The 72,089-nt window shown below is 41.1% G+C and overlaps 6 protein-coding genes and 1 pseudogene across 6 annotated transcripts in view; 1 reads left to right on the forward strand and 6 right to left on the reverse strand.

Moving 5' to 3' along the window:
- Window positions 1-10,401, reverse strand: part of LOC120286525 (dirigent protein 2-like) — an 11,179-nt gene extending 778 nt beyond the window's left edge. The window contains exon 1 of the mRNA XM_039298801.1: window positions 10,091-10,401. Within this exon, the coding sequence (XP_039154735.1) occupies window positions 10,091-10,401 (311 nt within the window). The remainder of the gene's footprint in view (window positions 1-10,090) is intronic.
- An 18,217-nt stretch (window positions 10,402-28,618) lies between these two features.
- Window positions 28,619-29,224, reverse strand: LOC120294101 (dirigent protein 1-like). The gene has a single exon (XM_039314045.1). The coding sequence runs from the start codon at window positions 29,196-29,198 to the stop codon at window positions 28,635-28,637; it is 564 nt and encodes a 187-aa protein (XP_039169979.1). The 5' UTR covers window positions 29,199-29,224; the 3' UTR covers window positions 28,619-28,634.
- Window positions 29,225-32,113: 2,889 nt separating this feature from the next.
- On the reverse strand, window positions 32,114-32,840 carry LOC120293094 (dirigent protein 2-like). The gene has a single exon (XM_039311871.1). The coding sequence runs from the start codon at window positions 32,795-32,797 to the stop codon at window positions 32,237-32,239; it is 561 nt and encodes a 186-aa protein (XP_039167805.1). The 5' UTR covers window positions 32,798-32,840; the 3' UTR covers window positions 32,114-32,236.
- Window positions 32,841-40,304: 7,464 nt separating this feature from the next.
- LOC120288368 (B-cell receptor-associated protein 31-like) lies at window positions 40,305-42,606 on the reverse strand. Its single transcript, XM_039302325.1, has 3 exons — window positions 42,279-42,606; window position 42,145; window positions 40,305-41,009 (listed from the first exon to the last, which is right to left on the reverse strand). Exons 1-3 carry the CDS (start codon window positions 42,558-42,560, stop codon window positions 40,627-40,629), a joined length of 666 nt encoding a protein of 221 aa, XP_039158259.1. The 5' UTR covers window positions 42,561-42,606; the 3' UTR covers window positions 40,305-40,626.
- Window positions 42,607-45,948: 3,342 nt separating this feature from the next.
- LOC104454832 (glycine-rich cell wall structural protein 1-like) lies at window positions 45,949-47,147 on the reverse strand. The gene is made up of 3 exons (XM_039298804.1): window positions 46,781-47,147; window positions 46,599-46,727; window positions 45,949-46,511 (listed from the first exon to the last, which is right to left on the reverse strand). The coding sequence occupies exons 1-3, from the start codon at window positions 47,145-47,147 to the stop codon at window positions 45,949-45,951; spliced, it is 1,059 nt and encodes a 352-aa protein (XP_039154738.1).
- Window positions 47,148-50,802: 3,655 nt separating this feature from the next.
- Window positions 50,803-54,750, reverse strand: LOC104435289 (L-ascorbate oxidase homolog). The gene is given in 10 exon segments (XM_039309977.1): window positions 50,803-51,273; window positions 51,503-51,581; window positions 51,751-51,973; window positions 51,976-52,115; window positions 52,374-52,719; window positions 52,817-52,903; window positions 52,906-52,918; window positions 53,059-53,329; window positions 54,382-54,491; window positions 54,625-54,750. Coding segments are annotated over 10 exon segments (1,587 nt in total). The 5' UTR covers window positions 54,739-54,750; the 3' UTR covers window positions 50,803-51,069.
- Window positions 54,751-60,626: 5,876 nt separating this feature from the next.
- Window positions 60,627-61,684, forward strand: LOC120291512 (annotated as a pseudogene).
- Window positions 61,685-72,089: the final 10,405 nt, after the last annotated feature.

Below are 72,089 nucleotides of genomic sequence, written 5' to 3' on the forward strand. Positions count from 1 at the left end.
TGACATAAAATTTCTTTTAATTTTTTAATATCTTTTAGATTTTTCTTTTTTTTTCCTGTCTTCTTCTTCCTCTTATATCCGGTGGCAACCTGCCACTTAAGGCAATAGACGGGTGGGCAGTGGCCAGCAACCAACGGTGGCAACAAGTTAGACGAGGAAGAAGAAGAAAGAAAAAAGAAAAGAAAAGGAAAAGATGACTTGTTCCGGAAATTGTTTTTTAGAACAAAAAACAACTTTTTTTCTATTTCTTATTTCTATTCCAAATTTATTATGGCTACTTTTTTTTTTTTTATTATGAGGAATAAAAAAATTTGTTAATAATCTTATAGGGCTCATGGTTGATCGCAAGATCATAGTCATCAGTAGTGCTAAACTCACCATTTTGAGAGAATTTCCAAGCAATGAGGTCCTAGAACCGCGAGCAATAGGAACGGTGCAAATGCATTTGATAAGTTCATCATCCAATACATGAATATTTATAAGGTCCCAAACGTCTAAGCCAAAAGTTGTTAACCGTCATTTCCTCTTCGTCTTTATTAAGAGGCCCAATATAATAATTTCTTCAGAGGACCAATTCCCAGCCAGTCATCCAACCAAAAGCTTATCGTTTTGCCAACCCCCCAATACATGTCGAATGCCTTCGAGGAGAATGGAGTGAACCCGCTTTTAAGGACATCCATGTCCGTGACGTTTTCGCCCGCTATTACAGAAGCTTTTCCGTTTTTAAAAATATTTGGCAGCGATGGTTCTGACCCAAAAGTTTGTCTTCCTCCTTTAAGAGACGCCAATCGAGCCTCGCAAGGGTGGCCTTGCTCCTCCCTGGCTCGACAGAGCTGAAGACCACCTCTTCTTTTCCGTTTGATGATGGCGGACCAAACCAGCAAATGAATTTTCCTTTTATTCCCTGGTTCAGATAATGTTCCTTTCAAATTGGTCAAGACGATCAGAACCTCACTAGGGAGATTAACATTGCATATAATGATCGAGGATCACTTCCCTTACAGATTGAACAAGCGCATACAACCAGTGAGAGATAGATTCTGTTGGGATTAACGGATCCCCGAAAAATCGGATTCGACACTAAATCGAACCCCTAAATCAATGCGGAAGCGAAGCCCGGGAAAAACAACACGTATCACCGATCCTAAAGCACACCACGGATTCGAGCGTACCTTTTAAGCCACAGATTAGACACCGACGCCGATAGAGGAAGAGAAACTTGGTCCTGTTGATCCGGTGAAGCAAATTCGCCTTCGCGCCTCACTGTTTGCCTTTTTGGGAGAGAAAGCGAGAGAGAGAGAAGCAGGGAGGCGTACGTACGTTTTCTGTTTTTCCAAACGGTACGTTCTCTCTCTCTCTCTCCTTTTTATATGTCCCTCCATCCACGGGCCCTATTCCCGTGGGCCGGGCTTTTTGGGCCCAACTTGGGCGAACGGGCCTTAAGCCCATCTCATATAAAACCATCATCTCCCACTCGCACATGGTGGGCCGAACAGGATTCTCTTTACCTCTCTTCAACATTCATACCGGTGAATAATCCGTGCGACCAAAGATACTTTGAGAGCTCGTTGCTATACATCTCGTTAGGAATATATAGCTCCATAATGGGCGTCACACTTCGAGTAGACTTAGTATGCGGTCTTAGATCGATCGATCACATTTATATCTCTTTGATCTCCTTTAAACAATGATATATATATATATATATATATATATATATATATATGTATTTACAATTATAATTATCACAAAGACAGTCATAATTGGTCGACCGAATGAATACAAAAACTACAATGTGATTCCCAATATCGATCTTCCTTTTCCTTCAAACTCTCAATTTCAGTTCAACTTGCTTTTCTAGAAATGTCCCATTAGATCGAATCAACTCATGACCATTGGCAACATCCTAAGATAGCAAATACTAAATAGAAACCTTGAGAATAAGTAAAAGTCATGAGGGCACTAAAATTGAGGAACTCTTTTCCTCAAGAGTCTCACACGTCATAAAAGTTGAGATCAAATTTTTTGCCACTCTTATTGATCGGCTCATGCATACGTAGTATGAAATATGTATTATGGTATTAACTCATTTCCCATGGAGCGTATGTCTACACCTTTCAATACCGTACAAATGATAGTTTAGACATACCCAATATCTAACTTGAGTTCACGTATTTACTCATTTACAAAATTCATCAGAACTCACATCTGGCATCTTAGACAGATAAAGTAAAATATGTGGGGTATTTTACTTTTGGACATAGTAAGTATTATGTCCTCATCTTAACACTCGCTTAAGGCGACATACGTATTTTAAGCTTGAGCTCTCGATTATCACCTAGATAATAAGCTTAAAAACAGTCTCATCTCTATTTATCACACAAGAAATAGAGGCGATTACCCGTGTGAGTGGGCTAATCTTTTATCTGTCCGACATACTTTCTCAACATAAAGTAATGCACTGAGCATTAAGATGCATAAAAATCAAACAAAGATTCATAGGCATTAATAATGAAACAACACTAGTTCATAAATGTGAACAACTCGGGAAATTACAATCCAAAGACATCGACTCTACGCAATCCTAGAGATTTTACATGACCACAAAACACATCTCTAGGTATTGGCTTTGTCATAGGATCTGCTATCATTCTATGCGTAGATATGTATTGTAAGTTCACATCCTTTCGTGCAATCATATCCTTGACAAAGTTATACTTGGTATCTATATGTTTGGTCTTGCCATGATATTTTGGATCTTTGGTGTACGCTATAGCTACTTGGCTATCACAGTTAACCAACAATGGATTTGCAGCTTTCTCAATAACACCTAAATGATCCAAGAATCTCTTAAGCCAAACTCCTTCTTGTACTGCTGCTAATAACGCCACGAATTCAGCTTCCATCGTGGATAAGGCTATGCACGTTTGCTTCTTACTACTCCATGATATGGCGCCATTGCTCGAAGAAAGCAAATCCTGAGGTAGATTTCATTTCATCTAAATCTCCTCCCCAATCAAAAAGATCTGAATAGCCTTCAAGTCGCAGATCCTTTCCTTGGTAATTCAACTTGTAATCAGCGGTTCCCTTCGATACCTCGAGTATTCTCTTAACGACTTTCCAATGTGCTAGACCCGGATTGGATTGGTATCTACTCACCATTCCAACTGCAAAACATATGTCGGGTCTTGTACACATCATAGCATACATCAAGCTCCCAACAGCACTAGCATAAGGAACATATTTCATTTGTTCCTTCTCTTGTGGAGTCCTTGGACACAGTCTATGGCTCAATCCTTCACCTTTCGCAATAGGAGTGTCTATGGGTTTACAATCTTGCATACGAAATCGTTCAAGAACTTTGTTTATATAAGTTTCTTGCGAAAGAGACAACGATCTCTTCGAAAGATCTCTTGAAATCTTAACTCCAAGAATGTATGCAGCCTCACCCATATCCTTCATCTCAAAGTTGGAAGACAACCAACTCTTGACAGTCTTAACAAGCTCCATATTACTTCCAATTAGTATATCATCAACATATAATGATATGATCACAAATTGATCATTGGATCTTTTGATATATACACAATGATCCTCATCAATCATCATAAAATCATATGTCATTATGGCATTATGAAAACGTATATACCATTGTCTTGATGACTACTTAAGACCATATATCGACCTCAAAAGTCGACATACTTTTTCTTCTTGGCCTTTCACTATGAAACCAGCAGGTTGTTCCATATATATTTCTTCCTCTAATTCTCCATTGAGGAAAGCAGTCTTTACATCCATTTGATGTAACTCAAGATCCGAGACTAGCCACTATTGCCAAAATAATGCGAATCGAGGTAAATCTCACCAGGGAGAAATGTATCTTCATAATCAATTCCTTCCTGTTGATTATACCCATTCGCCACAAGGCGAGTCTTATGCCTTTCTATCGAGCCATCTGCCTTTCGCTTTATTTTGAGAACCCACTTGTTCCCGATAGCTCTGCGTCCTTTTGGAAGATCAACCAGTTCCTAGACTTGGTTTGATTTCATTGACTCCATTTCCTCTTCCATTGCATTAATCCATTTTTCCTTACTAGGGCAATTCATAGCCTCATTAATATTTCTTGGCTCATCCTCATCTTGTGGAGCAACCATAAAAGTTTCCCCTTCAATGTCAAAACGTCGACGGGGAATACTTTGGCGACTTGTTCGCCGTATGGGTGATTGTACACTTTGCACATTATTCCCCATCATGCTCCCACTTGGATTAGGTAATGATGATGTCGTCTCATCATGTGGTTGCAATTGAGAATGAGTTGAATTCAATTCATCACTTCTCATATTACTCCCACTTGGACGAACTCCACTAACATCATTATCCTGATCTAAGGTCTCAAATAGGGAACAATCTTCCCCTATTTCGCCCTTCTTAGGAAATTCATCCTCTAAGAATGTGACATCTCGTGATTCAAACTTAGTTATACTCCCACTTTCCTGCTCACCTATGAACACATATCCTTTCGAGTGTTCTGAGTACCTTATGAAAATACTTTTCTTTCCTCTAGGACCCAATTTCCCAAATTTGTGAGAGGACTCATGTGTATAGGCAGCACAACCCCATGGCTTAAGAAAACTTAAGTCCGGTTTTCTACCTGTCCATAACTCATATGGAGTGGAAGTAACTGATTTGGAAGGCACATGGTTAAGTATATAGGCAGCAGTTAACAACGCATTACTCCAAAAGGTAATAGGTAAGTTAACATGCGCCATCATGGACCTAACCATTTCCAGTAGGGTTCTGTTTCTTCTCTCCGCAACACCATTTTGTTGAGGAGTATATGGAATAGACAATGCTTTTATTTTCTTGTCTAATTGATTCTCTACCAGGTTCATAAACCTTTTAAAACAACTTATTGCTTCAGATTTATGAGAAATCAAATAGACATATCCGAATCGAGTATAATCATCAATAAAAGTGATGAAATAAACAGCCTCATGCCTTCCTTTCACATTCATTGGACCACAGACATCAAAATGGATTAAATGCAGTGGAAATTCAGCTCTTTTTCCTTTTCTAAATGGTTTCCTTGTCATTTTCCCTTCTAGGCAATGCTTACATATGGACAAATCGACTTTTTCAATATCGCCCAACAAGCCCTCTTTGGCTAGTCTATTCATACGTCTTGTTGGCCAATGTGACCAAGTCTAGCATGTCACACATTCACATCATTATCATATTTATTAGGAGACGTGAGAAGGGAATAACAAACATTAGCATTAACATAATCAATATCTAATACAATAAAACCATCCAGAAAATAACCACAACCATAGTAATTTGTATCCAAAAACAAATTCACACCTCTACTATAGAAGTTCATATTAAAACCTAATTTAACCAACACTAATACATACACTAAATTCGACGAATCTCCGGAGCATACAACACATCATGAAGGAACAAAGTGCGTCCACCACGCATATTCGGTTGGCATGTGCCAATTCCTTTCACTTCAGCTCTGAGTTGTTTCCCACATAGATCCACTTAGTTCCGTTGGTACTGTCGGAATTCCACGAAGGATCCTCTATCCTTCGCTACATGGTTCGTCGCTCCCGAATCCACAGTCCACAAAGGATTAGACTCAGTTAAGAACACATAACTCGACACAAAAGCAAAGTTTTGAAAAGTACAAGGGGTGCATACATTCTTTGGCTCACGACAGTCGCGAGCATAGTGACCATTCTTGTCACAGTTGTAGCATTTCACCCTTGCAAGCTTTTTCATGCGAGGACGCTTCCCTCTTTCATGTTGATTAAACTTGGGTTTCTTCCCTGAAGGACCTGCTTCTTCCTTGCATTTCCCCTTATCAAACTAGTTAGGGCGCTTGCGCTTGGAGCTCGAAGCTCCATTTGAGCTAGAACTAGCATGATAGAGTTCAGCATCCGGCTTAGCCGCCAACAGGCGGTCCTCTTCCAGCTCAAGATGACGCATTGCATCCTCAAAGGTTTTGATATTTTCATTATGAGTCGGGTGCACCTTCATATGCTCCCAACTCGAGGCAAGGAACGAATCACGCTTGCACTTGCTGCTCATCCGTGAGGACATGGCCAGCATCTTTCAGCTCGATTATCATGTTTGACATCTTTCTAAGATGTTGCTTCATGGTCGACCATGAGGCTTCTTATAAGAGTCAAACTCGATAGTGAGCCGCCTCGATCTAGTCACCGAAGTATGGCCAAATCTAGCTACCAATGCCTCCCACATTTCCTTGGCATTGTCAAAACGCCTCGAAACTCTCGCATGACGTCATTTTCCATGCTTTGCTCAGCAACGTGATGCGAGCTAGAGAGTTCTTTCTTTTCCACGCAGAAAAGCTTCTTTGTCTCTTTTGTGTTGTGCAGTGGTTCCCTCTTCAAGTTCTACCATGGTTAGGTTAAGAGCCTCAAGTGCTTCTTGCTCTTCCAGCACATACTGGATTTTCATTTGCCAAATTTCATAGTTGTCACCATTGAGCTTTTCACCTTTGTTCAGCTCGGCAACTATGCTCTTTGTGGTTGAAGCCATTGATCTGAACAAATCGAGACAAATATGCACGAATTATTAATACCTATCATTTATGCATCCCTATTTACATAGACCCATCATATTAATGAATAATTTCAAGTAAGGCTTCAGAATCAAAAGGTCACTATGTTTCCAATCATCCTCCAAAATCCTAACTTAAAACTATCATCAATATAATTGTCTTATGCAAAATTAATTCTATGAAGCTACAAAAACTTCTAAAACTACCCACAAACTAATTACCCACAACCAAAGAATAACAATAAAGCAACATATAATAGACATCCAATAAAACAATAATGCTTTCAATTAACACAATTAGGTAGTAAACAATACATAAGATGTCCACAAAGCACACTTAACTAAGATCAGCCAATACAACTAACACCAAGTCAGCACCTGAACTGGGAAGGATCCTCTTTTGTTCAATTTCTTGATCTTTTCACTTGTAACAATACAGTATTATTCATTTATAAAATCCATTACAATTTTCTTATAGGAAGCTGCTCCGTTGACATCCCATATGCGATTCAACACATCTTGCCATTTAGGTGGAAGAGTGTTTATGAAAAATCGCACCATCTCTCGATCTTGTGACATAGGACGACCATTCCATATGACTGTTGAATCTTCCCGTTGACTTCAAGGACATGATCAATTAAGTCACCACTCTCCCATCGATGACCAGTCAGCTCAGCTATCAACTTAGACAACCTATCCTTTTGTTCATCGGTAATTGCGCGAATAGGTGTGCGCAATCTCAGAGGAGGCATTGTTCCTGCAACAAATGCAGAACAAATAAATGATCACATTATAATCCACAAGACTTAATTGAAAAAGAAACACATTCTTTTCCTCTCTTTTTTTTGGGGTCAACGGTCAACGGTGGTCAACGGTCAATGGTCGTCAACGGCCAACGGTCAACAATCGTTGGACCGGACAGAACGGTCGACCCGGTCGGGCTGGTTCGGTCGAAACAACGGCATGTGCCGTGCGTGTGCCGGCGTCCTCGGGTCGGGTCGCCGGTCAGGTCGTCGGCTGATGACCGCTCGGCGAAACGTCGTCATGCTGACGTCATCGATGACGTCACCCTAGCGGTTACTGATCGTTGGGTGACGTCATGCTGACGTCAGCACGCGTCGGTCCGCGGATCGGCGCGTGCCGGTTCGCCGACCGGCGCTTGTGCCGCACGCGCTGGGCGAGCCAGCACTTCCGGGCGCGTGCAGCATCTCCCGGCGGCGCTCGATGTATCGCCAGACTCGTTTCGACGTCGCTTTCTTCCTATGCCCTTAGAATTTGATTTCGACTTACGAAAACTCGGAAAAATGGCCGAACAGTGCTCGGGTGTTGGGATTTCTCGCCCTGATCCGTACGACCGAATTGCTTTTGTGAAAAATCAATCAAAAACATCAAACAGGTCGGGAAAAACGTGAACTAGGGCTCTGATACCAATGTTGGGATTAACGGATCCCCCAAAAACCGGATTCGACACTAAATCGAACCCCTAAATCAATGCGGAAGCGAAGCCCGAGAAAAACAACACTTATCACCGATCCTAAAGCACACCACGGATTCGAACGTACCTTTTAAGCCACAGATTAGACACCGACGCCGATAGAGGAAGAGAAACTTGGTCCTGTTGATCCGGTGAAGCAAATTCGCCTTCGCACCTCACTGTTTGCCTTTTTGGGAGAGAAAGCGAGAGAGAGAGAAGCAGGGGAGGCGTACGTATGTTTCTGTTTTTCCAAACGGTACGTTCTCTCTCTCTCTCCTCCTTTTTATATGTCCCTCCATCCACGGGCCCTATTCCCGTGGGCCAGGCTTTTTGGGCCCAACTTGGGCGGACGGGCCTTAAGCCCATCTCATATAAAACCATCAGATTCTATCCACCAGGACCACCGCAATGTCAAATTCACCATTACCTCTATTATCGTCGCAAATGGCAAACCCCGGCCCAAGAATTTGCTGGCTTTAAAGCCAAGGTAATAGCAAGTTTTCTTGCATTTCGTATGAGGCCGTATGGGGTTTTAATATTTAAGCGGGTCTCCAAAGAATTTGGGCCATCTGCATATTCTTTTCGAAGGTGCGTGTATTACATTGGGCATTTCATTTACTAAATGAGTTTTATAAAGTTTCTTCATTTCTGCAACTTTTCTCTCCATAGATTGAGAGAAAGATATTCCTCGATCAAACTTGAATCTGGCTCTCTAAGAGTACTACTTGTGGTTAAAATCCACCTTTTCGTTGGGACTCAGCATTTTTCTTATACCAAGAGCTAGAGCCTCATACTGTAACTAAGCCTCTCTGATATGAATAGTGTTGTTCAAAAAGTTTCCCATTCATAAGATTAACGAGGTACTTCATGAGCCTGGACTTATTTACTGATTAGGAGGACTTCTTTGCCATGAAACAAGAATGTTTAGACGACCTTTTTTTTTTTTTTCTCGTAGGATCAAAAGACATTTTCCACTTTGTGCCTTTCATTTTTTGCTTAAAAATCATCAAGGATAGGTAAGATTTCAGATGGGAAAAGTGTTAAAAAAAAGTCTTAAATCTTTTGTATTTGTGTCAATTTAGTCCTAAACATTTTTTTGTGCCAATTTAGTTCTAAACATTTTTACTTAGTACTGATTCAGTCTTTTCCGGCCAATTTTGGTCGGATTTTGCTGACTCAACGCCAGCCAGCTAACGTGATCGATCGATGCGACGTTGACAACTTTTAATAATATTTTAATATTTTTGAATTATTTTTATTTTTATTTTATTTTTCCTTCCCCTCCTCTAGCCGGTCACCGGACCTCGGCAACTAGCCGAGGCGACGGCCGCGAAGTCGACCTCACTAGACTTTGCCAGCCACCACGCTAGTGGCCGCGAGGCTCGCCCTCACCGGCCACCTCGCCGGTGGTCGCAAGGGCGGCCTCGCGTGGGGCGGCAAGGCTCGCCCTCGCCAAATTTGGCAAAGTTTAGCCTCGCCAGCCATGGGCAAGGCTTGACCCTCGCCGCCCAGCGTGAAGTCGCCCTCGCGGTCACTAGTGAGGTGGCCGGCAAGGTCGACCTCGCCGACCATTGCCTCGGCGGTCGCCGAGGTCCAAAGAACCGACGGAAGAGGGAAGGAAAAATAAAAATATAAAAATATAAAAATATTATTAAAAAGTGTTCACATCGGCACCAATCATGCCACGTCGGCCAGCGAGCATCCAATCAGCAAAATTCGGCCAAAATTGGTCGGAAAAGACTAAATCGGAACTAAGTAAAACAGTTTAGGATTAAATTGGTATAAATAAAAAAGTTTTATGACTTTTTAAATACTTTTCCCGATTTCGGACAATGGAGGACGGACCACGCAAACCTCTGGTCCCATTATTCTAAATCCTCCGGTGGCATCAAACCCGTTGGAAACTCCTCTAGTCAAGACAGATGGTGACGTTGCACTTTGGATAATCGAGTGAACCCGCGGCATGTCCATGGAGATAGTCTCGAATGTTGTGTAGCCTCGCGCGAACCGGAACTTCGATCCCCCCACCACCGAGTATTCCCGACCGCCTCAAACGCTTTCCTATGCCCCCGGATCTCCGTGGTGCTCCCGTTGTAGGCTTCGTTGGTGAACACAATCGAGAACATGGTGTGGGTGCTTGACCTATCCAGCGCCGAGGTCACGTACATGCCTTGTCCCCGTCCAACCATGGGTGAGTCTGGGTCAGGCATCTCAGTTATGAAGTCATCAGTGAGGAACACCGTCTCGAACTGGCTGAACGTCCAGAGCTTCCCAGCAATGCCCGCGACTGGGATGAGAGTGGCATTGGGCCCGGCAGCAAAATCCTGGAAGTACAACACCATCTCAATGGTTTGTGGAGGTTGGGTTGCCTATGATGAATTGCAATGCATGAGAATGGAGAGAAACAATAAGAGAAAGAGTCTTGAGAATGTTGAGGTGGCTAGTATTCTAGGAGCTGAGATCGGCGCTATCGCGACCTAAATTTCGGGTGCACTACCTAAAATTAGGCTAATGGATTACTAAGCCTAACTTAGCTCAGGCTCTCCTAAGTCCATACAAATTCGCGACTTAGGTTCAAATTTTTCTTTTTCTTTTTAATGAATTTATCTATGAGTCGCCATTAATTAGTTTATAGTAGGTCGATTAGACACCTAAGTAAAATAACGGGAGAATTATTTTACTTCTACGAACCAAATATTGTGAGTTCGGGGACTTGTGTAACGACTTGGGTCCCACTGTATAATATTGTCCGCTTTGGACACTGAGTCCTCACAGCTTTAAAATGCGTTATACAGATTAAAAGGACGCCAAGCCTCATAAACTAGCTCAAGACTCCCCCCTAAGCGATGTGGGACTAGAGAGGACCCATCCCCTTCCTTGGGCTATCACACTCTCCACCCCTTAAAAGCACAGCGTCCTCGCTGTGGCCCCCACACGTGGTCGGGAGTCAGCTCTAATACCATTTGTAACGACCCGGGCCCCACTCTATAATATTGTCCGCTTTGGACACTGAGTCCTCATGGCTTTAAAACGCGTTATACAGATTAAAGGGACGCCAAGCCTCATAAACTAGCTCAAGACTCCCCCTAAGCGATGTGGGACTAGAGAGGACCCATCCCCTTCCTTGGGCTATCACACTCTCCACCCCTTAAAAGCACAGCGTCCTCGCTGTGGCCCCCACACGTGGTCGGGAGTCAGCTCTAATACCATTTGTAACGACCCGGGCCCCACTGTATAATATTGTCCGCTTTGGACACTGAGTCCTCATGGCTTTAAAACGCGTTATACAGATTAAAGGGACGCCAAACCTTATAAACTAGCCCATGACTCCCCCCCTAAGCGATGTGGGACTAGAGAGGACCCCTCCCCTTCCTTGGGTCGTCACACTCTCCACCCCTTAAGAACACAATGTCCTCACTATGGCCCCCACACGCGGTCGGAAGTTGACTCTAATACCATTTGTAATAACTCGGGCCCCACTGTATAATATTATCCGCTTTGGACATTGAGTTCTCACGGCTTTAAAACGTGTTATACAGATTAAAAGGACGCCAAGCCTTATAAACTAGCCCAGGACTCCCCCCCTAAGCGATGTGGGACTAGAGAGGACCCCTCCCCTTCCTTGGGCTGTCATAATTTGATTACGTTAGATTTCTCTAACGCCCTTTCGGTACCTTTCTCTTTTATTTTGAAAAATGTTTAGCAAGCAGCTTGAATTACTTTTAAGTTATTTCCCTAACATGTGAGGCAATCATGCGGGTGTGCAAACCACCATGTGAGGCAATCATGCGGTTATGCAAACCACCAATTTAACACTCAAGAAAGCAAATTAAAAAAATGCGGACTTTACCTCATAGCAATTAAAGCATCTGCAATATTAGATCAGAATTCACATCAACAATCTTATATATGATTTCTAATTAACACGCAATTTCTTTTTTTTTTTCACTTAATTAATGAGAATCTAATCTATATGCAATGCAATGCTACTAATCTAACATGCAATGATATGGCATGGTAGTATAGCCTAAACTATATGACATAAGTAAAGCAATTTCTAAAGAAATGCAATAATTAAATGTGCAATCTAAATTAACCTAATGACTTAATTCTAATGACAGATAATTTCTAATTAAATGGACCTAACAACAATCAACAAATAACATGCATTTCATGAACCTAATTCTATATTACGTGCACATGATTTTTTGTATTTTTTATGAAAATTCATAATTAAAATTGCTAAAAATAAAAATCTAACTAAAGTGAGATGTTAAGTATTCTAAATACCTCCTAAACATGCATTTAAAAAAAAAAAAAAAAACTAACTAACATATCATGCAATCAATTCTAATCTGCAGGATATGCAAATGCAATATTTTTGTATTTTTGGGATAGATAAAGCAATTAAAAGATAAGCACCAAATCATTTGCGGTCATCAAAGATGTTATCCATCGTTCGAATTTGGAAACGATATCTAATCAAACTTGATTACTTCGCTAATAAAATCGATAAATTGATCTTAAGCCTTAAAGATCAAGATATCAATTTTATTCCCACGTGATTAATTATTCCATCTAAAGCCTTATAGATGGAGTAAAAAATCATGTGCGGTTGCGAATTAGGTAATAAATACTAATTGGAAATACGCCTATCATTTAGATAGGCACGTAAGATATTGAAAAGCATATATTAGGCAATAAAATATCCAAATCAAATTTAGATAAAATAATTACCTAATTCCGCAAATAATATTATCAAATTTGAACCGAACAGAATCCGCTCAACGGATGACCGGCAATGTGGTGGTGCTCGTGTGGCTTCTCAGCACGGTTTGGGGCTTGGAAGGATGACCGTGGGCTCACGGTCAACGAACCTGCAAAAATAGGAACTTCGGGATCAATAGGAGTATCGGCTCATCGCCAGGGCTCGGACAGCAGAGCGGTGAGCAAGGCTTGTGACGGCGGTCAATGGCAGTGAAGCGAGGACCGCAAAGTCGAGGCTCTCAGTGAGGGGACTCCTGTCCTTGGCCGTTGGTCGAGGCTCTCAACTAATGGTACTGCAGTTGCGATTTGCGATGGCGAAGCAGCAAGCAAGGATCGTCGGTGGTGAGCAGCTCTCGGTTGTAACGGATGGCTGAAACCTGCAAAACAGAACCTCGGTTGCAGTGGGTTTGTAGCAGCTGGGAAGATAAGGTCAGCAGCGGCAACTCATGGTGAGAACGGCAGTTGTCGGAGAACTCAGGGTGTGCTGTTATTCGCACTCACAGCACGTGGTCTAGCCGTCGATGGGCAGGAGCAGATCACAGCAGCAACAGCTTCATCGCAGTGACTCAGGAAAGCAGTAGGCTGTCGTGGTAGTTGGGCCCAAGCTTTATTCGTACGAAGATGCCATAGCTGTGCAGGGCTTCTCGTGGCAGGGAAGCAGTGTGGTCACCGAACAGGGAGGTCAGAACGGCAGCAACGTAGGGCTTTCTTGGTGCAAGCAATTGTTGTCTCCGTTGGTCAACATGAGTGCCTTAATGAATCTTGGAGGTGCTCTCTCCTTCTCACGATTTTCAATGAGCCAACCCCGCACCTCACAAATTTTTCTCCTCTATTCTCTCACTATTCACATATGTTCTCTCTATATTGTGATCCTTCCTCTACATGTGGCCGTTTGTATCGATTATGTGGCCTCTCCATCTTTTGACTATTGACCTCTGAATATGAAGACTTTCTCACGTGTAATGGCCCTCTGCTCTTACGATTTATCCTTCCTTCGCGTACTCTCTCTACTTCTTCACGTGTCACTCACGAATCACACCTGCCAAAAAAAGACAGCATGAATAGCGGCTGTTCATGCTGATTAGCGGCTGTTCAAGACTGAAGGGCTACGGCAGAGGGCGCTTGGCGATGCTCGGCGAGGCAGCAGTTTCTCGGCTTCGTCAGGCAGCAGCGAATGGCAGCACGGACGCCGACGGCAGCGGTGAGGATTAACATGGCCGTGAGAATGCACGACGTAAAGTACCTCCCTCTCCTTCTTACTCTCTATTTAGGTGCATTCTCCCTAGTGCCTTCTGAATGATGAATTGCCGGCCTCCCCCTTTTTGTCTATAGTGGCCCATCTTTTATAGGTCAAGGACGTGACTTCTTTCCTTTTTTTTCTTTTTTGGCTCCAATGGACGCACAAAATCCTGTCTGTGAGCATCTTTGATATATATTGGAATTCCTTTTCCTTCCTCACCCTTGCGTATCATGCATTTGTAAGCCATTTTTTTTTATTTACTGTTTCTTTTCTTTTCAGCTCACATATGAAATCTAGCTTGACTATGAAATATTTCTTGTCTTGATACATTGAATATATCGCTCAAGATATGCCCCACGCGCAGTATTCCCTCTTGATATTTCATCCTTAAACTTCCAATCTTCAGTAAAATTTATCGCTTAATGTATAAATCACGTGAATATATGATATATTTACCTAATATTAGAAGAATAATATGAATCCTTTCTGAAAATACCGAATTGTCAACTCGTGAAATTGAAGCTCATCCATTTCTTGATCAAATGCAAAAGTGATAAACAAATAAATAAATACAACTACAATTATATGCTATGCAATTCTTTTTTTTTTTAGGGGTTAAAATTAATCCCTAATTTTTATGCAATAAATAACTAAACAGGTTGCCAAAATTTATATGTCAACAAGCACCATTTGATGAAGAAGAGGTGAGGCAATGGGTGACGCTATTCTTCCTGGCTAAATGTGGGTTTTCTCTATCTATTTATTTAGCTATGGACCGTGTTAAACATGTAGATGCCTTTTTTTGAGTCAACGAGCTTGTTTCCTCTCTCTCTCTCCCTCCCTCCCTCCCTCCCTCCTATGCCCATAAGAATCCCAAAAAAAGAGGATCAAGTTGGCCTTGCAAAATTAGGAACGACGAACCTATATCAAAGAAATTTTTAACTTTGAGAATCAATGTATGTGTTATTATTTGATGTATTGTGAATGGTAATATTGGTAGATGAGTTAAAGATATGGAAAGAGAGGAATTCAACATGTTAGATATAAAAGAGATAGACATGCTTTCTTTTATGTCTCCTTCTTCTTCTTCTTCTTCTTTTTAATCTTTTAATTGTTCACGAAGCCATCCCATTCATTAAATTAATGTGATTGACTATTTCTATTAGCCCTTAATTTATTACATGGCATGAGACGTAAAATTGTAGAAGAATTGACAAAATGGAGGTCATTCTATGAAAAGGTCAGAAGTGGCTCTATGAAAAGATTAGAAATGTTATTCTATATGCTTTCCATCCTTCAAAATTAATGTTGCGGTCACCGAAGTGTTTATTTTGCTAAGGCAAACACAATTAATCTATTAATCCTGTGCTTCTTTTTGGATTAAATTTAGCTGCTTTGGGACATGTTCTTGGCGATCCTTGATCAGCGGCTTGAAGGATTTACGACTCATTTACTTGCCGCTTCTTTTAGCTGTCCTTTAGAAACCCAAAATTTCCATGAATTTCCCTTGTGTAGAACGAACAAAAGTCAAACTACTAATCTACCCGAGTTGCCAGGACCAAGTTTATCGAAAATGCTAACATCTAGACCTTCATCATGGACCGAAGACTCTCTTGTTTTATTGGCAAATATGGACCAAACTCTGTTTCAACTATGGCTAAAGCGTCGCCTTTTGGGCGAGGAGACCATAGGCTACGGGGCGTGCTATACTGAATTGGGCCATTTTTGCCTCCTGTCAACTTGCTCTAGGGAAATTGAAAGGCCGGGATTCAGAGAATGGGACTGAGCAGTTGAGTCAGCTCTTTCCCAATCTCACAATGCTCTAGGCCGGAATTTGGAGTTAGAGGACCGCAAGCACAGGAAAGATGACGGCGATACTCTCAAGCGACGGAGAGAAGGCGATTCCGCTAGGGACACAACAGAAGAGAGCGACCACTCGGGGAATTACACGTGCAACTTGGTTTTATGAACTCGAGGCAATCGGAATCAATGGGTGAGTTAAGCTTCTTCATTAGCATGACCAATATGTGCTCTGCGGTCATCAAATGAATTGTTGGACCATGGATTGATTCCTGGGGAAATCGAGGAGGAAGGAACAGAAGTGAAGGAGTACTTAGTGACACCTCGTATACTAGCTTGAAGAAAAAGTGCCGGCATCATACACTCGGTAGGTCGGCACATTTCCAGTTTATTGTGCCCGCAAACAGATCATTCTTTGTTTCTAACCAAGTCGTGCTCCTTGTTCAAGTCGTCAATTGTGATATTTGACTTGGTCAAATAAAGAGATAAATAAAAGGGTTAATATTTTAAAAGACCTCAAACCGGTACACTCGTGATAAATTTATAATAAACTAATTTTTGACTACCAAAAACCTCAAACTAGTACACCTTAAACAAATTTACTCCAAACTAGTACACTTGTGACAAATTTACCCTCTATTAGTTTTCGTTAAATTTTACTATCAAATTACTAAGTTAAATGACATGTAACAATTGACGGGTATACCAATTTTAGATTTTACTCTTCGTTTGTCACAATAATACAATTTTTGTGATTTTTGTGGTATTAATCTTTTAATTTGATGAAGGGTATATTTGTCATAAATGTATAAGTTTAGGATTTTTGGCGATCAAATAAATTAGTTTGAGGTAAATTTGTCATAAGTTTGTTAATTTTGGGTTTTTATGATCAACTGGGATAAATTATTCATAGGTATATTAATTTGAGATTTTTCATGGTCAAAAAATTAGTTTGGGATAAATTTATCACACATATATTAGTTTGGAATTTTGTAGGTATTAATCCTAAATAAATAAATAAAAGGAAGATTTCCTTTTTGTGAGAAGAAAAGGAAGATTGACTTGGTCAAGAAGAGACCAACGGCTATATAAAGGGATAAGAAGGGTACGTGCAAAGAGGACAAAGAATAAAGAAGGAAGAGAAAAAACAAAAAACAAAAACAAAAACAAAAGAGAAAGGGGTCCGGTCTCCACAACTCCCTAAGCCGGAGTATTCGAACCGTTTGCTTAATTTACTAAGTTAGACCTAATTTATGTTCAAACTAATAATAACAAGATTGATCAATTCATTCAGGGACTTTCAAGAGGTTTAATAAGCAATACTCAGAATGAGTCTTAAACCAATTGATAACTGTCAAGTATAGTAGAAACCCAACTTTATAAATTCTAATGAATTATTAAAATTCAATGGGTAATAATAAGTTATTGTATCTTAACGGTGATCAGATACAAGGGCACAAGATTAGTACTCATGGAAAGTTGGGAGGATGAGTGTAAGAAAATACTTTTAATTAAGTTCAAGGTTTTAGCAAGGCGATGCTAGGGGAATAAGTTAAAAACTTCATATAAATATATTAAGTGGTGCCGCTTATAATAAAAGTCGGATGAATTTTTGTTATTGTTCATGAATGCAAGAGTTAGCATTAGACCATAAAAGTGCTAAGGCATAGGAAATTTCTAATCAAATGTGTATAGATTTAAAAAGTTTTGTTTATCACTGATTTCATTAATGGAATTATTTACACTAATCGAAGGTTCAAGTCTTAATAGATACCTTCTTGTACGTATAAATTTATGTAACTTAGTATCGATAACAAACTAAGTGAGTTATTATTGAAATAATTTGTTATTATAAAAAGATGTGACTCTTAATTACAAAAAGAAGTTACTGATGGTTATGAAAGAAATTATTATTGACATAAAAAATGATGATGATTCATAATGAAAAGTGATGATGGTTGAGATAAGATATTTCTTCCCCCAAAGATGTGTTTATTGATTGTTGATCGATAGCACTAAATCGTACATTGTTTATTGCAACTAACCGAGACAACTACTTTTTGCAGCTTTGATGACACATTTATGATGAAATTTCAAGAGAGAAATTTAGTTTGTGAACTTGTTTTCCAGTGGCTTTGGTACATATCATTGGAGTATATTTGTTCTCAACTCAAGAAGGAAAATGTCACAAATAGTCCCTATATTTTCACTCAATGTCCAATTTCGTCCCTTGAACTTTCGATTGGCTCAATTTGGTCCACTGAACTATTGATAAAATGTCGATCTAGTCCTAAACTTTCAAATGGCTCAATTTAGTCCTAAACTATTAATAAAATGTCGATCTAGTCCTGAACTTTCGATCGGCTCAAGTTGTCCGAACTATGATGAAATGTCCGATCTAGTCCTTCGTTACTATTTTTCTTTTTTTCTCCTTTTTTTCCCTTTTTTCCCTTTTTTTCCTTTTTTTTTTTTTTTTTTTTTTTCACTTTCCCTCTGCCGGAGCCGGCGGAGGGCCGGCGTCCGGCGAGGGAGCCCCTCGCCGGCGTCCCTCGCAAGCGGGCGAGTCCCTCGCCCGACGCCGGCGAGGGCTCTCCTTCGCAATCGGGCGAGGGCCGTCCTCGCCGACGTCGTGCGAGGGAGAGCCCCTTGCCGGCGTCGGGCAAGGGCGAGGGGCCGTCCTCGCCGGCGTCTGCGAGGAGAGCCCCCTCGCCGGCGTTGGGCGAGGGCGAGGGCTCCCTCACCGGATTGGTGAGGGCCCCCCGCCCGACGCCGACGAGGGTGAGGGCCCCTCGCCGGCGTCCCTCGCAAGCGGGCGAGGGGCTCTCCCTCGCAGATCTGGCGAGGGAGAGCCCCGCGCGCCGACGCCGGCGAGGAGAGCCCTCGCCCGCTTGCGGGATGCCGGCGAGGGCCCTCGCCGATCCGGCAGGCTCCTCGCCGGACGCCGGCCCTCCGCCGGCTCCTGAGGGAAAGTGAAAAAAAAAAAGGGAAAAAAAGGAAAAAAAGGAAAAAAAAAAAAGGAAAAAAAGGAAAAAAAAAAAAAAAAAAGGGACAAAGAAAAAGAAAAATAGTAATGAAGGACTAGATCGGACATTTCATCATAGTTCGGGACCAACTTGAGCCGATCGAAAGTTCAGGACTAGATCGGACATTTTATTAATAGTTTAGGGACCAAATTGAGCCATTTGAAAGTTCAAGGACTAGATCGGACATTTTATCAATAGTTCGAGGACCAAATTGAGCCAATCGAAAGTTCGGGGACGAAATGGACATTGAGTGAAAATATAGGGACTATTTGTGACATTTTCCCACTCAAGAATAATAATAGTGTAGGCAAATAATACATTAAAGGGCAAAAGATCACTTCAAGTGCCAAAAGTTGGCACAAATGAATACTTTAAAGTGGCAAAAGTTACAAAAGTGACACGTAAATACCAAAATCAAAGCAAAATGAATCACTTGACCTGCATAGTAACGATTCTGTTTTTCCCAATTTCTATTCTTTTCTTCCCAAAAAAAAAAAAAAAAGAACAATCCATTTGATAAAGTTTTTGTTCCAGGAACAAAAATCTATTTTTTTATTCCCCTAACAAAACAAGAAAAAAAAAGTAGCTTCTTGTTCTCGGGAACAATTTCTAGAAATAAACCAATTTTTCTTTTCTTTTTTTCTTTTGTTTTTCCTACTTGCTGCTGCCTTAGGTGTTCACTTGCCAACCACCGGCCACCTCCGGCAGGCCGCGGCCACCATCAGCCGACCGTCGGCCATCGTTGACCATCACCCCATGGTCACCGCCGCCATTTGATCATTGTCGATGTCGCCCCACAACCCACAGTCCACCGACCACCCTTGACCTTCGATGACCGCCACCGACCGCTATTGCCGCCACCGACCGACAACCACTACTGCAGAATCGTTGGCCGCCCATTGTCTCCACCCCACGACCGCCGTCCACGGCCACCACCCGCCGCCACCGGTCACCAATTGCATCCACCCGCCACTCATTGCCATAGGACTCGGCAGTCAACGGAAGTCGGTGGGCGGCAATCGTGCGACGACGGTCGGTGGCCGGCGGTCCTGTGACGACAACGGGCGACGGCGGCAACGACGAGCGATGAGCGGCGACGAGCGGCGGTTGGTGGTCCGTGAGCAAGAATAAAAAAAAATACAAAAATAAAAATCGTATCAAACGCATTTCTATTTTTTTTTTCTATTTCAAGAATATAAATTTTATGTAGTTACCAAATATCTTATTTTACTCAGAATTTGTTCCCCATAGTAGAAATAGAAAAGAATTATTTCTGAAAAGAAACTGTTCCCCTAAAAAAGCGTTACCTTGCGCACCCCTAAGTGCCAATTCGGCTAAAATGCTGACGTGCGCAATTTCCAGCGAACTTAGTGCAAAACGGCATCGTTTTGCATACCGACGTGGCTAAACAATGTAAAAACGACGTCGTTTTGGTGTTGACGTGTAAAAAATTAATTAAAGTAAATTTAAACCTAAATTTATTTTAAACATTTAAAAATACAAATACAAATATTTAAAAAATTAAAATATATATATTTTTTTTAAAAGGAAGAGGCGGGAGAGGGTGAGCCCTTGCCGCCACCGAGAAGGGCTAGCAACAAAAGGGGAGGGTTGGCCGGGGTCGCCGGGCCCTGGCCAAGGGTTGGCCAAGGTCGTCAGGCCCTGGCCAAGGGTTGGCCAAGGTCGCCGGGCCCTGGCCAAGGGCCAGCGACCCCGGCCGACAGGCAGCGAGAGCCCGTAAGCTCTAGCTTGATCTAGGGTAGGGTTGCATCCCTCGTCCGGATCCGGTGAGAGTCAAAGGCCCTCGCCCGGCGGGCCAAGGGTCGCCTCAACGGGCGGCGGCCCTTGGCCCAACCGAGCGAGGGCCGTCGACCTCGCCGAATCTAGGCGAGGGCTATGAACCCTCACCCCAAATTTGGGCAAGGGTCTTAGCCCTTGCTTAGGTCACCGCCCTCGCCTGGTTGGGCCAAGGGCTACCACCTGCTTGGGGTCGCCTCAACGGGCAGCAACCCTTGGCCCGGCCAAGCAAGGGTTGCCAACCCTCGCCCCAGATCAAGGTAAGGGCTTGTGGGCCCTCGTTGCCAGCCCTTCCTAGCGGCGAGGGCTCAACCCTCAACCGCCTCTCCATTTTTTTTTTTAAAAAAAAAAATATATATATTAATTTTAAATTTTTTTAAATTTTTTTTTAAATTTTTGTATTTTTAAATGTTTTAAATAAATTTAGTTTTAAATTTCATTTAATTAATTTTTATATTAAGTTTTTACTATGTCGGCACCAAAATGCCATCTTGCACTTGCTTCACCGGAAAAATCGCCACGTTAGCATTTTGGTCAGATTGACACTTAAGTGATCCATTTTGTTCCGATTTTGTCACTTAAGTGTCATTTTTGTAACTTTTGGCACCTTAGTCTCATTTTGTGTCAACTTTTGGCACTCTAGAGGTTTGGGTGTCTACATTAATGATAGTAATCGTCATCATGCATCTAAATATCAAAGATTTATAACTATTGCTCTATTTTCACCGGAAATCAAATTTCCCCAACAAATATTCCTTAATCAAACTTGAATCTTGCTCTCCTAATTAGAGCAATAGTCGGGGTTGACATCCACGTTTTTGCTTTAAAGTGGGAATCGGCATTTTCCTTATACCAAGAGCTAGAGGCTCATATAATAATGTTGTTCGAAAACTTTTTGATTCATAAGAGCAAGGTGGTACTTCATGAGCGTGGACTCATCTACTATTTAGGACAAATCCTGCATGAAGTCAACCACACTTATATCAGATCCAACCCATACCTACAACAGTGATAATAAAGTAGAGATTACGAGTAACATTCCTTCCGAGAAAGGTACAAAATGCATTAAACTTTGGTATTCGACATCTAGAATTTTAGCCAAGCACATAATTAGTAAGTCTATGCCCCTGTCATTGTGTCTATACCCTTCTATTAAACTCTCTTTGCCAGAGAGAAGGCTACTAATCACAATTCACTTCCGAAAGATAATGATACAAAGTAAATGGAACATGCACGGTGAGATCCATAGAGCATTGCTATCCAGGTGAAGCCTTAGTGCAGGAGTGAATGGCAATTTATGGTCAACCCTCGGTGATAAAACAAAACTAAGAGGTCCCCTGGGATTCAGACTGTGACATCCCGATTTTTCTAATTCTATTTTCAGCTGATTGAGTCGGGCATTTCATCTGTGCTTATAATTCGTCTCTCTGAGTTGGCCACTCATGAGAGAACTAGCCTATTGGACAAAGCAATGAAGGGATTCTATCGCGTGAAACTTGGGGACTGATCACCCTCAGGTCGGATGCAAGAAAATTTCCCCGAAAGCCTATCCTAGAGTAGGTTAGGCGTCTTTGAAATCGCACCATATCAATTCAACCATAAAAATTGGGATTGAATTTAGAAGTTGGAAGCTCGGTTATGTCACACATCTTATTAGGATCATAAGATAATTTTGTGGATTTTAATTGGACTCAATTGGAAGAGAATCGAGTGAAATTAAAGAAATTGTTGTACGAAGTTTTATGCCCCGGCGGAAAATGAAATTGGACCTAGTGAAGATAGTTGTGGAGGATTTGAAATTAGTGGAAGATGACATTACCCTAGGTCATGGTGGTGGGGCCAAAGTGGAGAAGAAATTGACAAGTGGCAAGTGTTGATTGGCTCTCAAAAAGTGGAGCTCTCCCATCAATCTTCTTCTTCTTCCTTGAGAACCGGATGGGAGGGGAAAAAGGGGGAGGAAACCAGCGACCGGCCGACCTCCCCTTTCGCTCGATCGCTCGCTGGCCTGCCGGCTCGCTCGTCGCCGGAGCCGCTTGCCGCCGTCACCGTCGCTTGCCTTCCGTCTTCCTCCCTCTCCCTACCGTGCGACCGTTTCCCTCTTTTCTCCATCTCTCTTGGCTACTTCAAAAGCCTAGCAAACCAGCGAAGTTAGATCTGCTGTCGCCGCCTCTCGTCGCCGTCGTCGGAGCTATCACGGTCATCGCTCGTCCGCTTGCCAGTTCACGCCGCTGCCTCGACCGCGCCTTCGTCCGCACAAGCCTCCTTCTCGCCCAGCTCGTCGTCCCGAGCTGCTGTTTAGCTCGTGCAGAGGCTTCCGGAGCTCGTCCCCGCCGCCGTGAGGTCCCGCCTGGCCGCCGCCTGGCCCGTTCGAGCCACCGTCGAGCTGCCGCCCCATTCCTCCGCCCAATCGACGCCGGATCCGCCATTCTCGGCCCCAAAGCAGAGGGTTGGAAAAATGGGTATGACAGCACCTATTTGGCCCGTTTTGGCCGGCTTCTCGGCCCCGGATGCTCGGCCCGCCTTGAGGAAAGTCGATCCTCGCGTCGTCCTCGTCGTTTTGGTCCGCTCGGCTTGCTAATTGGGTGAGTTTAGCTCACTAAACCTCTCTTAGAGGGTTAATTATGCTTTAGGTGTGTTTAGCTTAAGTTAATTAAGCTTAGGTGGTTAGTTGAATTTATTTAATTGTGAATTAGATTAAGAGGTTGGATTAACTTAAAGTATGTTTGGTTAAGGTTAAATTGATGTTTATATTAGTATAATGGTGATTTGACATAAATGAATTACTTTTGGAATTAAATAAATATTTCGAAATTGTTTAATATTTTAATAATCGAAATGATTAAAATATTATTATTTAATTATTTTCGGAATAAATTTAATTATTTATTAAATTCCGAAAATTTTGTCAGGACCCTAAATTCTCAGAATTTCGTGCCGCTCGCTGTGTAAAAGCAGATTTTGAAATTGACGATTGGATATTATAAATTGAGTGTGGATCGTGAAAGACATGGATATTATTATTTAATTAATTTTCGGAATAAATTTAATTATTTGATAAATTCTGAAAATTACTTTGGAACCTTATTCTCTCGTAATTTCGTGCTTGATCGTCGCCGTATATTTAAATTTGAATTTGATGATTGATTGTGGCAAATGGAGTGTGATTGTGATAAATAGGGATTCTCTATAAAATCCTAAGTGTAGAAATTGATGGGAGATTGGCGTGATCGACCACCTATTAGAGTTTGTGCCTGGTGAGGCCGTGATGGACCACCTATAAGAGGTCGTGCCTAATAAGGCCGTGATGAACCACCTATGAGAGGTCGTGCCCAGTGAGGCCGTGATGTACCACCTACGAGAGGTCGTGCCGAATGAGGCCGTGATTGACCACCTATTAGAGGTCGTGCCCAGTGAGGCCGTGATGGACCACCTATGAGAGGTCATGCCTAATAGGGCCGTGATGAACCACCTATGAGAGGTCGTGTCCAAAGTGAGGCCGTGATGTACCACCTAGGAGAGTCGTGCGTGCCTGGTGAGGCCGTGATTGACCACCTATTAGAGGTCGTGCCAAAGTGAGGCCGTGATGGACCACCTAATTAAAGGTCGTGCCGAGTGGGGCAAGATTGCCACTGTTTGTTAAACCTTCCTATAGGGCCTAGGGATTGAGAGTAATGATTGATTTGCTAGAATGACATGTAATCGGCGAGTCGATTGATCGCCGAGACGATCCAAGTTGTTGAATTGTTTTGATAATGTGATTGTGCCATGGTTGTTTGGTTATTATAATTGTACGTGGTTGGGTTATTTAAATTGTGCTAACCTGCAGATAAAGGCTGAGGCGAGGTAAGTCTTCTGTGTGATGTGGCTAGTCCACCCGGGGCTTATTTTCTTTCTAATAGTGGTTTAGGGGGTTGAACTTGCCGAGACATCGTCTCATCCCGGTTGTGGGATTAAAATTTCGGTCCCCTGGTGGACGGAGCGGCGATAGCTTTGGTTGGCCTTGAAGAGTTGCAAAGGTGAAGTCATAAGGATTGGAGAGCGTGTCCGACTTGTAGGTCGTAGGACAATTCATTTTTTTAGAGCCGGTCTTTCATAGACTTTTGGCTGTAGGCCTTCGTCTGTAACTCCGTTGGTTTGTGTAAGTGATTGGTTGTGAAATTGTTTCATGCTTTTCTATCCCGTATTTTATTGTCGGGGTTTTATAGTACGTTAAAACTTGCGCAATAATAAATGAATGGGGTCGGCGACACTATCCGGGAATGTCGCATTTGAATGACCATGGTGGGATGTTGACGCGCTCGATATTCGGGGCGTGACACAGACAGGGGTTTCAAACATACGAAATATAATGCAAACCGAAGCAAACACAAAGAGCTCAAAGCATGGGCTCTAACCGGACAACAGTTAAGCTCCAGTAAACCCACCAAGGCAAAACTGAAGAAGGAAGAAATTATCTGAATCAGCCAACGTTATTCAAAGATCAGGCTCCCCCAAGTAACACCACTGATATTAATCTACAGATTTAATCAATAAATTCTTGCGAACAACTGGGTACTCATTTTGTCCTCTGTTACAGTTTATAAATGTTCTAGGAGTCGGTAACGATTCAGACCATAGGGTCATGGAAGCCATGAATGTTAGTTTAGTAATCAAATATCAAGCGCTATTTGTTCCATGCCTTCGTCAAAGAACTCAGAGGTCTAACCTATCCGCCACAAAATCTCCAATACGCAAGAGAATAAACAAATAAGAGTTATATAGTATAGAGTGAATGAACCTAACGCACTAGATTTAGCATTTTAATACTGGGATTGCAACAGACAGCAGCACTTTTAGGCTACGCATGACAAAATTTCTGAAACAGAAATTAATTTCTGGCCAGAAATCAATTTCTTAATTTCTATTCCCCAGATAAGTTTCTCGAGCAAAAAAACCCGTTTGATAACGACTCAAAATTTCTATTTCGAAAACAAAACCGTTTGATAACGAACAAAATTTCTATTTCTAGGAATAGAAATTGATTAGATAACAATATAGGAAATCCTTAAATACAAAATAATAATCGAAATAATACTAAAACAACATGAGAAATCATCAAATACAAAATAATAGTCGAAATAATACTAATACATTACAAAAGTATATGGAATTTCCAGCATATTATTATCCATTGCCATTTTATTAGCAATTGTTTTCCTAAGCATATTTATTTGGTTTCCCTCCTCGGTCAATGTATCGTTTGCAAGCTCATCCTACGTAGGTTCAGACAAATACTGCGAAAACATGAATATGGGTGCCATCAATGGTGCTTATACAGCCTTGTCATTTTATCAAAAACTAGTATTATACAAGATTATCAACAAAATAAAATTAATGGTGTAAAGGAATATATGAGAATTCTACCTTAAAGTAATATTTATGGTTAGGAACCAATCGGGGGAAGGTCGGTTTATTTTGATTCTTGAATTGATTCAGTCCAGTTACTCATTCCTAATTTCTTTATTGTTGCTCAATGAACCTTTAATGGCCCTTGCATAGCAAAGAGAGATTCTCTTGAATCTTTGCCTTTGAATTAAAATTCAAGATTGTGTAACAATCTAATTATTTTGATTTTGCAAGAATTTTGAATCCGTAAAAAAATAAGGTTAAATTTTTAGGCACGTTTTTATTCATCTATTACGTAAGAATTTTTCTTCAACTAGCCATGCGCGTGCCTTTTCTAGGAGGAAATAGCCCCATTGTTTTTAAGTACGCATTTAAGAACTTTGGTCGTTTTTGAAAATTGGGGACCCATTCAATTGCCTTTCATCCTAAAGAAAGTTATCAAAAAAATGCAAAAAAAAAAAAAAAAAAAACACGAGCAAAATAAGAAAAAGAAAATTAGCAATAATTTGTGAAGTTGTGGTTATGAGTGAATTAAGTTAGCAAGAAAGCGCAAGGTTCTTTTATATGGTTTGATTTCGTTTCTAATTTCTATTTCGAAACTAATAAGTTAAAAATTTCAGCTTCGATTTCTTCAATTTCTCTATTTCAGGAATAGAAATCTATTTCAAAAATAGAAATCAAATTGCATTACCAAACGGATTGTTCCAAACATATTCCTAACAGAGAAACAAAGAAATCGAGAAACAAAAATTTTGTCACGCGCGCCCTTAACCTGTAAACTGCTAATTTGCCAGAATTACGTCCCACTGCAGATGCATACATATCTTAGTAAGCCAAAAGATGGAGAATGTCCTCTCTGCTAGTCATGCAAATATGACAGCAGTCATGAAGAACAAGAACCTTCTTGTGGAGGAAAACTTTGGTGGCAATTCTATAATGGATCCCAAGCCAAATAAAGGTTCAGATTGGAGGGTTAGTTTTTGACTTGCAAATCCAAGGCCGATCATCTGGAAAAATCTTATAGGGCTCATGGTTGATCGCATGATCATAGGCATCAGTAGTGCTAAACTCACCATTTTGAGAGAATTTCCAAGCAATGAGGTCCTAGAACCGCGAGCAATAGGAATGGCGCAAATGCATTGGATAAGTTCATCATCCAATACATGAATATTTAAAAGGTCCCAAACGTCTAAGCCAAAGTTGTTAACCGTCATTTCCTCTTCGTCTTTATTAAGAGGCCCGATATAATAATTTCTTCAGAGGACCAATTCCCAGCCAGTCATATAATCAGAAGCTTATCGTTTTGCCACCCCCCACTACATGTCGAATGCCTTCGAGGAGAACGGAGTGGCCCGCTTTTAAGGCCGTCCATGTCCGTGACGTTTTCGCCCGCTATTACCGAAGCTTTTCCATTTTTCAAAATATTTGGCAGCGATGGTTCTGACCCAAAAGTTTGTCTTCCTCCTTTAAGAGACGCCAATCGAGCCTCGCAAGAGTGGCCTTGCTCTTCTCCCTGACTCGACAGAGCTGAAGACCACCTCTTCTTTTCCGTTTGATGATGGCGGACCAAACCAGCAAATGAATTTTCCTTTTATTCTCGATATAACCTCAGATAATGTTCCTTTCAAATTGGTCAAGACGATCAGAACCTCACTAGGGAGATTAACATTGCATATAATGATCGAGGATCACTTCCCTTACAGATTGAACAAGCGCATACAACCAGCGAGAGATAGATTCTATCCACCACAATGTCAAACTCACCATTACATCTATTATCGTCGCAAATGGGAAACCCCGGGTACTTCCCCACGAATTTGCTGGCTTTAAAGCCGAGGTAATAGCAAGTTTTTCTTGCATTTCAGAAGGCCGTATGGGGTTTTAGTATTTAAGCAGGTCTCCAAAGAAGTTGGGCCATCCGCATATTCTTTTCAGAAGGTGTGTGAATTACATTGGACATTTGATTTACTAAACGAGTTTTATAAATTTCTTCATTTCTGCAACTTTTCTCTCCATAGATTGAGAGAAAGATACTCCTCGATCAAACCTGAATCTAGCTCTTTCAATAAGAGTACTACTTGTGGTTAACATCCACGTTTTCACTCGGACTCAGCATTTTCCTTATACCAAGAGCTAGAGCCTCATACTGGAACTGAACCTCTCTGACATGAATAGTGTTGTTCAAAATGTTTTTTTTTTTGGTAAGGATGTTGTTCAAAATGTTTCTCATTCATAAGATCAATGAGGTACTTCATGAGCCTGGACTTATTTACTGATTAGGAGGACTTCTTTGCCATGAAACAAGAACGTTTAGACGACGTTTTTTTACTTTTGCCGTCGGATCAAAAGACATTTTCCACCGTGCCTTTCATTTTTTGCTTACAAATTAACAAGGATAGGTAAGATTTCAGGCAATGGAGCTACGAAATTTCTGATCTTATAAATGACATCTGAAAGAAGACAGAGCCTTATATTACGCTTTATTTACTAGTAGGCCGGACGGACCACGCAAACCTCCGGTCCCATTATTCTAAATCCTCCGTCAAACCTGTTGGAAACTCCTCTAACCAAGACGGATGGTGACGTTGCACTGGATAATCGAGTGAGCCTGCGGCATGTCCATGGAGATAGTCTCGAATGTCGTGTAGCCTCGTGCGAAACGGAACTTCCCGGTCCCCCCCACCACCGAGTATTCCCTGACCGCCTCAAACTGCTTGGCCGTGCCCTGGATCTCCAGGGTGCTCCCGTTGTAGGCTTGGTTGGTGAACACGATCGAGAACATGGCATGAGTGCTTGACCCATCCAGCGCCGAGGTCACGTACATGCCCTGTCCCCGTCCGACCATGGGCGAGTTAGGGCCGGGCGTCTCAGTTATGAAGTCATCAGTGACGAACACTGTCCCGAACTGGCTGAACGTCCAGAGCTTCCCGGCAATGCCCGCGACCGGGATGAGAGTGGCGTTGGGCCCGGCAGCAAAATCCTGGAAGTACAACACCATGTCGGTGGTTTGTGGAGGTTGGGTTGCCTGTGACGAATTGCAATGCATGAGAATGGAGAGAGACAATAAAAGAAAGAGTCTTGAGAATGTTGAGGTGGCTAGTATTCTAGGAGCTGAGATCGGCGCCATTTGATGAAGAAGAGGTGAGGCAATGGGAGACGCTATTCTTCCTGGCTAAAATGTGGGTTTTCTCTGTCTATTTATTTAGCTATGGACCGTGCCAAACGTGTAGATGCCGTTGCTTGAGTCAACGAGCTTGTTTCGTCTCTAGCCCTCTCTCTGGCCTTGCAAAATTAGGAACGACGAACCTGTATCGAAGAAATTTTTTACTTTCAGATTCAACGTATGTGTTGTTATTTGATGTATTGCGAATAGTAATATTGGTAGATGAGTCAAAGATATGAAAAGAGAAGAATTCAACATGTTAGATATAAAAGAGATAGAAATGCTTTCTTTTATGTATTTTCCTTTTATATCTTTTAATTATTCATGAACCCATCTCATTCATTGAATTAATATGATTGACTATTTCTATCAACCCTTATTTTATTACATGGTATGAGACATAAAGTTGTATAAGAATCGACAAAATAGAGGTGGCTCTATGAAAAGCTTAGAAGTGATTCGATGAAAAGGTCAAAAATGTTATTCTATATACTTCTCATCCTTCAAAAATATAGTTGGGGTCAATGGAGTGTTTATTTTTCTTAGGCAAACACAATTAATCTATTAATCTCGTTCTTCTTTTTTGATTAAATTTAGCTGCTTTGAGACATGTTCTTGGCGATCCTTGATCAGCGGCTTGAAGGATTTATGACTCATCTACTTGTCGCTTCTCTTAGCTGTCCATTAGAAACCCAATTTTCTGTGAATTTCCCTTGTATCGAAGTCGAACTACTAATCTACTCTAGTTGCCAGGACCAAGTTTATCGAAAATGCCGACATCTATAGCTTCATCATGGACCGCCGACGACTCTTGCTTTTTGGCAAATATGGACCAAACTATGTTTCAACTAGCTAAAGCGACGCCTTTTAGGCGAGGAGACCACAGGCTACGGGGCGCGCTACGCTGAATTGGGCCATTTTTGCCTTCTGTCAACTTGCTCTGGCGAAATTGAAAGGCAGTGAGATTCAGAGGATGGGACTGAGTAGTTCAGTCAGCTCTTTCCCAACTCGCAATGCTCTAGGCCAGGATTTGGAGTTAGAGGACCGCGAGCACATGAAAGACGATGGTGATACTCCCGAACGACGGAGGGAAGGCGATTCCGTGAGGGACACAACAGAAGAGAGCAACTGCTCAGGGAATTACATGTGCAACTTGGTTTTATAAACTTGAGGCAGTCGGAATCAATGAGCAAGTTAAGCTTCTTCATTAGCATGACCAACATGTGCTCTGCGGTCATCAAATGAATTGTTGGACCATGGATTGATTCCTGGGGAAATCAAGGAGGAAGGAACAGAAGGGAAGGAGTAATCAGTGATACCTCCGATACTAGATTGAAGAAAAAGTGCCGGCATATGCTACCGGCCACTTCACTGGGTAGGTTAGCACAATTCCAGTTTGTTACGCTCGCAAATAGATCATTCTTTGTTTCTAATCAAGTCATGCTCCTTGTTCAAGTCGTCAATTGTGACATTTGATCTGGTCAAATAAAGAGATAAATAAAAAAAGAATTTCTTTTTTTGTCAGAAGAAAAGGAATATTGGCTTGGTCAAAAAGGGACCAACGGTTATATAAAGGAAAAGAAGGATACGGCAAAGAGGAAAAAGAAGAAAGAAGGAAAAGAAAAAAAAAAGGAAAAAGAGGAAAATAAAAGAGAAAGGAGTTGTGGTCTCCACAACTCCCTAAGCCGGAGTATTCGAACCGTTTGTTTAATTTACGAAATTAGACTAATTTATGTTCGGACTAATAATAGCAAGGTTGATCCATTCACTAAGGGACTTTGGAGAGGTTTAACAAGCAATACTCTAAAAGAATGGGTCTTAAACCAATTGATAATTGCCAAGTATAGTAGAAACCCAACTTTGTAATTTATAATGAACTTATTAAAATTCAATGGGTAATAATAAGTTATTGTGTCTTAACGGTGATCAAATACAAGGGCACAAGGTTAGTACTCATGGAAAGTTGAGAGGATGAGTATAAGAAAATGTTCAAGTCTTAACAGATACCTTCTTGTACATATAAATTTATGTAAATTAGAATAAATAATAAACTAGGTGAGGTATCATTGATATAATTTGTTATTATGAAAAGATGTGACTCTTAATCATGAGAAGAAATTAGGTTATGAAAGAAAGTTATTATTGACATGAAAAGTAATGATGATTCATCATGAAAAGTGATAATGGTTGAGATAAGGTACTTCTTCCTAAAAGATGTGTTTATTGATTATTGATCAATAGCACCGAATCATGCATTGTTTGTTGCAACTAACCAAGACACCAACTTTTTCCAACTTTGATGACACATTTAAGATGAAATTTCAAGAGAAAAATTGAGTAGTTGGTGAACTTGTTTTCCTGCGGCTTTGGTATATATCATTGGAGTATATTTGTTTTCAACTCGACAATAATAATAATGTAGGTAAATAGTACCTTAAGAATAGTGCTTGTCATCATACATTTAAATATCAAAGATTCATAACTATTGCTCTATTTTCACTGGAAATCGAATTTCCCCAACTAATATTCCTTAATCAAACTTGAACCTTGCTCTACTAATTAGAGCAATGGTCGGGGTTGAGATCCACATTTTTGCTTAAAAGTGGGAATCGGCATTTTTCCTTATACCAAGAGCTAGAGGCTCATATTGTTCAAAAACTTTTTGACTCATAAGATCAATGTGGTACTTCATGAGCCTGGACATATCTACTATTTAAGAGGACTTGTCAGTCTCGGCAAAAATGTTCATACAACTTTCTTTGACCGTTGGATCGAATGGTACTTTAGACTCTATATTTCATTTTTACTTTCAACTTATCAAGGATCGGAAAGATTCTAGGCAATGGAGCTTAGAAAATTGCAATTTTATTAATGACGTTTAAAAGAAGACGGATCCTTATTGAGTACGTTCTATTTATTAGTGCCCCAGACGGAGCACACAACATCCTGTCCCGAAATTATTCAATCCATACAGAATTTGTCAAACACGTCTGAAATCTCCTCTAATCATGACGGACGGTGACATTTAACTGGACAACTGCATGACCTTGCGAAAAGGAGATAGTCTCGAACGTCGTGTAGCCTCGTGCAAACCGGAACTTCCCTGTCCCCCCCACCACCGCAAACTCAAGGACCCTCTGGAGCTGCTTGCCTGCGCCCTGGAGCTCTAGGGTGCTCCCGTTGTAGGCTTGATTGGTAAACACAATCGAGAACACCGTTTGAACATTCGACCCATCCAACGACGCGATCACATACATGCCCTGTGCCCGCCCGACCATGGCTGAGTTGGGGTCCGGCGTCTCGGTTATTGGTTCATCAGCAACGAACATCGTCCCGAACTGGCTGAACGACCAGAGCTTCCCAGGGATGCCCACGACGGGGATGTCATTGGCATTGGGCCCAGCAATGATGTCCTGGAAGTACAACACCAGCTTAGTGGTGAGTGGAGGCTGGACGGTTGCCTCTGATGAATAGGAATGCATGAGAATTGAGCAAGTGGATAGGAGAAGAAGTTGCGAGAACGTCGTGGCCGTGAGCATTTTGGGAGCTGAGATTAGTGCCATTTGATGAAGAAGAAATGGCGAGCTAAAGAAGGGTGATGCTGTTTTTCCCGGCTAAAATGTGGGTTCCCTGTCTATTTATTTAGGAAGGGATTGGATCATTTGTCCATTATCATATCTGCAATAGGAACTGGACCGATGAAAATGTGGAGATGCTGTTGCTTGAGTCAACGAGGTTAATGCATTATTTATGACAAACCCTATCTTGGAAAGTGGGAAGAAGAGTGATTTGCGCAATTTTTTCTGTTCTTCGAAAAAAAAAAATTAGAGTAATCCTCAAGTTTCCTCTCTCTACTCCTATTCGGTAGGGACTCCTAAAAAAGACGATCAAATTGGCCGGCCCTCGCGAAATTTACGGCGGCGACTCTATATCAAAAAATTTTAAAGTCTTGGAATCAGGTTTTGCCTTCTTATTTGGTACAATTTGGTTAATTATATTGGCCAACAAGTTATAAATTGGGAAAGGAAGGGATTTGAACCCTCGAGAGCCGACCAGCCAAATTTAAAATAATTAATAAAAATTCGAAAACATAAAATATTATTAAAAAATCATCGGTCGGATGGACTAAATTAGTGTAATTATAAAAGGTTTAGAATCTAATTTGTCAAAAAAAAAAGTTTTAAACTAAATCGGCGCAATTGTAACAAGTTTAGAACTTTGTTAGTAATTTTTCTAGAGCAAAAATACATTAGATGTAGGACGTGAAAGATGAAGAAATGTTTCCTTTTCTACCTTATATTTATTTTATTGTAAATTATTAGTAAACCCACCTCATTCATAGGATCTATGTGATGTACTATTTTTGTTAACGGGGGAGTTCTATGACAAAGCATTATATAAGGCGGATTTTTTTGTTCAAAATATTGGCTGGACTTTGTTTGTTAAGATTTGGAATTGCAAGACTCTTGGTGAGTGAATATTGTTTTATGTACTTTCCATCCTGAAATGTCACCGTGTGAGGCTCGCAATTGGTGCAGTATTGAACTTAGATGCCGATGCTCACGATTTCAATACACATATCAATGATTTGGAGGAGATCTCTCGAAAGGTATTTAGTGCTCATTTTGGCCAACTTTCCATCATCTTTCATATTATTTTACAAAACAAAAATTTCGTTGATCTTGTAATTCATGTGGGATTAAGTTTAGTTGCATTGGTGCATCGGTCCTTTGCTGTTTCTGTTATCTGTCCATTGGGGAACCACTGTAGCCAAGGCAAATTCTCGCCTCAGCCATGGGAATAATCGGATGATTTGAATCGTCGCATATGAATATTCCACTTGGCACCCATTGGATCCAATAATTCAATGCACTCGGCTTCATCATGGACCAGTTCTTATCTTTTGTCGGGCAAAAATGAAGTAACTCCACTTCAATTATAACTAAATCCGTCAAATAGGTTGGGTCAATCCGAATAAAAAAACTATGTATCCGATTTAAATTGATTCATTTTTATATAATACAATTTTAATGACTCATACCAAATTCGATCCAAACCTAATTCAATCCTATCCGATTCTTAGCAATTTTTCCTCTTAAATACGGAAAACTGCATATTGAAAAAATAAAAACTAACCAATTAACAACAAATTAAATGTGAAAATAATTAGCAAATAAGAAATTATTTAAAAAATGACAAATCAAGCTATTAGAACACGTATCTTGTTATTTCTCCTGATATTACAAATTCGATCTAATTTAACAAGAGAGAACATGCCTAGAAAGATATGTATAACATAAACTTCGACGATGATAAATCCATTTCGAACTCTTATTAAAACCTCAAATAATCCCCATTTTGCCTGATCCATTTGAGATGAGTCAAAATATGGATCCTTGACCTGTTTTATCATCTCAACTTATAACTAAAAATCTCCTTACAGGCGAAGAGACCATAGGCCGTGAGGCGTGCTACACTGGATTGAGCAATTTCTGCTTTTGGTCCCTTGCTCTACGGAAATTGAAAGCCAGGATTCAGATGATGGGACTGAGTAGTTTAGTAAGCTCTTTCCCAATCTCACAATGCTCTAGGCTGGGTTAAGAGGACTGCGAGCACACGAGAGACAAGACCAACGCTGTTGAGCAACTAAGAGAAGGCGATTCTGCAAGGAACAGAACAGAAAAGTAATCACTTGGTGATTTACATGCGCAACTCGGTTTTGTGAACTTGAGGCGGTCGGAACCGGAGAGCAAGTTAAGCTTCTTCATTAGCATAACTAACATGTACTGTGGTCATCTAATCTAGTGTTAGATCATGGATTTCTCCGTGAAGAAATCAAGGAGTACGGAACTAAAGGGAAGGAATAATTATGGCATGGAATCACCATTTATGCATTCCATCGATGCAGACTGAACCACTAAACCTGCTCTAGGATGAAACCACATAGATCTATAAGAGGAATTATAAAGCGAAACTGCTGTTGCTAGCTTGAAGAAAAGGTACCGGCACATGTTGGCTAACTCGCTCGGTAGGTCAAGAATTTTTCAGTTGTGCCTGTAGACAAATCAATCTTTGTTTCTAACCGAGTCATACTCCTTGCTCGAGTCTCCTTATTCATCTGGTTCCTGTTGATTACTTACCGGCTTTGCTTATCTGAGCTCGAGTTATTTAGGATGCATTTGATAACATTTCTTTTTCGAAAAATAATTTCTTCTCAAAAATAATTTTTTTCTATTTTTATTCATTTGAGCAGTTTAAAGTAAAAGACCACGTTTAATAACTACACAAAATTTTTAATTTTAGAATAGAAAAAAAAAAAGAATACATTTGGTACAACTTACAAATTTTTTTGACATGATTTTTTTAAATTTTTTAATGTCTTTTTAGATTTTTCTTTTTTTTTTTTTTTTTTTTTTCCTTTCTTCTTTCTCTTGTATCCGGCGGCGACCGGCCACCAACAGCAGTGGATGGGTGGGCAGTGGGCAGCGACCAACTGCGGCAACTAGTTAGAAGAGGAAGAAAAAAATGGCTTATTCCAAAAATTATTTTTGGGAACAAAAAACAACTTTTTTTTTTACTTCTTATTTCTATTCCAAATATATTCACCGGCTACTTCTTTATTATGAGGAATAGAATAACTTGTTAATGCTACTAAATAGATTTATATTCTTTTTTATTTTTTTTATTTTATTTCAAGAAATAAAAGAATATAAATTAATACGAAGTTGCCAAGCAAAACCTTTATCAAGAGGACTCCTTTGTCACGAAACAAAGATGCGTAGATAACTTCTTTTGACTATCAAATCAAAAGGGCAATTTCGATCCTGTCTTCATTTACGTAGGATGCAAAGTCGGTACTTTCGCAGCTTTCCATGAATATCTCCTAAACTAATCGTTGCATTCCAGCTTGCTTTAGCTGATTTTTCTTAAGAGAATTCTGGAGGTGCCGTGGCAGTCCTCACGCAAGCTGGCAAGTTGCTTGATAACTTGTCCATAGATTTTTCTTTGGAAAAATATGGAAGTAACAACTTCTAGAAACATACAGGAACAGGAGAGAGGCGGTGCTTCTCAAAATACTTCCCCTTGCTGATCAATCTCTCTTAGCGCAAACCTTGCAAGCATACCAAATCGCTTTTCGTCGACAATCCTATCATCTTCTTCCTTTAACCTCTGCTACTCCTTGTTGGCTTCAACCACTTCCAGTGCTAGCTGCTGTGCTGCACGATAAGAATTGATTTAACACTATCTGCTCTAACTTCAATTGCCTCTGTGGCTGCGACTTTCGACGAGGCTCTGTGAAGTTCATATTTTGGCCACGCCTCTTTTTCCTTCATCTCAGTCTCCATACTCATGTGGTTAAGCCTCTTATTCCTGATTTTCATTTCGTGTTTTAGTTGATCTAATTCCATCCGTAGCATTTTGATGTACAACTTGGTCCTTCTTCTCATTGGGCTTCTTCTCCACACTTTCTCCTCTATCCTTCCACCTCAGGATGTAAGGGGGAGATGGTCTCTTTTTCTCAGAAAAACCATTCTTTTATTTTTTTTATTTTTTCCTTCAGGTGTTCCTTATCTCTCCTAATATGATCGATTGGGAATGTCTTGTTGGGCTTGAATTTCTCAAACTTCCTGCATTTTCTTGAACTTACCCCAGAACTTCTTGACCTCTCTCTATCTTGCCTTGAGCTCATTGTCTTTCTGCCTCAGCATTTTGGCCCTCTTCTTCAATATCTCTTCCATCTTTGCCCTCTCAACTCTCAGCTTCTTCATCATCCTCCTACATCTCTTGCAGTTCCTCTTCACAACTACTTGCCATTAGCTTCTCCGAGTTTATCCTCGGCTTGCTCTTGTCCGAGGATGTGACAAAAGTTGTTGCATTATCTGATTTGGTAATAGAGGAGGCTACAAGATCTTCTTGTTTCTCTGTAGCAGAGGCCACTTGGAAATCTCACTCTTCCATGCTGTTGTTCTCCTTAATGGTAAAAGTTGCAGCATTTCCTTCTACCCACCTGAACCAACAAACTCCGGTAAATAACTCGTTTCCTATGGTTTTTGGGAATAAACACTAGTTGAAAACCTCTACGTTACTTTCTTCACTACTCAATAACATCGACCACTTGATCCTTTACAAGCGACGGAAAGTCGGTCCCAGCTTTCCACCCTATCTAATAGAAATGTCTCCTAAACTAATCATTACATTGCAACGCTGATTTTCTTTTTAAGAGAATTCTGAAGGTGGCGTAATAGTCTTCACAGAAGTTGGCAAATTGCTTGAATAACTTTTATTGATTTTTCTTTGGAAAAATCTGGAGGTGACAATAGGAGGGAGAGAGCCCCATTTTATTGATGACATTTGCAAGAACATAGTGTACATATTGTTTATCAGTACGCAGGACAGAACACACAACCTCCGGTCATATTCAATCTCCGCCCACAATTTGTCAAAGGTGTTTGAGATCTCCTCTAATCAAGACGGACTGTGACGTTGCACTGGATGACCAAGTACGGCTGCGGCATGTCCACGTAGATATTCTCAAACTTCATGTAGCCCCGCGCGAACCGGAACTTCCCAGTCCCCGCAACCACGAGTGCTCACTGCTGCCTTCCTCAAGCTTGCTTGCCCGTGCCCTGGATATGCAGGGTGCTCCCGTTGTAGGCTCGGTTGGTGAACACGATAGAGAACATGGCTTGATTCTATAATGGGTCACTAGCCAATTAAAGAGAAAACTGGATTCCAGGGATAGTTTTTCGACTTCCAAATCCAAGACCAATCATCCGGCAGAACCTTCATCAGGCTTGTTGCTGGTCACAAGATCATAGGCATCAGTAGTGCTAAATTCCCCATTTTGTGAGAATTTCCAAGCAATGAGGTCCTCCGAACTCGAACCCCGAGCAATAGGAATGGCGTGAATGCATTGGATAAGTTCATCGTCATATACTTGGAGATTTAACAGGTCCCAAGCACCCGGGCTAAGCTGAAAGTTGTTAACAGCCATTTCCTCTTCTGCAAGATACTTCGTGAGCCCAAGACTTATTTCCCGATTAGGACTCCTTTGCCGTGAAACAAAAACGTTTACACAACTTTATTTTACCGTCGGGTCAAACGGTATTTTTGACTCCGTCTTTCATCTTTCCTTTCAATTTGTCAAACATGTTCAAAATCTCCTCAAATCAATGACGGACCGTGACATTGCACTGGACAATAACCAAGTAAGCCCGCGACATGTCGACAGGGATAGTCTCCACCATCACGTAGCCCCACATGAACCGGAACTTCCCGGTCCCGGCTGCCACCAAGTACTCTTCGACCCCCCCGGATTGCTTGCCTGTGCCATGGATCTCCAGGGTGCTCCCACTGTAGGCTCGATTGGGAACAGATCCACAATGTGATGTGAGCATTTGACCCGTCCAGCGACGAGATTGTGCACATGCCTTGTGCCCGCCTGACCATGGCCCAGCCCGGGTCAGGCGTCTCAGCCATGGGGTCATCGGTGAGGAGTATGGTCCCGAAATTGGCCCTTTCAGGAAGTATCCTATGGGGCCATGAAGTATTTCCATTGACAAAATAAATTTGCCAATACTAGTGACCACCATTCGTCACCGCACCCTTGCCGCCCTTTCCGGCAATGGTGGGCAGCAGCAGCGAGGGTCTACCTTCACCAGCTCTAGCCTTCATCTTTTTCTAAAAAGATAAATTATATATTTTTGAACCTCCTTAAAAAATATTTAAATTAAAAAATTTCAGATTTGCCATCTCTAGCCTTCATCTTTAAAAATTGCATATTTTTTAATCTATTTAAATAATACTTTAGAGTCTTGCCCTTCATGTTTTAGCCATGTTGACGTCATGTGGGAGAGAAAATAATAAAAAAAGCAATGTCTACATTTTTTTCAGTAGACAAGTTGAGCAAAATTAATATAATAATGAGATAAGTGTAATAGAAGTCTTAAAACTTGTTACGAAAATGCAATTGAGTTATAAAACTTGCAAAAAGTGCAATTAAGTCCTAAAACTTGTCAAATTATTTCAATCGAGTCCTAAAGTTAACACCGTCAACCTTTTTAATGGAAAATTCTGACATGACACTAACGTAGAATTTTAAATAATTTTTCATTTTCACATGGCTTTTTAATTTTTTATTAATTTTTTTTAAAAAATTATATTTAAAAACTAAAAAATAAAAGCTATTTTTTAAAAATGTTAGAAAGAAAAAAAAAGACAGCTCCTCCCTCGCCACCGTCGGAGGGGCCGACGATGGGCACCTTTTTTTTTTTTTTTTTTTTTTTAATAGTTTTGTTTTTTAAATAAATTTTAACTTTTCTTTTCTAATTTTTAAATCTAATTTAAATAAAAAAATTAAAAAGCCACATAGAAAATAAAAATTAATTTTAAATGCCACATCAACATTTTCTGGTAAAAAAGTTGACGGTGTTAAATATAGTACTCGATTGAACAATTTGACAAGTTTTAGAATTTAATTGCACTTTTTACAAATTTTAGGATTCAAATACATTTTCGTTACAAGTTTTAGGATTTCCATCCTTATAATAATTTGATCATATTAATTTGATAAATTTTAGGATTTGATTATACTTTTTGAAAATGTTAAACGTCGACTGTACTTCCTTAATAAATTTTGCTGCTCTGTGGCATGTTTTAACTCAACTTGCAGTTTCTCTTTGCTGTCCTTAGGCACACAAACTTGTACTAGTCTCCCTTGCATCGAACAAATAAAGCAACTGCTAGCCTACTTGAGTCGTTAGGACCAAGAATGTCAAGAGTTATGGCATAAGATCACGAGTTATACATCCATCGATGCAGACTAAACCACTAAACCTACCCCGGTATGAAATCACAAAGATCCATAAAGAGTAATTATCAAGCAAGGCTGCTGATACTAGCTTGAAGAAGAAGTGCCGGCATATACTACCGGCAGCCAGTTCACTCAGTAGGTCGGGATATTTTTTAATTTTCTTGTGCCAGCAAACAGATCGATCTTTGTTTCTAACCGAGTCATACTCCTTGTTTGAATCTCTCATTCGTTTGGTTCCTTCTTGACTGAGGAGATAATTGCTATAAAACATAGCTTACCAGCTTCACTTCTTTGAATTATAAAAGACAGAATGGATCGCAGGCAATTGAGAATCCCATCTGCTGCCATGCTATAACGATTAGAAATATAAGGAATGATCAGAGTAAGTACCTAGTAAAACCCTGATTTCCGTCCTAAACCAACAAGTTTACAAAACTCATTGCAAGGTCTTGTTCTTCTCTTTGTACAGGCAGATTCAACACGACAGCAATGCAGTCTTCCCTGTCGAAAACTATATCTCTATTAGAAAACACTCATCAAACAAGATCAAGAAATCGCCTGCTCCAACAAAACCCTTTGTTAGGTGTTCTTCTTGCCATCAGAATTGGACAAGGAGAGATCAATAGACTCCAACTGACTTCGAAGGCTTTGGTTGTCTGCAAGCAGGCGGTCATACTCTAGGAGTAAGCCCTCGGATTGTTTCTTCAGAGCCTCGGCTTCAGCTTCAGCTGTCTTGGCTTCTTTGTCTTTGGTCCCGTATTCATTTTCCAGCTTATTCAGTTTTGTCCTCAGGTTGGCAATCTCTTCCTTCAAGCCTTTGACCTCCTCTGCACTGCCATTTTTCCCCTCATCAATGCCTCGACTCTGTTTCTTGGCTGCCTCCATGGTCTTTCTAAGCAAACGCAATTCTCTTATGTAATGGTGCAATCTATCAATCATCAAAGACAGAAATAGCACAAATCCTGCATGAAATAAACCAGATAGAATCAGATCCAACCCGTACCTACAACAATGATAATATAGGAGCGCTTAAGGGCGACCTTTCTTCAGAGAAAGGTACCCAATGCGTTAAAACTTTGGTATATGACATCCACAATTTCAACCAAACACATCATTAGCATTTCTATGGTCTTGTAATTGTGTCTATACCCTTCTCTCTTAACTTTCTTTACCAGAGAGAAGGCTGCTGGATACTAGTCGCTTGCAAAAGGAAACGATACAAGATAATTGGACCACTACACGGGCTGATACAGAGAGCAATGCTATACTGGCGAACCATTAGTGCATGACTGTATGGCAGTCTATAATCAACCCACAGCGATAAAACAAAGCTAATGGATCCTATGGGATTCAGACACAGGTTTCAAACGTACTAAATATAACACAAACTGAAGCAAACGCAATGAGCTGAAAACATGGGAATTAACAAGACAAACAGTCAAGCTCCAGTGAACCCATTAAGGCAAAAACAAAAAAGGGAAGAAATTATCTGAAATGAGAAAATGCTTTTTGCATCAGCCAACATTATGCAAAGATCAGGCTCCCCAAGTAACAGCACCGATATAAACCCACAGATTCAATCAATAAATTCTCTGGAATAACCAGGTACTAATTTTGTCCTCTGGTACCCCAACCATCCTTTTTTCTATAGCATGATACAGATTATCAATGTCTAGGAATCAGTAACAATCCAGATCCACTGGGTCATGAAAGCCATGTATTTTAGTTCAGCAATCAAAAATCATGGGTCACTTATCCGATGCCAGCATCAGAGAACTCCAGTCCTATCCTATCCGAGACAAAATCTCCGATGCGCAAGAGCATAAACCGATCAGTTTCATCGTACAGAGCGACCGAACTAAGGCATGGGGTTTAGCATTTCAATTGCGGGATCACAACCGCAGACAGCAGCGCTTTCAACTCGCGAACTGCTAAGTCGCCAGGAAAACGCCCCACTGCAGATGCAGAAAAGGTAGTAACCCCAAAATTTTAATTTTCTAGAAGACTCGTGACGAGCCCGGCGAACCAGCGCCAATGCCTTCCAATCTAGCATCATTTCTTCCCACCCTTTTCACCGGAGACCCAAACAAGAAGAACCCTAAGAGCTAAAATCAGTCGACGTCTCAAAAAAAAAAAAAAAAAAAACGCCGGCAACGATTACCATTCATCTAGCCCTAAAGAAGCCGAAAAACTCCACGCCAGCCGAGGGCGAGCTGGGAAAAATCCCTTACCCATGAGAGGGCCTCGAGCATGTGCTTGGACATGAGGACCTGGTCGGTGGGGTTGAGGAGGCCGGCCTCGACGGTGCGCCGCTGGATCTTCACCATGCTGTACAGGCTGGAGGCGAGCACGACCAGCAACGTGACGCCGACCGTCTTCACCATGACGGGGCCCCGGCCGCGCTTGACCCGATCCAGGGCCATGATCACCAGCTTCCGGAGAGGGGTCTTGAACAGGAGGGTCAGGATCAGCGCCATCTCGGCGGCGATCACGGTGTACAGGAGCTGTATCATCTTCTCGGGCGGAGGGGGAAAAATGGGGGTGACCCACAACCTAGAATCGCGAGGAGAGCGGTGGGGAAAAGAGTTTTTGCAGAAAGGTTGCCTTCGATAGGGAAAGAAAGAATTGGGATGGGATCGGTTGGTTCAACTACCGGCTTGTCTGGAGAGGACGGGGGGATTTATACGATGATGTTGTCATTTCATTTGCCCGTGGAAGGTCTCCACGTCGGCACCGATTGCTTCGCCATGCTTCGCCATGTGCGACGCGTCTCGCGTGTCCGCCGTGTTCCACCGCCCTTCATTTATGACAAATCGTGTTCCGGAGCATGACGTGAAGATCGCGTCCGACGTTTGATAAATTTTGTTTCCTGTTTTTTCTCGAAGGATTTTGTGAACCGTTTGCTTTCCGAAGTTAGAGATCACCGGGAATAATGAGATAGAAACGTGTATCGCTCGCTTGGATGTCTGTAATTTCTTTTTTCTTTCGATTACTTAAATGATGTATCTGTAAAAGTTGCTCGCTTGATTATCTATCATGATAAATTATTCCACGCGATTTTTTGAAATGATTTTTTTATCTAACTTGATTTTTCTAAAAAATTTCCAAAGTAAAAAATGGGACAATCCAAATTTTAAGTCTATCGTACCAGAAAATAATGACAACATGAGATGTGACAACCCAACAAATTAGAAAAGCATTTAAAAGTATTGAGGTTGCAACATGTTGGAAAATATGCACGACATTCTGAAGATATGTTCAAGAATTATTTTTTGATTATGATAATGCACAAATCAATTAGGGATTAGATTGGGATTAAGATTGATTTTACAGAATATATCATTGCCATTTATTGTAGCTTTTCTGTATTATAATTACAGAGGCTTGTACATTAGGGATATACAATGAAAATACGTTTTTTTCCCTTAGCCATCTATTCCCTTTTCTCGCTTCTTCTTGCTTCCTTTCACAACGTGTAACAAATGGAGCCAAATGTCAGCGGTTCGTTGGAGGGAGAGAAGGGGGTAGAGTCAAAAGCGTAGAGAGAGAGAGAGAGTGTGCAGAACGAGCCAGAGGGGTGGCGCGGCGGTTTGTCGGTCGGACAAGGGGGCGGCGAAGAGAGAGAGAGAGAGCGCAAAGGGGAGAGTGAAATTTTTTCTTTTGACATTTGGCCAACCTTAGTGCATTCCCAATTTGTTGCACCGACACATCTCATAGCCAATATTTTCTCGATTCGTGATGGTATATGCCTTCTCCTCATCCCCCGAGCGGGGTGGCCAAAGTGATGTCGAAGCGAGTTGAGCTCGCCAAGCTGTGCATCTCTCGTAATTGAGCCAAGGCAATTCGAGTCCTTGAATCACTTGTCTTATTCGTGCACAACCCAGGAAATATTTGGGGCAAACTCATTTTTGGTGGAAACTGCTTTATTCGATCAGGTGTTCGATCTGGAAATCAGATTCATAAAGAGTGAAAGAGGGACCTTCAGCAAGCGGACAAAACATTGTTTTCCACTTCTTCGTCTGTCTATTGCCACAAGTAATTCGAAAGGTAATTTTGACCAAAATTAACCGAATTAGAGTTTCCCACGATTTAAGAATGGGGATTGGACATTAAATGGGAAAGTTCCGAGAGGAAACGAGGAGCGCCCAAGCCGAGGGCTTTCCTCTTAAATAATGAGGAACCACGGTACTTGAGTTTATGGTTTTCTTCTTCTTCTTCTTTTTAATAGATAGGAGAAAAACGACTCATTTTTTTTTTATGGTTTTTGCCAATTAGATTTTTCTTGCAAGCCACGTCAGCAATACTAATAGCATGATACAAATAACTGATGGCACTAAAGTAAACGATTTCTAATCATCATATCACTCCATTGATTGGAAAACAAAAAAAGTATAGCCCTCAAATGAGTCTCATATGAGATTTATTGCGTTTATAATATCCACATCTCAATTTTTTATTACATTCACCGTAAAAAGACAAATAATTTGCATGGACCGTTGAAGACTAAGATACTCCTAATACTGCGGTCACTTTTTCAATAAAAAATGTGTAGAAATTCTTTACATTGAGAGCGGACCTAAAAAAAATCAATGCACCCAATTCTTTCAAGATTGCCATATTAATGCTTTGAAAATCTTAGATTTTAGTAAACATACTTCCGAAAAATTTTCTTGCAAATTCTCATCGTGACAACTCACTTTTAAGACTCCATTTATTTTGTGGAAAATGAATGATTTATAAATATATATATATATATATATATATATATATATATATATATCTTTTATTTTATCCATTGTTATTTACCAATCTTGATATTAGGTCACATGAGAGTCCTTTTGATACAACTTGAGTTGAGTAAAAAGAATGAGGAACCATTTGAATGCACAATGATTTTGTTATTAGTCTCCAAGCCAACATTTCAAATATTATTCATCTTTAGAATCTAACCGACCTTATCCGACATTAATGATTTATTCTTAGTTAGTGATAATATTTTTCTACCTGTGAGTATCTAGGTTTTGGTGTGTAATTTGTGCCGAAATTATGTTTTTTTTTTTTTCTAATTTAAGGAATCTCATTAGTGGGAATTCCTCAAATCCCACAGTTAAGCGGCTTCCTTGGAAAAGTTTTGAATTTTTTACTTTGATTTTTCCCTCGAATTTTCTACTAATGCAAATGAGCAATATGCCGCAGTAGATTTGAAGAACCGCTAATTTTCCTTTCTTTTTCCTAATGTTGAATGGGGATCGGCTAGTTCAATGTCACAACCGATCTCATTCATGTGGGAAAACCTGTCTTCTCTATACTTGGGCTTTTACTACGTGGGGCCTTTTGTCGTGATTGCATCTTTCAGTACGTGGAGCGAGCTGTACTTTGGTGTCATTTAGACCGATTGTCCGTAGAATGAGTAAGGACATCTTTCGAGTCCGTTGTTACCTGGAGCACGGGAAATTTGATGATTTGAATGGTGTCTTGTCGATTTAAAACACGTTCGACCTTGCCTGCAGAAGACGGCTATAGCCATCCGCTGCATACAATTCACTGGTTTGGTTTGCTTCATGAATGAGGCCTCGACAATCTCTCCTTTGCGACATAAATGCCAAGCTTCTTCTTAAGTTCTTCATTCGATTCGGAGAGCACCAGGGGGAAAAATGTTATATTTCGCTGTCTGAATTGAAGGACTAGTTCTTCATGCGAAACAAGAGACGCGATAACTTGTAAAAACGAAATGCATTCTGAATGTAATACAAAAAGGGAAGTCGTTATTTCATGTGGTCTTTAGATTGCGCACTTTGTTTACATCAAAGATAACATGAAAATCTCCATCGCGCCAGTGCAGACCAATGGACTCGTTCACCACCGTAGCAGATAGTTTGGTTTTGGAGATTGGCCGGGGTTTTACCTCCCTCCTCCATCTCCGCCGCCTGAGCCGCCTCCAACACCCACCCCTTTGCCGGCACCAGCCCCTACTCCAACTCCAATCCCAACCCCGATTCCTACTCCGAACCCTCCACCTCTGCCGATGCCATGGCCACCTCCAAGTCCACCACCAGCACCTCCCCCTCCTCCGGCACCACCACCTAAACCTCCTCCAGCTCCACCTCCTACTCCCCCGCCTGCACCGAAGCCCCCGCCGTGGCCTGCTCCTCCACCTAAACCACCACCACCACCTCCTCCGGCTCCGCCTCCGCCTCCGACACCTCCGCCAGCACCACCTCCTACGCCGCCACCAGCACCAAATCCACCCCCATGTCCTGCTCCTCCACCAACGCCACCACCACCTCCGCCTCCTCCACCTCCACCTCCACCAGCACCTCCTCCAGTGCCTCCTGCACCGCCACCTACACCTCCTCCAGCACCAAAGCCTCCTCCATGGCCTGAACCCCCACCAACACCTCCACCTCCACCAGAACCGCCTCCTCCACCACCTCCAGCTCCAACTCCGCCTCCAGCTCCACCACCTACACCACCCCCAGCCCCAAAGCCTCCACCATGACCGGCCCCACCACCAACACCTCCTCCACCTCCACCACCAAAACCGCCGCCACCTCCAACACCACCACCAGCACCTCCTCCAGCTCCTCCACCAACACCGCCCCCAGCTCCAAAGCCACCTCCTTTTCCAGCACCACCTCCAGCACCTCCACCTCCACCGCCACCAAAACCCCCGCCACCACCTACACCACCTCCCGCACCACCTCCAACGCCACCCCAGCTCCAAAGCCTCCACCCTTCCCAGCTCCTCCTCCAACTCCTCCACCTCCTCCGCCACCTAAACCACCGCCACCACCTACACCACCCCCTGCACCACCTCCAACACCACCCCCAGCTCCGCCTCCAAATCCTCCACCCTTACCAGCTCCTCCTCCAACTCCACCTCCCGCACCTCCTCCTCCACCAAATCCACCACCTCTTCCACCACGGCCCGGCCCACCACCGAATCTGCCGCCGCAGCGTCTCCGTCCCCATCGACAGTCATCATCGTCGCCAAACCTGGTCTTGTCAACCTTGTTGTCACTGAGAGCAAGTGCACTCAGATGGAGCACGATGCATGAAATGAGAAGAACCACGGAGAGCCATTTTCTCGAGACCCCCATGGCTTCGGACGCCAAAAGAGAGAGAGTGTGCGTAAGCGAGAGAAAGAGATATTCAGTAGCTGACTAAGCTTGCTATGGCTGGGTCATCGACGCTCGTATTTATATAGGTTTTATCCACTAGCCAGCAATTTGCCCATTGTCACTGCTTGCTCCACTCTAAACAGCCAATAAATGAGTGCATGTTCATCCCTTCATGTGCCGCGTGGAACCGTTGGGCGATCGGCCCGAGCAATAAATGGATATAAAGGTCATAGTTTGACTCTCCATAGTCATCATTCTGACTCCAGGAGCAAGTTGTTAAATTACTCTCGAGCAAGTTGCTAAATTTGCATGGTGTTTTGCATAAGATATAGCAGAAAATGAAGAACAAAAGCTAAAGAGTACTTCGCGGGTAGGTTCTTTAGTTGGATGGGAGGCTTGTTGTTACCATGATCGTGACAAGCAGGCTCAATAATAAAGTATGAAGATAAGAGGATCCATACCTTGTTTATTTCCTTATTTTAGCCATTATGGTCTTTAAAAAAATCCTCGTAATATTCATGTTAAATTCACAGACCTCCGTAAAGCACCAAAAAAAAGAAAAGAAAAGACGCATGTGGTTTCTTCTGTTGTTCCCTGACGCTCGATCATCCAATTGGGATTTTCTCTCTCTATCATATTATTTTTTCTATTTAAATGATTAGACAACATTATCAAGACATTTATTGGCATTGTACAGTTGTGATGGTGGACGACTCAATTGCTCCCGCCTAATCATTTAAGGCAGTCAACCCTAGCGGCCGACACTCAAAGATGTAGCTACTTGTCACCCTTGACGGTTGACATAATCAACTGTTAACCCAGTCATTTTTATTTCGAAAAGCAAAAATTCACGATAAAAAAATATAAAAAAAATACTTTCCATAAAAACATTTTCAAGAAAAATGAATATTTTTCATTTATTTTGTGGTACAATGAAAAATGTGACCAGAAATGTTTTTGGATTTTTAGATCTCATTTAGAAAATAATTTTAAACTTATATATTACTTTGAAGTCTGTCTAACCTTTCAAATCCAAGAGTAGTTTTCAGCTTGAAAAATAAATAGATAAGAAAAAAAATCGACTTTGTAATTTCTTCTTGTCATAATATTCCAAGTAGTATGTAAACAAAACATTGGAAAGAAGTGTTTAAAAAGTCCTAAATTTTTGTATTTGTACCAATTTAGTCATAAACATGTTTACTTTGTGTTAATTCAATCCTTTAGGTCGGATTTTGCTAAGCGGGCGTTGGTCGACCGACATGGCCCGATTGATTCTCGATATGAACAATTTCTAATAATATTTAAATTTTTTGAATTTTTTTTTTTTTTTTTTTCCTTCTCCTCCTCCTTCCTCTAGCTGGTCGCCAAACCTCGACAACCGGCCATTAGCAAGCCTCGTTAGCCACCTCTCCAATGGCCGCGAGGGCAGCCTCACACTAGGCAACGAGGCTCACCCTCGCCGAATTTTGGGAGGGTCAAGCCTCACCCATGCCCGGCAAGGCCGGCAAGACCAACCTGGGTGGCCTCAAGCTAGCCTAGCGCTGGGTCAAGCTACCTAAGCCGACCTCACCAGCCTGACGTGAGGCCACCCTCATAGCCATAGGCTCGCTAGCCATCACCTCTAGCCGGTCGCTAAGGTTTGGCAAGCGACTAGAGGAAGGAGAAGGAGAAGGAAAATGAAAAAAGAAAAGAAAGAGAAAAGGAAAATTAAAAATTTAAAATATTATTAAAAGTTGTCAACGGCACCGACCGGGCCATGTCAACCAACCGGCGCCTTGATCAACAAAATCCGATCAAATTTGGCCAGAAATGAGTAAATCAAAGACCAAGTAAAAATATTTAGAACTAAATTGACACAAAAAAAAAAAAAGATTTAGAACTAAATTGGCACAAACACAAAAGGTTTAGGACATTTTTAACACTTCTCCCCAAAACCTTGCAATGTTGGTTCCAGCATGGATCACTTTATTTTCACATTATACATTAGGATAAATTGTGCCACAAAAGCGCTGCTTGAATAGCTACTTCAACAAATAATCAAAGACCAGCGAGTCTTTCGTACATATAATATTAAAAACTAACTTGTAATGTCTAATGCTTGATCAAAAGATTGTGAGTTTCTTCATTTTCCACCTTTCTGTCAATATCCACTTTCCTTCTGTCGAGCACAAAAATGAACAGAAAGGAGAATCAAACGATCATAGCACAGGCGATGACAACAGATTCACAATGAAAAGGATCGATCGAATTTTCATAGAGTATTTTGAAATGGCGGAGGAGAGAACCTGAAACGAAACCATTAAAGGCCGTTGAAGATGAGCTTAACCTTCAACGAAAACGTTGAACGTTTGTGAAGAATAGAGAACCTTGACGAAGGTGAAAAAGCAACTAAGCCTTGGTGAAGAAAATTGAACAAAGCGAAGAAAAGTTTGTTAACAAGTTTTAGAAAATTAACTACCTCCTCGGATTAGGGAACTCATTTCCTAATTTTAAGCATGAATATTTTCTTTTTATCATAAATGATTTTTCGATACCTTATCATCTTCAGCAAATCAAACGCATGAAAGTCTGAAAAATTAATTCGCAAAAAACATTTCTGCTCAAACGAACACCCCATAAGGATTATTAGAATTTCATTTTCAATCTGGAAGAGCCTATGGATTCGCCCAGTAGAGTTGGCCAGACCTGTATTATATGGTTGACATAGTCTAGCAATCAACGGAAAGGATAGGATTCACGGCCTTATTTATTATCACGGCCAAAAAATAGGGTTCATTTATTATAAGATCGGTTTTTCTTTGCTCTAAGGCCACATTTGGAAAATGTTATGCAATAGCAAATTCTTCCCATGTTTCTTTCTTTACAGATTGTCATCAGGCTCATCAAAACTGTCAAGATCCAATGAACCTGCGCTCAAATATTACTGCTTATGCGCCTATAAAATCTAAAACGTTTCATGCCCTCTGAAAAGATAATTCAAGACAAGCAGCATTATGCTTTTTGACAAATAATTGGTAATCAATTCAAAATCTGAAGAGTTACCAAAAATAGAATATACAGCAACATGGGGATGTCCACGTGAATCAGAACGATTTTGCTGGGGCGGTTTCACATTCGCTAAGTTCACTAAATTGCGCCTGAGAAAAAGTTTCAGAATATAAACCTGTTATCACGGATTGCCGACAAGAAAATTCAACTGTCAAGTATGGTACTCGGCATTGCTTGCCTGAAGTGAATGTCTAAGGATCACTAATGCTCGAAGAAAAGGCAACAGGCTGAGACATCTGTGATCAATTGAAGTGAAAGATAATATTTTGCGTTCGTCCACTAGGACAGAACATGTGTGTCCAGCTTTTGGACGAAATTCATGGAAGAAGATAGTCTCAAACGAACCATGCATTGTCCATACTGCTATAGGGGCCGGAGTGAACATATATATCCTTCAATGATTAAATTCGGGACTTCTGGGAGCGTCCATGACTCGTCTCTTTCATGCTATGGCCCTCGTGAAATGAAAGCATCGATTATTTAGATTTGTAACCAGGAACAGACAGAATTCAGGCTAACGATGACCAGCTTCTCCATGGAGTCCTCGAGAGTATACTCATCATTAAGGGACATAACGGACTACCTCTAACCAGAAGGATAAAATGGACAGAAAAAAACGGACCAAACAATGTGAAGAATGCAAAAACAAATAGAAAAGCATACATCAAGAGATCATTCTGAAAAAAGGAAAATTCGATTCAGCAAGCATACTAGAAAATCTATATGGCTCAAGGGAAGCCTGCATAACATCTTTAGCAGTCACCGAGAATACTGTCAGCTCCTTCTAGTTCCTAGTGGATTGACACCTTTATGATCGATGACAAACTCAATTCGATTCACTCTTTTGTTGGGATCAAGCGTGATGACCTGCAGCCCTACCACAGAGAAGAGCATTGCTTGGAATTGGATACTCATCCCTCCAAGATTTGGCCGAAGAATAGACGCGGAAGTAGAATTGTTGTCCCAGATATTGGCAAGCCCAGTTCTCCGACCGCACATTCCACATCCCCACGTTGTCCAGAGGCATGTAAACAGCAGTCCATGAATTAGGATAGACCTGCAACCAGATCAATGAACAAAACCAACATGGAAGCCGTTCTTTTTGTTTAATAAAACCGAAGTATCGGAAACAAAGTTATCAGATAAATTGTAATTCAGGCTTAGTTAACTTCCAGATGGTCAGATATCCTGGAATCAAATCTTTAAATTCCAAATAGTCCAACAAAGTATGATGATGACATAAATCAGACTTAAGAGGGAATGAGAGAAAGGTAATGCCTGAATACCTGAACGGTACAGCGAGAAATCGTGTCTCTCAGATTGTAACTTAATCTACTTGCAGGTGTCCACTGCCCTCCATCCATCCTGCCCAATATCAATGCACAGCATGAAGACAAAACTTTCAAATTCTCATATCCATGAAAAATTAAAGAGTTTATCTTCTTCTCTTTTACAATAATCCAGGGACATGGGTGCGAAGACCCACGTATCCAGAGAATAGTCATTCATAAGTGCAATGGGCCTGTAAACTCACCCCACAACAAAGAAGTTATGGCCATCGATGTGCCAGGACTGCACAGTGTCTTCAGAATTCTCAAAAACAATCTCCGCATAACCTCGGAAATCAGCTGCCATGACTGAAGTCTGGAGATAAGCAGCACCGCCGGTGGGGCTATTCGGTATGCTCCCTAGTGTAAAGACTCCAGGAATGTTGAAGTAGTCAGCGAGCTTCAGAGGAGTATCAGCTGGAACAAAGAAACGCTATTGACAGCGTATCTCTGCTTCCCATTAATAACTGAAGCAGAGTTTGCGAGTCTGATTGTCTGTGTCGTGTTGATCATTCCATAATGGTAGGAGCCTTGGGGATTAGGCCTTGGTCCACTTGCAGTTAGGTTCCGCCTAACAAGATAAATGACACAACAAACAGATAAAGGAATGGTCAGTGCTTATACGGTTAAAAAGTACAAGGAGATTTACTGCACATGACACCAGTGGTGATAAATTATGATAAATTTAATGTTATAGTCATTGCTAGATTACCTAATGAAAACCAAAAACTCAATTACCAAAGCAAGAATTCTTTGAGAATTAGTTAGTTTTCATATGACCAAAGTTAAAAAAAAAAAAAAAAAAAAACGGCACAATGCCAGGACACACCTCATAGACCTTGCTTGTTCAAGTGACCAGTCAATCTGCATGGTCGGCCCACCAGGAGGGGGGCCGGAGACACTTCCAGCCGAGTTGCTATAATGGAGGATCGAGGTAGTGGTCAGCACTTCGGAGGTGAAGCGTGTGGAGACGACAATATAGTAATCTTGTGCGGGTTGATCGCAGGTGACCAGGACAGAGCAAGACTGACCCAAATGTATGTCCAGGGAATCATAAGTGTTCTGTAACGTGTGGGTCCCCTCGACTTCCACTAGAACCATCTTGTGCCCCTGGATCCTGAAGTTGATGGCAGTCGTGATCCCTACGTTCGATATTCGAAACCTGTGCGTCTTCCTGCCAAAACAAGTTAGGATTTTGGTACGGTATGCTTCACGCATACCACTATCGGGACAGGATAATTTTTCTAGCATATCCAGAGCTCATCAAAATACCTTGATCCACTGTAAAGGTGTAACCATTTGATCCACGGCCGTTAATGAGTAGCCCATCAGGGAACGGAAGATCACTGCCACCATCAATATTGCTCTCAAGTCCTACAAATCGAGTGAGAAAAGAAAGCGATAAGGGAAATGCGTCGCATGTATCCAGCTGCAGGTGAGACATTTGATTCCAAAATTTATAATCTATTTCAACGGCAGGAGCTTATGACGATTGTATGTTTTAAGCAACTCACGGAGTGGTTTTTCGTGAACCAATCGCCAGCAAGGATAGTGAAGTCGTTGGCAGGAGGTGGAAAAGGCACAGGAATCACTGATCGGCTAAGAATTTTGAAGCCGCCAAAGCCTCCTGCGGCCTTGTGAAAAGCGAGGGAAGGAAAGTAGAAATAACTACCGATCTGATCCTTCACTTGAAGGATGTAAGTGAAGTTCTGCCCTGGTGGGATCGGGCAGTTTGTGCCATAAACTCCATCCTGCCACGAGTTTCTTTTCTGCTGCACACCATTCCTGAATATAAAATAGATGAGTGACGACTTGAATGATGTTGTTATGCCAAATGATCAATTGTGCCAGGTGACATATATCTTTAAGTTCCATGTTCAAGCTTTTACTCTCAGGGCTTCTGTTAGTAACACGAATTTCCCGAACTCATCAGACTTATTCTGCCATCATAGGAGTTCATTGCCAGTTCTTTCGATACGGTTATCAAAGTGGAAAGTCACTTGGTTGGAATTGTCTTGTGATCCTAACTAGTTCTGCCGAGACTAATTTGTTTACAGACATATTGAAGAAGGAAATTGCTCAATAGTTTGAGTGAACATGTGACTCGGCACATTAAACATTCACAGCACATCATCAGGCATTAACATTCTCGGACAGAAGCAACTTAACAAGGACTTCTTCTGAATAAAAGAAGCCAGTAATTTTGGATATGAAATTCAGGATATAACATCCGAAAGGGGATAAAAGATCTCTTAAGCACTGTGAGAAAAACTTTTAGATGCTCAGTTTTCTGATGAGGTGATGGATCTGACCGACAGATCCATCTCCAGAGAAATGATCCTTTGAAAAAATGCTTGTCCATAATTTTTCCGTCCATCTCTAGTTCAGAGTCTGTGTATTGAAGAGAACTATTCTGAAAAATGCTCAACTCTCAGGATATGACTTTATGGTTAAGCGACTTCAGTCAAGGACTAGTTCAAGTAATTGGTCCCAGGATTTGAATGTTGGCCCTGTCTGACACCGGACGAAAATTAACAAAAGTCTGCATACAAGCCGACACAGACATAATGAAACCTGAGAAAGTATTGCGTAGATTGACTCTTAATATGTCAAAAAGAATTGTAAGACTGATGCATACCACTGAACTGAAGAAAAGGAAATTATAGAGCACTTGTTTTTCACGCTAAGCTGCTCATTTCAGGAGACCTGTTGGTTGGGCTGCTAAACAACGTATGCATCAAGTCTACAATCCGCAAAACATACCAAAATCCACATAAAAGTCATGAAATACACCAGACGAGTGAAGAAGAAGAAGAAGAAACAAAGGGAGGACTGACCAGGAGATGAGGAAAGGCTCATCCAAGGCGTTGAAGACATTGATGATCAAGTTATCATTCGTCACGGACTCGATCTGAGGCCCTGGAAATTGCCCATTTATCAATATCCCCTGCCACGTTCCGAACGAAAGAAAACAAACTCAGCTTTAACCCGTGGCCCATCAGCTTCCACCAAGAGAAGCAAAACCACTGCGCAAATGTAAAAGATACCAGTTTCAAGTGCAAGAGACCGAAAATTCGTACCTGTTGCTTTACACCAAGAGGGTATATATCGCCATAAGTGACGTTCCAGTTGTAGAAACTATACGGGTCTTCCCCATTTACGCAGCTCACTAGCGATAGAACCAGAACCGCCATCGACACCACTTCCCGGGGCCTCTACGAGCTCCCATTTTTACTCTCCGCAAAAGCCTCCGGACGCGTCCGACGGTAGTACTTCAGCGAAGAACGGAAAGAGAAAGAACTGGGGACACGAATCTATAGAAAAATCTACTGATGGAAGAGAAGAGAGACTCTCTGTTTAGAGACTCTGTTTATCCAGCCTCTGTTTTTTTTCTTCTGATTCTTTCTTTTTTCCTCTTTTGCTTTGAAGCTTTGCACTTTTTTAACTTTCTTTTATTTATTCCCCTCTTAACAGCAGTGCAGAGCAGAGAAGATAGGGGGGCGTTCCGATTTTCAGAGAACGGATCTCGATCCCTCCATGAGCTGTCTAAGTCAAGCGTGTCTGAGAATCTGGAAAGGGCGGGACAGGATTCGCGCCTCCCAGTCTCGAACGAAGCGAAGCGGCGAAGTTATGTGACATCAGAGACCACCCGAGAAACCTGAAAAACTCATTAAGTCTCGTCCTCGACCTGACCATGAATCGAATTCGTTTCCTTAGCTATATCACCACGCTCCCCTGCTTCAGGATTCGTTTGGTGCGTCATAAATTCATCTTTTTCTTAAGAATTTTCTTGAGCTGTTACATACCCAGTTAAGAAAAATACATGCATCATTTCAATATACTCTCTCTCTTGTTATGTGCAATTGGTACATTACTGTAACTTGTAATTTTCTTGGGCTTGATTTGAAATGGCGGGAACCGATGTATGATGCAGTCGAATTCTGGGGGAAATGAAATGCCGACTTTTACCAAGGGTTAAATCTTGTCCGAGATCCACCGACATTTTTGGGCGGGCTGTTCTCTGTTCTCTGGCCTCGACATTCAAGTTTCGTTTTATTACAAGGTCGATGGCTGCTGTTGCAAGCAATTCATTACTCTAAAAATGACCCTGCGGCTGGTTCGGAAATCTATATAGTCTCGAAGTGATTTACTAGATAGTTCCGTGCGACGATTAACTTTTTTTATTATTAATATAAGATAAGAGTAGTATTTCATTAATTAACGATAAAGAAAAATGGGATAGTGAAAAAGGACAAAAGAGCCTCAAAAGGAGACGAGAGAATCTAGTAGGCAAAGCCCTCCGTGAGAGACGAAGACTTAGATGCGAAGCAATTACTGCATGACGCCGAAATCGGATGCTTAATCAAATTAATATTATAAAATCGATCTTAGTAATTCTAACTATAACAAAGCATATTTTCTCGACTTATGAAAACCCATCAATGTAAGGAAAATGGCATAAATGATATGTAAATTTTGACTAAATATGCAATATAATTCATGAATTTCTAATTTGTTCAACAAGGTCCCTGGAATTCTAATTTATTCGGTATAGTGCCTGAATTTAATTTAATTCCTAGATTATATTAAAATATTCGATGTTGCTTTAAACTTGAATTAGATTGGATATTTTCATATAATCTAGACATTGAACAAATTATTGCATATTGCGATATAATTTATTAACTATATGGAATCAATTAAAAGTTTAAATATCACATCATATATTTGGTTAAAGCTCGGTGTAATTATCCCTCAGTATAATTAGCATCCTATGAGAAAAACACGGGGCCCAACAATGTCATCCGGGTCTGACCCGTGAGCTGAAAAAGAGGGGAGAAACTATTCACGTGCCCACGTGCATCTTTCCAGGAATCAGCCGGTGGATTCGAGACGTCTTGGCCCGGAAAAGAAAAGTGGAGCCTAGCCACGTTACGAATAAACGTCTCCTTGTCCTAAAGAAAGATTGGGCTATTGTTTTTTTATAGCTTGAGCCCCAATACGACGGGCCGTTTTTCATCTGTGTATCAAAACAGCTGTGGTTAAACAGAGTTGCCACAGTTCTTGCATTCCAAGCGGGCTCGGTTTCTTATCCAAGTAAGAAGCTGGCGAGCACGCCTCTTCTGAGTCATAGAATTTGGGATTTGTTTACGCTAAAAAAAAATTGTTAAATAATCACGTAATTATAGTCAATACCACATCGATACATAATGACTAAGGATTATTGGACTGATTTTTGCGGGGTATAGGATTATGAACAACCGGACGGGTCAATAGTTGAATAATCCCATGCCATGCTTCTTTTTGGATAGGAGATGGGTAAGTTCCATTGAATACTAAATAAGATTGGTCTTCAAATGATGCTAATAGCTCGAATAGCTTGTGCTGGCTAGCTTTACCTCGTCACTGACGGTAGCAGGATCCGTAAGGAAGGTCCTCTAGACTTGGTCAAATCTCTCAACCACGCCTTAGGTTGTGATGTGGAGGCCCCTGAGGCCTAGAGGTGGCCGGCAACCGGCTACAAAGAAGGAGGAGGAAGAAGAGAAAAAGAAAATACAAAAAGAAGAAAAATATAATAAAAGTATTTAAAAATTAAAAGAAACAAAATAATTTAAGAATCCTACAAAATACATTTCTACCGGAAATAGAAATTTTAGATGATTACTAAACGTGTTCTTTTGCTCAGAAATTATTTCTAGGAATATAATCAGGAAAAATCATTTTCGATCAAAAATTGTTCCTGAGAACATAATCGTTACCAAATGTGTCATTATATTTTAATGGGCTTTAGGTTGGTGAGGCCTAAATATTAAATAGCTTATATCCTTATCTTGTCAAAACCCAAGTTTGAAATTTTAATTTGATAAATTATAGAGGTGAGTATGGTCAAGGTTAAAACGATTCACCTCATAACCTTAGGACTAACTCACACAGTATTGGTCCTAAATTTTTGGGACTGAGGACTAACTCAATGGGTTCGATTCTATATTAAAATTAACCCAGTACCAACTAATAATTCTTTTATTTCATTTTTGTACTATTTGAAAAGGCAAATCTACTATTTCAAATTACATATCTATTAACAATGCAACATTGGGCAACCAAACTCTAAATACCGAGTACATATTCAACAAATTTAAGATAAGGCAATAATAGAAACTTCACACATACCTAAAAGCGAAAACCATAAAAAATAATTAAGATCGCTCATAGAGATATAGGACAAAGTGGGGAAGTTGAGCAAGGTGAGTGTCGACTGGTGAGCAAAAAAGCTATTTCTTTTGAATTTTGGCAAATTGAAAACTAAGAGGACAAAAACGATAGAATATAACAAGTTTGGAGAAGGACGTTATAGGAGCCATTTAATATTGTTGACGCTGTTTGACTTATGATTTTTCTTTAGAATATATAAAAAATATAAAAATATATTAGATATATAATATATATAGTTATGATTGGTGCTGGTTAGTTCGGGTTGAACTAACCCTAAACTTCCAAGACCGATAATCAACCCATACGGTACTGATCTGGGGATCTCAGGACCAAAGACCAACCCAATTTCCCCAGGAATCAAACGAGAATCAATAGGGTTAAGTTAGTTTAGGGTTAGTCGAGTTAGCCCCGGACCAATGCTCACCCTAATAAATTTTATTAATTCCTTGAAATAAACAAGTCAAGTAAGACTCAATTTATTTCGAGAAAATGATGATTTAAAATATATTTTCCTAAAAGTGATTGCTTATATCGCTTAAAATAATTAGTTAATAAACAATATTTCCGTTGTTAACAATAATTTACTTCAAAATATTTTTCGTAGATAATAATTTTTTGTTCATTCATTTATAAGTAATTATTTTTGAGAAAATTAATTTTCAAATTATTCATCTTTTGCAAAGTAAATGCATCCTAAATGATCTAGGCGTGGCTATTTATTATAGACGAAAAGAGTTTCAGGTGAAAGACCGAACCGGGTGTCGATCATCTTCTACTTGTCCCAACTGAGCAACCACGTATCTGACGTTTCCTCATCGTATTCTTTTCCTTTCTTTTTTCATTTTTATCAACACATTTTCAAGTCATCAAATGAGTCACATCATGAAATCGTATGAACTATATTCCAGCTGGATAAATATTCTCCCATTCAAAAGATCAATACAAAAACAATGGGGTGGGGAAAATCCAAGAAGAAAGCAAGCAAGCATAGACACAAAATTGGGATAAGTACACTAATGGTGTCATAAGTTGTGTACGGCGCTTACTTTGGTGTCAAAAGCTTCTGTCCAATCACTTAAGTGCTAAAAAATTTGAAAAACGCTCACTTTGGTGCCAACGCCAATTTGATCGGCCGGAAATCTAACGTGATGTTTTTTTATTAATTTTTTAGGATGACGTGGCTTGCTGGAGAGCACAATCAGCATCTAAACCACAAAAACAACGTCGTTTGGCTTCTTTCCCCTAAATCAAAACCCTAAATCCCCAAATTGAGAGAGAGAGAGAGAGAGGGAGAGAGAGAGGAGGCACATCGTCTTCTTCCTTGAAGAGCGACACCAGCGGCGACGACACCACAGAAGAACACCGGCGCGCTGATGTAGCACCAACAACGGCACCGGCGGCGGCGACGCACCGGTTGCGGCACCTTTAACCCCTCTTCTTCCTCCTATTCTTTCTGCCATTTTTTGTTTGAGCAACAATCTCATTCTCTCCTCGCTCACCTGGTCGAGCATCTACAATGGTGGCCAGCGACGGTGGTCGAGGCGGCGAGGAGAAACCCCTAACCTAATTTCAACCCATGTATGAGCTAAACGGCGTCATTTTGCGAGGTGTCCACGTATAAGAGCAAAACGACGTCGTTTCTTGAAAGGATGAAAACAACGTCGTTTAAAAAGCCGAGCAACTTTTTTTTTTTTTTAATAAAAATGCCACGTAATTATTTTTTAGGAATTTGCGGCGGTGGCACTAACGTGATCGTTTTTCTCCATTTAATTTAAGTGATCCGGCAAAACTTTTGGCACCAGAAGTGGCGTCGTGCACAACTTGGTGACTTATTGTGTGCTTATTTTCCTACAAAATTTAAGGAAAAATTGGAATTGATAAAATTTAATGGAATATTCACTCTCGTCGATAGCGCTGCAATTTTAAAATCTATTTGAATTAAAAAGTTAGGCTTTCTTTTTTCTTTTTTTTCTTGAAAGAGGACGAGGAGGTCAGAATCAAATAAAAAAGTCCTTCAAGAAGCGCAAAGTGAGAGCGACCCGACCTTGCAACGGGGCACGAGGGATGGTCCTTGGACCCTGAAAATTGCAACCTAACCATTTACCAGGGTTTAATGGAAAAACGCAGGAGGGTCACTAGTATTACTATCGTCCTCTACCTACCGAAAGGCTTCATTCATGCCTTCGGCAAGAATGGTCCATCTACCTAATCCCATCGAATCACTGCCTATTTTAGACAAATGTGACTATTATTTATTATTGTTGTTATTACTATTATTACTATTACTAATGCTATCATTATTATTATAAAGAGATAAATCCATTAAAAGCATCAAAATTTATCACGAAAGTATAATCAAATTTTAAAAAAAGTAATCGAGTCCTAAAATTATGAAAAAAAAATATAATTAAGTAATTGTATTTTTGAAATTTTTTTAAATCAATCATAACAAATTTTATGATTTAATTATACCTTTTAAACGTTTTAGAGTTCTGTTCAGAATTTCAAACGTCCTTACCCCCTTATTACAGTACGGCACGCCGGTCTTGACTTTTAACTTTTAACGAGGACGCGGGCTGGCAACTTTTCTTGTTGTTGCGGCACGTGGGAAGAACCCGATCACTAGTTTTTGGTCCATCTGAGATCAGTGGTGGGTCTGGACTCATGAATCACCTAACCAAAGCATAGGAGAGGATATTTTCCATTTTCGAAGAGTTTATTTTACGCACGGCGTGGATGATAATCTGCCTGCAAAGTCATGGATTTATTTCTATTTTTTATGTAAAGATTTCGACATGTTTCTTTTGCTGCTACTGGTCGACAAGGACTACTTAATACCTCGCCGCTACACGATAATGGGTCCGAATCTCCCACGTCCGATTCCTTTTAAAGATTCTGCGTATTCGCTGCTTGTCCCATTTCCTTCTTCTTCCTTCCTCCTCCTCCTCCTCTCTTCTTGGATCTCCGATCTCGGCTCTCGGCGCCGCCTTGGAGCTCGAAGCAGCGCCGAAGCCGAAGCCGCCGCCATGGGCCTCCTCAGATCGGCCGCCGGCGACGCCGTCCTCACCTGCCTCTGGGTCGCCGGCGTCTCCACCCTCGGCACCCTCACCTACCTCTCCGCCACCGCCCTCTCCGTCCCGCCCCAGTCCCTCGCCGGCCTCCTCATCACCACCGCCCTCGCCGCCGCCCTCGTCCTCCTCTTCAGCGTCCTCGGCGCCCTCCTCGGCGGCGCCAGCTTCAACCCCGCCACCACCGTCGCCTTCCGGGCCGCCGGGCTCCGCCCCGACGCCTCCCTCCTCGCCATGGCCGTCCGCTTCCCCGCCCAGGCCGCCGGCGCCGTGGGCGGCGCCAACGCCATCCTGCTGCTGATGCCGGCCCGGTACAAGCACATGCTGCGGGGCCCGTCGCTGAAGGTGGACCCGCACGCGGGCGCCGCCGCCGAGGGCGCGCTGACCTTCACCATCAGCCTCGCCGTCCTGGTGATATTCGTGAAGGGGCCGAGGAACTTGCTGGTGAAGGTGTGGCTGGTGGCGATGACGACGGTGGGGATGGTGATGGTCGGGTCGAGCTACACCGGGCCGGCGATGAACCCGGCGAACGCGTACGGGTGGGCGTTCGTGAACGACCGGCACAACACGTGGACCAATTCTACGTCTACTGGATCTGCCCCTTCGTGGGTGCGGGCCTGGCCGGTGGGCGTTCAAGCTGCTGTTCCCTATCCAGAAACCCAAGGCAAAGAAGGCTTGAAAAGAACCAAGGAACAAAAAGTGGTTTGTCTTTCTCGTCCGATTCTTGATCTTTTGATTTCTTCACCTTGTCGTAGAATAATCGAACTCGAAGGGACCAGTCCCAGCTGCCGCCATCGACATCTGTAGTGAGCAGGTTCTGAAAGTGAAAATGAAAACCCATCTCTCTCGCGTTCGATCAGTCCGCATCTTCTGCACTTCTTGACGTTCTCGCGGGGTTTGTCGATTGGCTTTCCAATCTTTCCCTTTCGAACAGCTGTTGCTACTTACTAGTTTGTTGTTGCATTCGATTTGGAAAGATCGCTCAGGCCGTGAGATATCGTTTTCTTGAATCGATTGGGGTCGGGATGATTGGAGATTCTTTAACGCAACTAGCTGTTCTCATCGGAAGAGCCGTGCGGAAGATTCCATTACCCATCTCACCAATCAGAAACCAGGGTCCTGCCGCTCGCAAATGCCCGGCCTCTCTTTTGTTCTTTCATTATTATATTAAAAAGAAAATATTTTAAAACCCTTCTCACAGATTCAAAACCTATATTTGGCTCTATAATCTGAAGATACTATTTGCTCTCATGCATGTCCGAAATCTTGCGCAAAAAAATGGAAATACTATATCAAGAATGCGCTAATTTGGGGACGACGAAAATGACAATCGATAATACCATGTAAAGTAAGGAAATGTAACTTGAAATCAATGGAAAGAGTAAGGATTTGTAATTGCAAATTTCGAAAATGATATTTGTATTTTGTCACGAAATACGAGATGATATTTTAAAGGACTTTGGACTCTTGGGTATTGCGTACAGTGACGCGGAAGGCTATTTAATATGATGCGTGAAAAAATATAGAGAACTAACCCTCACGAAGTTAGGTGGCTCGTGCTGGCGGAATCAGACCTGAGAGTCTGAGACCACCACTTTTCACGTGAGGGTCCACCAACTCAGGTCACTATCGTGGTTGATTTTTATTATGTCAGACGTAAAAATCGAAATACAATTGTCTGGATTTGGACGGGCTAAGCTTAGTCCCGAGTGCAAATTGATGGGCTTTTCTAAAACAGGCGATGCCCAACTTCGACTTCCCCTTTCCCCAAAAGCCCAACCAAAAAGCGGGATTCGTCGGGTTAAGACGGAATAGAGACAACCGATTCCGCTCGGTTTCCCACAAAACCAAGATGACGAAAGCGTAGTGATGAGGCCAACTAGGAAAGCAAGATTGTGCATAATACAGGAAGAATCGTGTAGATCTGAGGGTCCAAAAGGGTGATGTTGCTTGGAATATATTCCCTAGAGAAAGAATTGCTTGTCTTGATCAACTTTAATCATATAAAATGTACATTTCGTGGAACTCTCTTATCGTGTAAAAGAGGTGAGATCTTATCGTCATATTGATCGTATCTTTTTTCATTCACTTACTATTTTAAGAAACCCCTGATGAGTATATCAAATTGATTTGTTAATGATATTGTGTTAAAATGCAACCGGAATGAATTGAATGGGCTTATTGACAGGCTACACACACCAACTTTGACTTCGGTTTTCCCCAAAAGCCAAACCAAAACATAGCATTCATTGGGCTAGGACGAAGTAGAGACAATTGATTCCATTCCATTCCCCACAAAACCAAGAAGAAGAAGAAGACACAACGAAGGGGTGACAATGAGGTCTACTAGAAAAACAAGATTGGGCATATTTAGACCTGTCAAAATGTGTTATATGCCCATTTATTAACTCATAAATGATTGATTGAGTTAATATATGAGTTAATTATATTCAGTAAATGGATTTAAATATAATATGATTATTAAGTGAGTTATAAATGGGTCGCAAGTGAGTTTACAATTAACTTAGATCCAATCTACTTTTATCTTCATTCTCATTTCAATTTGAATATGATTTTTCCTACATTAGATTAAAATGGAAGTATTTTATTAGTATAAGTCTGGTCAGATATTGATTATAAGTAACTAGATTTGCATTCTGAATAAACAGGTTATAGACGAGTTAATAGGTCAATTTGAATTGACTTGATTATGACTCGACTCAATCCACCTGTTTGACAGGTCTAGGCATGTTACAGGATGAATCGTGTAGATCTTAGGGTCCAAGAGGGTGATTTGCTTGGAATGTATTCCCTCGGGAAAGAATTGCCTGTCTCGATCAACTTCAACCATAGATAAGGGTGCATTTCATTGGAGCTCTTTTTATTGTGTGAAAGATGTGGTTGTAACGTCAGATCAACCGTGCCTTTTCATTCACTCACTATGCTAAAAGAAACCTACGACGAGTATGTCCAATTGGTTGTCTAATGATATCGTGTTAACGAGCCACCGGCATTAACTGTATCCTAATTGAGCCTGGCCAAGTCTTTCCACCCGGAATGGTGTCTGGCCATTGATGGTCGTCCCTAACGCTTCAGTCCTTATCGATGGCGTTAGAAGGGAAAGCTTGTATGGTGAGCATGAACTTTCCTCTGTATAGCCCAAGAAGAGGGCAAAACAGAGGTCCATAGAGGCTCTCTATTGATGATCATGCCTCTCATTCTCCTTTGGACTTCCATAACATAGAAGAGTTTCTGGGAGCATGAACCGCCGTATGCAACTCTAAAGCCAGACAAGCTATTTTCCTTTGCGTTGCGGCAGGAAAACTCATTATCGAGTGAGTGATTAACCTGAGAGTCCGTAAAGGCCGAGTGTTCAGGAGCTGCCCTCGCGACGGAGGTGTTCGCGGCTAATAATAGACAAGGAGCTAGAAGATAAGGGGAGAGAGAACCCAACCAATTCAGTATGTATTTCCTGTTATTGTGCATGAGAAGTGGTAAATACTTATGACAACTGACGACACACAAGGGAAAAAAAAGCACGATCTCGCGCTGAGAAGACCTGAGTAGGCAAACATGTTGTCGCCAGCTTGCGCTACTCGCATCGAACTCACCATAGTCTCAATAAAGTACTACATAATGAATAACTGTCGGAACACATTTGAAGTCACGAAGGGGAACTCTTCACATGGAAGATGAGGACGACTTGTACCACAGGCATGTCGTCGAGAGAAGCCGCGCCACGGATGAACAAACCGGGTGTATCCCAATCTGTCATTCCAAGCAGCTTGGCAGCTCCTATTTGATGCTCTATTTTATGGTGGATGTGCGACCCGGCATATGAAAACGTTGCACGGTGAAAGAATTTCTGCCAAGTGCCATTGCACGAATCCTTTATTTCTTGTCATGGTCGAGGACGAACTCCTACAACTCCAAGCAATGCTGTGCCGTTTTAACGATCGAGTTTTCTGAGGTTCCATTCAAGTGCGAGAGAGCAGATGGAACTGCTGAAATAATAAGCGTCCACAAACAAATTGTTGTTCAGAGACCTGAATCCAGTGCAGATAATGCTTCAGACTACGAAGAACTTGTCACAAATCAGACACATTTCCTGAACATCATCCTGAACATTTCCTTGGTTTTCGTCTTCAGCTTCTGTCCATCTCTCGTGGTTTCATATTTGAATCAGGCCAATGCACGCACATTCAGAACCGATTAGCAACAACTTTACGACTCCATTCATCATCGTAGCATCTCCGAACTAGTACTCCATGCAAATGCATCTACCGCTTCAACACAGCTGAAACTTACTTTCTTCGAGTCCCTTGAACGACGAGAAGGGGCGGGCTGGCGACCAGTTAACCCATGATCAACAAGCGGGACTTATCACTCGGAACTATTCAAACCTGTATCGCATTATTGGCACAATCAATCGTGAGAAAGGCCTTGCTAAAATAAAAAGGACGACATGCTAGATCTGCGGGGATTTGGCAAGTTGTTCAATAGTAGCTGCAAATAAAATCAATCGCCATTATTGAGTTAAAACATGTTGGGGCCGTGCCACTATGGCTGGAGACTAGTGGACAAAATTTGGGATAAATACTGAATCAGCAATGACGAAGCTCTGGGGCCTAGAGTAGAGATGGCCCATGCGTGAAATCTCCATGAAAGCGTGACCATAAACAAAAGGGGATGTAAGCCGGATCATGTACAGAGATCTTATGGAGTTAAATTATCATGATCGAAGGTGACTTCTTATGCGTGTTGACTTGAAAGAGAACGCAGCAGATTTTGATGATTGGAGCCCGCACGCCCACGGCTGATGAACCAGTCAGTCAACGTCATTGCTTTCTCAAATGTCTCAGAATTTTCTCTTGGCAGTAGCTCAAGTAAGATTGACCCAAAAGACTTGGGAATCCAAGAGGTGAGATGCCATAAGCATCAGGAATGAAATCTTGCTGCAAATCAGCAGGTGGATTGGGAGGGAACCAGAATGTACATGGATTGGGAAATGAATACTTTCCTAGGGTTTACATAACTAAACATGCAGGCAAATTTCATAAACTTCAAGCAACGATTTAAACCGGAAAGTCTAATATAATTCTTTCTGGCGAGATTGATGAGCAAAGCATATGTAAAGACCAAAATTCAAGCTCTCAACAAAAATGCATTAGTTCAAACGCATTTATGAAAAAGGTCATCTCACAACATTCCATAAAGACTATTAAAAAAAAAGAAAAAAAGAAATCAGTCCCTTATATCAATATTCATGAGCTGCCGATCCACTTCTTAAGTCGACAAAAACACATTTCTAAACATTTCTAATAGAAAAATTTCTCTAAACAGGAATCAGCAGAAGCAAATCTTTTTTTCTGAGGTTACAGAAGAAAATAAATATCACTGAAGCACGACCCTTTTGCAACGAAAGCGAGAAAGAGGGGAAAGATGAGTATACCTTTTCTCTGCCATGAAGAGAGAAGATGGAGTGCGAAGAAGAAAGAGCGACAAGGAGATGCAAAGTCCAACGGCCCCAGCAGCCTGCCAGAGCAGAGTAATATGCGGGCTTAATTTATAGGGCGGCGGCGGGGCCATGAGCTGACCAGATTCGTGAGCCTAGTCCAGTTCTCGAATTCAGTGTCGTGGAAAGGACCCAGGGGCGACAACAGTCCCATTCCTTTAGCAGACAGACGTTTGATGGTCTCAAGAGATGCCTTTTTCTCCTCGCAGTGTCGCTACCACCGGATCGCCTTGAACCGTGAACGAATCAGGGGCTGCGAGAAGTGAAGGGACTTTCCACGTAATGCTCGCACGCGGGCGGCTGGTCCGTACGACCGGGGTTGGAAAATTTGCGACGCGAGGTGTAGGGAATCTAGTCAATGAGCGTCCTGGCGACGCTCGTAAAATGCCCGATGAAGAAAGTTTTGCCGTTCTCCTTGTCGTGTCGTATCATGCGTAATTGAATTTAACAAGTGACTTATTACGTATTTATCAAACCTTTATAGGACACCCTTTGGCTTCGCTCTTATATATAGGCATGTTTCATCACCGACGTAAAAAATGTTATAAAACTAATGTTAAGTGTGGTACGATTGGTTTTGCTTATATATATTCACTAACTTTGCAAAGCTTTGCTTGATTTCAGACATGGTCATTTAGATGGTTACTTGGAATTCATCCTTAATAATTCTGTGTATTAATTTTCTTTTTAGGATAACATCATTAATGAATGGTCTCTATAATTTTGCACAAAATTTGAAAGTATTCCTCTACTTCTTTTACTTTTTCTTTTAATGTTCAAAATGGTTCTTTCGCTTTTTATAAAACGCGACTATTCGGATTTTCACTGTTAGGATTATTGATTTAGCTGATTGGTTACTGACGTGGACTTGATGTCATAAAAATTGTTGATGTAGGTTTTATTTTTTCAAAGCAATGCCGACCCCACTTCTCCCCCCACGCGGTCCCTTCTCTCTCTCTCTCTCGATCTCTCTCTCTCTCGACTTGAACAGCAAGAGTTAAAAAGTAGAGACCTCCGGTGACGTCATTTTACCTTTTCTTAGTTTTTATAACTTAACAGTTGTTTTCCTAGATTTTACTGTAATTTTACAAGGGTTTTTATCATAATCATGACCGCAGAAGAACATTGCTTTTGCAAGCATTTTACTTTTTAGATTAATGCTTCAAACCCAAGCGATATCCAAGGGACAAATTTACCTAAATTAATTTTTTGACCATTAAAAACTCTAAACATATATAAACTGCGTTGCAAACTTACAATCTATTAATTTTCATTTAAATTTTATGGTCAAGTACTGATTTAGATAACGTGTAATAAGTTGGCGAATATATCGATTTGATGTTTTACTTCGTTAAATTTATCATGAAGTGTCTTGGTTTAAGAATTTTCTTGATATTAAACTAATTTAATAAAAACTTTAACATAAATTTATAGAAAATAAATTTGTCATAAATATACAACTTTAAATTTTTGGTCAAAAATTAATTTAAAGTAAATTTGTCACATATATAATCGCTTTATATTAATACTTGGGATCTTTCTAGTTTAGAGTTTTTATGATACAATTGCTTTATATTAATACTTGTGATCTTTATAGTGAGAATGTGCCATTTGATAATTCGATTATGGATTTTACTTTGTTTCACCCCGACAAAAAAAAGAGTAACTCCACCTCCATTCTTTACCCATCAAAATCATTGAAGGGTAGAAAGATTTTTCTCAACTCTGTAGTTAATGTAGACACTATAATCCATTCAATTCCTCGTAATGTTTCCTACTTAATCAAGACTCCAAGAAATATGAGAAAATATTCTTGTATATTACTGGACCTCAAAAGGTCCTAGTTATAGTCTTACCATATTGATAAGGTGAATGATAAAATTATGAACTATCTAAGAGTATGTTCTAATTTTCTTGGACAAAAGTCAGAATTTATCATCTATAAAGGTTTGATGTATAGGAAAGTTTGTCCAAAATCTATTATACTTTTACTAATTTAGTCATAAGTTTTTCAATTTGTCCATTAAATCATAAAAGCTTTTTTTTTTTTTTTTTCGTTTTGCTAATTGAATCTATTCAGCTAATTTTAGGCAAAAATCGGCGCGTGGACATTGGATATGTCACATGTGGCACGGTTAGTGCTGACGTAAATAATTTTTACAATTATTTTTAAGTTCTATTTTTCTAACCTTGAGTTGGCCGGCCAAAGGTGGTTGGCATGTGGCAATAGGGTTAGAAAAAAAGAAAATAATAGATAATAAAATATAGTGAAATATTATTAAAAAATTGTTCCGAAAACGGTCGTGCAGTCCACATTTGGCAATTTCTAACCAAATGGGTTGAATTGGTTCATTGGCAAAACGTAAAAAAAATTATGACTTAATTGATAAAATTAAAAGATTCCAAATTCGGGATTTTTTTAGATCATTTTCCTTGGATCTACGTCTAATTTAGGAGAGTAACATGACGACAGTCATTCATTGTTTGGTAATGACAGCAACCTCATTTGTCTCCATCAATCAAGTCAGTAGAATTGAGAAAACAATAACTAAAACAGAATTCACGCATGTCAAGGAGAGTGTTCATACTGAGCTTAGGGACCAGCTTGCCAACCAATACCTTTAGAAATTTATATGCAATCTAAAATTCGGGTTAAGGCGTCCGACTTTAGGACTCGGATTGAGGCCTCTCATGTGGCTCTCTCTTATATACTTAACGAGCTATTCGGATTGCGGCTGAGGGTGATATGCCCAAATTTTTTTGTGAATTGCATGCACAAATTCGGGAAAAGTGCCAAAAAAGTTAAACCTTTTGGTTTTATGCCGTTAGTCTAGCTTTTTGGTGTCGATTTATCTAAACATTTTCGTTTGCCAATTCAGTCTTTTCACAATTTTAGTAGGATTTTTGCTGGTAGACGTCGGTAGCTAACGTGAGCGATCGGCGTTGCGTGTCTGGCTTTTACTAATATTTTTAATTTTTGAATTTTTTTTTCTTTTATTTATTTTTATTCTTTTTCTTTTTTCTTCCTCCAGCCCGGTCGTAGAAACTCGTGACCTAAACTAGTAATGACCGGGTCAACCTCGACCTCACCCGCCACACCTCACCGTGGCCGCGAGGGCGGCTGGGTGGCGGTCGAGCCTCGCCGGCTCGGCGTGAGGACGGTGGACTCCTCACTTGGCTCCATTCTCCGATCCCAATCTCGCCTGAGAATTTCCTCCCTCCTCCGCTAGTTGTCATCGTCGTCTCTAGGGTTTACAAGAGCTCGGGTGTCTTTAGTTGTGCGGCTCCAGCCCTGAATTTTGCTTTGTTTCTCCTTGGCGGTGATTCGTCGAGGTGTGGGGTTTTGTGATTCTAGGGTTCTCAGGCGGTGGCCTCGCGCCATGGGTGGCGGGGCTCGCCCTCGCCGGCCATGGGCAGGCTCGACCCTTGCCGGATTCGGAGAGGGCGGCCTCGCCACCCAAGCCACGGGCGGCCTCGCGCCAGCGGGCGAGGCTCGCCCTCTTCGGACTCTGGCGAGGTCGAGCCTTCGGCGTATGGGCGAGGGCTCGATCCTTGCCGAGATACGGCGGCGACCTTGTTTGCCAGGCACGAGGCTGCCCTCATGACCCTTTGGCGAGGTGGCCGGCGAGGTGACCTCGACCTCAGAGTGGTCGCCTGCGGTTGGTCGTGAAACTCAGCCATAGGTTGGAGGAAAGAAGATGAGGAAAGAAAAAGAAAAAAATAAAAGAATAAAAATAAAAAGAATAAAAAGAAAAATAAAATAAAATGTTCAAAATATTATATTAAAAGTTGTACAGTGTAAGTAGTGATCAGTCGACAAATGGCCAAATTGGACGGAAATATTTAATTGACACAACATAGAAAGATTTAAACTAAATCGGTACCAAAAAAGGTTTAGAACTAAATCGGTACAAAGCCAAAAGATTTAGGATTTTGACACTTTCCCTCTTTCCATCGGTAAGGCCGCTCGGCACCCTGAAATGTGTGAGTGCTCTACAGTGGTCAAAATCTTTTGGAGAACTAGTGCCACACGGCTTTTTAGTTATAGTGGGCATGGCACCGTTGTGATTACCAATTAGATTAAAGTGATGTCTAATCTAAATTCAATGCCATCGAATGATCTCTCGACTCGGGTCAAACTTATCACTTTGTCACGCAGAGCCTTCGATGGGTTCCGTAAAGCTCTTTACAGAGGGTACAAAATTTCAACCTTTCTTAATACCATAAAAAAAGCTTCCTCAATTGATATATTTATGATAAATTTATTTTTTTATTAATTTTTATTAAATTATACGATTAAATTGCTAAGTTGTATGATACATGGGGATTGACCAATGTATCGGTACCCTCTATTAGTCACATATCAATTTATGGTTTTTTACGTAAGTATTAATCTAATTTGATGAAAACTAATTGAGAAGTAAATTTATCGAAATGTCTGCTTTTGAGTTTTTAATAAATGTATTAGATTATGATTTTTCGTGGTGTTAATCCAAAAAGAAATGGCAAGAAGAAAATACGTTCCTGCAATTTTCCACAAAGTTCAGTGGCCATCACATAATCGTCCCCCGGGCCAACATAATGTACCATCTATTAATTGCTCCCGTTTTCCGAGTCTTGTGCATATATAAACTAAACAGCATAAACTTGAGTAGTTAGCGATCTTACATCTATTTGCATATTCTACGATATGGACACTGTACGATGCTGTCATGTATTCCTAAGGAAAAGAGAGCACCGAGACGGCAACTTGGACTAAATTCAAAGCTCCTGATTCTGTGAACATGGCCACTGATTTTATCCCACAGAAATTGCACACTTAGAGAAAGAAAGGGGCAGGGGAAAGAAAAGAAAATGAGAGGATCTACTCATGGCCACGGAAGAAAAGGGCACCAAGTTTGACAGCATAACTGGAATAAATCATGTTGTCAGCTTCCTTTCTTTTCTGACAATAGGATTCAACTTTCGGTGGTTCTAATTTTTGCGACCTTTCGTCCTTTTCCAGTGACTTCTTTCTTTTAAAATTCTCTCCTGTCTAATCTTTCAATGGTCATCGGTTGATGATGCGTCAGAATAATGGTAGTTCTTCCTACTGTTTCTGTTCATAACTCGAATGAGAACAAGTCCTCAAACTTAAGATGGAGCAAGACTTCGGAATATGTTCGGTCTGGCAAGACTTCAATTCTGGGAAAGTTCTGCTCCTTCTATCGGAATTTACAGATGAGAGCCAGAATGGCATCAAACATTCGAAGTCGACATCTATAAACCTTGTAGGACTACGAACTCATTTGGATGCCAAACCCACATCAAACACAGGAAAAGGCCCAGCATGTTAATTTCACGTCATTCCTTAGATACAACCAAGTGCAGGGGGTCATGCCAATTCTGTTCTATGTCCTGCCCAACTTCACTACGAACTCATTCCATTTGCCATTGAAATTCCATTCTGTCACACCTAACATAAGTTAATATCAAAATGACTAGTATGAACTGAATTTTTGTCATGGTCCGAGTAAGAAACTAGCCACCCATGCACTATTATCTTCCACAGGAGGAAAGAATAGCTGGATGAGTTTTAGTATTTACAAGCACAGTTTACAGATTTAAAAGAAAGCTTCTCAGCAAAGCACAAAAAAGGGAGCACATGAACAATGCAGACAAATGATGGCAAGGAAGCTCCAACCAACATCTAAGCTATAACTTCATTGGTTCACTAAAAGAAAACCTGTAACCTGTCTTGTATCTGACA

The sequence above is a fragment of the Eucalyptus grandis genome, chromosome 1 (genome assembly GCF_016545825.1).
Source record: "Eucalyptus grandis isolate ANBG69807.140 chromosome 1, ASM1654582v1, whole genome shotgun sequence".
NCBI lineage: Eukaryota > Viridiplantae > Streptophyta > Magnoliopsida > Myrtales > Myrtaceae > Eucalyptus > Eucalyptus grandis.

Coding starts and splice junctions, on each gene's coding strand:
- LOC120294101 (XM_039314045.1), bottom strand. CDS start 29,198: ATGGCGCCGATCTCAGCTCCTAGAATACTAGCCACCTCAACATTCTCA.
- LOC120293094 (XM_039311871.1), bottom strand. CDS start 32,797: ATGGCACTAATCTCAGCTCCCAAAATGCTCACGGCCACGACGTTCTCG.
- LOC120288368 (XM_039302325.1), bottom strand. CDS start 42,560: ATGATACAGCTCCTGTACACCGTGATCGCCGCCGAGATGGCGCTGATC.
- LOC104454832 (XM_039298804.1), bottom strand. CDS start 47,147: ATGGGGGTCTCGAGAAAATGGCTCTCCGTGGTTCTTCTCATTTCATGC. Junction 46,728..46,780: donor TGGAGGAGGAGCTGGGAAGG/GTGGAGGCTTTG, acceptor GAGGTGGTGTAG/GTGGTGGCGGGGGTTTTGGT. Junction 46,512..46,598: donor TGCTGGTGGTGGTGTTGGAG/GTGGCGGCGGTT, acceptor GGGGTGGTGTAG/GTGGTGGAGCTGGAGGCGGA.